At 38.2% G+C, this 72,089-nt stretch overlaps 1 protein-coding gene across 2 annotated transcripts; it reads right to left on the bottom strand.

The window, feature by feature from the left end:
- Nucleotides 1-17,070: 17,070 nt before the first annotated feature.
- LOC149960397 (uncharacterized) lies at nucleotides 17,071-67,419 on the bottom strand. 2 transcript variants are annotated; one of them, XM_090174297.1, is made up of 2 exons: nucleotides 67,273-67,419; nucleotides 17,071-18,675 (listed from the first exon to the last, which is right to left on the bottom strand). In XM_090174297.1, exon 2 carries the CDS (start codon nucleotides 18,660-18,662, stop codon nucleotides 17,073-17,075), a length of 1,590 nt encoding a protein of 529 aa, XP_090030423.1. In that variant the 5' UTR covers nucleotides 18,663-18,675; nucleotides 67,273-67,419; the 3' UTR covers nucleotides 17,071-17,072. The 2 variants fall into 2 exon arrangements, with proteins under 2 accessions (XP_090030423.1, XP_090030424.1); XM_090174298.1 differs by having other exon boundaries at nucleotides 67,297-67,313.
- Nucleotides 67,420-72,089: the final 4,670 nt, after the last annotated feature.

Raw genomic sequence — 72,089 nt, 5'->3', positions numbered from 1 at the left:
GTTATCTTCATGTTTTGCAACAAACACTTTAAATTAATGTAATTAATACTATTTTAATGATATTGCGTCATTTAAGACTTTCAAGGGAACGCTGAACTAGTCTTTCATTTCGTAGAACTGTTTTTGTTTTGAGACGTTCTCGTTGCAGAGAGTAGACAAGGAAAATGACTGCTATGTCTTTGACACTCGTCAGGATGGAATCTGTGATTGCAGAGCGCGTGCAAATGGCGTTGGCAATCAAATATAGATAATAAATTTCCGGCTCGTAAACTTGTTCAACTTGTTTGTCTACTAATCTAGTTAGTTTATGAACTCCATTGACTGCATAAAGAGCCGTTTACTTATTTCTTAAAGCAGCAAGGGGAAGGGTGGAGCGAGAAGAGAGCGAATTTAGACCCCTCTCAACATGTACTAATTTTTGACAACTCGGTCGGCGGGTTTGACAACTCGGTCGGCGGGTTTGACAACTCGGTCGGCGGGTTTGACAACTCGGTCGGCGGGTTTGACAACTCGGTCGGCGGGTTTGACCACTCGGTCGGCGGGTTTGACCACTCGGTCGGCGGGTTTGACCACTCGGTCGGCGGGTTTGACCACTCGGTCGGCGGGTTTGACCACTCGGTCGGCGGGTTTGACCACTCGGTCGGCGGGTTTGACCACTCGGTCGGCGGGTTTGACCACTCGGTCGGCGGGTTTGACCACTCGGTCGGCGGGTTTGACCACTCGGTCGGCGGGTTTGACCACTCGGTCGGCGGGTTTGACCACTCGGTCGGCGGGTTTGACCACTCGGTCGGCGGGTTTGACCACTCGGTCGGCGGGTTTGACCACTCGGTCGGCGGGTTTGACCACTCGGTCGGCGGGTTTGACCACTCGGTTGGCAGTTAGTGATGCTCTTTACCGTTCAAAAACAGTGAGCCATCGGTTAAGCTGTCCGCGCTGTCACTTCTGAAGAAATCGACAAGTTCCGTTTTGCGGGAGTGAAAATTTGCGCGCGAGAAAATAAATTATATCTTCTCGCCCTTTAACAGCCTTAGGACAAAAGTAGGGGCGCTTCAATGTCGCCTATCAGATCATAATTTTAAATAGAAATTTTGTTTTAACTTAAGTGTGGGATAAGTTTATTAGAGTTAAAGTAATATAGAAGTATGGTTAATTGAAAAATAAAAAACATCGAGTATTTTGGTATTAGACATTTGTTTTTGTTTTTTCAAGGTCCAACTCTTTCCTGACTTCTAGTTACAAATAATAAAGTGACATATAATATGGAACCCTAATTATAACGGGAACTGACCTAATTATTGACGTATAATTATGCAGCGCAATTAAGTGTTATTTGTTTTCTATAGAAAACCACTTGTGATGGGCTTGATAGAGACAACTAAAAAGGATCTAGAAGATCTGGATAAGGTGCTGCAGTTAATTCTAGAAGGAGCCAACGTCAATGAGACAGGTGAATGTGGACGGACTCCATTGCACTATGCCGCTTTACAAGGCCATTACGACGTTTGCAAGGCCCTCCTCGAAAACGGAGCCGAAGTAAATAGGCTGGACAACAATGTTTGGTCTCCTTTACTGTGGGCGATCCACAAGAATCACGTAAACGTGGTCCGTCTACTACTTCACAACGGAGCTAGTCTTGGAGTTAAAGATGATCAAAAGAAAATACCCGTGAGGAGGGCCGAGGAATGGAAATTTTCTCAAATAGTGGACGTTATCGAAAAGGAATTCCCGCTTTGGCTTCGACTGTACCACGCAGCGCGGCAAGGGAACTTCGACGAATGCGTGGCGCTTCTGGAGCGAAAGGCGCTTCACGAAACCAGTCGGGATGGTCTCTACTGCCCGGTGATCGCAGCTACGGAAAATGGACACGCGCAAATTGTAAAACTTTTACTGCAGAAAGGCGCGAAGATCAACTACAAGCACAACAATAGCGAGAGGAATCCGCTGTATCTCGCTACAAAGAAAGGTCACAAGGATATCGTCACTCTGCTGTTCGACAAAGGAGGCAACGGAAACATAAAGGTCAAAGGTGACACCTTGCTCCACGTGGCGACGCGAAACAACCACGAAGACCTTGTGCGCCTCTTAATCCTAAACGAGGTCAACCCAAATGTTAAAGACAACGTCGGGTACACACCTTTGCACATCGCCATCATAAATGATAATGTACGCATAGTAAATCAGCTAATTCAGCACAACGCTAATGTCAATCTTGCTACAAAGAGAGGAGAGACACCAATGCATTTAGCCTGTGAAGGTGGTCATCAACAGATTGTACAGCTTCTACTGAAAAATCGAGCTAGCACGGATGCCCTTAATGAAGAAAGAAATACACTGATGGACATTCTGAACAGTAAATGCTCAGCAATCGAGGTCGACGCTCATGTGAAAATAGAAATACTGGATAATATAAAAGCTCTGTTGTTACCTCCCGAAGCAGCCAATTCAACACCACTTGCCAAGGGTGCCACTAGTAAACAACGAAATATGCTGGTAATAAAGTACAATTAGACCAGGTTCTAAATTTTACTAATCGTTCTCGCACCTTTGTCCATCCCGAGCGTGGGAAAATAGGCGAAACTGTAGATCAAGGTCATTTGAAATTCTTTTAAAGGGAATATAACCTCAAGTCGTTTTTTATGTTTTTTGTGATTTTTTATGTAAGCAATTGTGGCGGGAAGTCACTAAACAGCGCCAAAAATATCTAAAGTTATAGGAGGGAGCGGGAAATGCCTGAGGTTATATTCCCTTTAAACGTGGGTAAACCAATGAAAATGCTTATGTTTTTAATAATAGACCCATGATGAAAGTTGGGGGGCCGAAAATTAAAATTTTTACCTGGCCACCCAGCATTTGGACAGACCATCCGTTTCGTTACTTCCGCCTGTATATTTCAATGGCGGTCACGTGGTTTAAAACGTCACAAACAGGATGTTCCGTTCAGAGGTCTCACTTAAGCCTCGTCTGCGGCTACTCTTTTGTTATGGGTCAATTGCGACTTTTTCTGAAAGTGATGAAAATTTTATTCTACGATATGAAAAATAAGATCTGTTACGTAACATTTTAGTGAACCCTCCCTCCCCCCCCCCCACGTAACAGTTCGTAACGCTTGCACAAACCCCTGCTCCCCCCCTACCGTGTTACGTAATTTGTGAACAGCCCCATAGTTTCGATCCAAAACTATCAAAATGATAGGAATTGATGGAAATTCATTTATATAGATAAATTGCTTTTTTTAAAAATCAGTAGTTTTGATCAAAAACCCCATTAATTTCCAATCTATATCCGTAGTTGTTTTGGTTCTAAAAGTTCTAAAATATTATTTACTTGATAAATAATAAATAAAAAATAAATGAAAATCATTAAAAATTATTTCTATCAAATAAATAAAATGTATTTCTATCAAATAAATAAAATTGGGTAAAAACATTTTAAAATTTAAATATTTGGATAAACCTTGGAAAATACGTTATTTGTAATAAAATTGGGTGAAATTCAATAACAATTATTAATATCAAATCAAATTGGGTTAAATTCATTAAATTGGGTGAAATAAAGAGATTTCGCTAAAAATGACCCAAATTGGGTAAAATAAAGAATAGTCGCCAAATGACAGCGATTTTGACGATTTTGGGCTTGTATGGGTAATTTTGCATGCCTACAATTAAATACGGATGAAAGCGAACAAATTTGGGTAAAACCAATAAATATTAGTTACTTAGAGTAAAATTGGGAAAAATTATTAATTATTTCAAATAAAATTGGGTAAACGCGTAAATATTGAAATTATACTTGAGTAAACCATCGAATAAGTTACTTTTAATTAAATTCACGATTATTAGTAAAAATCATGTTGGTTGGTAGAAAACGGAATTGACGAACTAATTTCTTTCCTATATAGTATTATAGCAAGAACTAATTTTTGTATAAGAACGATCTACTGTAGCTTTGAAGCCCGCTGCACTCATGTACGTTGTAGCTCCACCCTTTTTTTTAATTTTAAGTACAGACCGCCATCTGCCGAGCCACTGTGAAACTATTAAACAAGATTTAACATGGAAGGATCCGTTACATCCGTAGATCCTTTATTCCGTTAACTTCGGCTTTATCGTTTCTTTTCATAAAATGTGATATATGTAATGTTGAGTTAATTCTTATTAGTGAAATTCCAAACAGTTCCGGGATTATAATAAAAACTCGGTGTCATTTTCACTTCCCTATGGAAATAAGAATATCGTGGGTTCGCGCCCAGCTCCCGACCGAACAATTTTTAGTGTAGAGTTTTATTAATTAAATTTTATAAAACAAATTTAACATTGTTAAACATAATATATTTTAGAGAATTATAATTATGAATTATTTAGAAGAGTTAAATTTTAGTTTTGTAAAATTTAATTTTAAAAACTCTATAGTAAAAACCGTTCCGTCCGGAGCCGGGCGCGAACTCACGATCTTCTGATTGCCAGAAGCACGTGCTCAGTAAAGAATGCCTGTGTGGAAGGCGGCCATAATTCCTCAGTAGATGGCGATGTCGAAAGTCCAAATACAAAACTCCGCCCATAAAATAAAAACAACTAGTACTTGACGCCTAGAAAATATAGCTCCTTGTTCGTTCTTATACATAAATTAGTTGTTGATTATAGTACTGTATATAACTATTTTTGTGTAACTATAACGTACTTAAAACAACGGATAAAACAATTTTGTATTACACAGTTTCTTAAAATAATCAATAATAATAAAAATAATAATTTAAAAATATTGCTAATTTTGATCTATTATTTTCCAAATTTGAAAAATAATTCGTATCAATTTTGATAGTTTTGGACCGAAACTATTGATTTTGATAATTTTGTTATTAACATTTTTCAATTTTGAAAAAAAATATTTGAAACAATTTTGAGATAGTTGGTCGAATTAAGTTTATTTTTATACAATTTTCACAAAACTTTAAAATTGGGCTAATTTAGATCTATTATTTTCCAATTTTGGTCAAGTTTGACAAATTGACCAAAATAAACTTTGTTTTTCAAAAAATCGCAATTGATCTATACATTAATCCAATTTTACACAACTTATAAATTTACCCTGCAATTCCTATGAATTTTGATCGAAACTACTGTTTTAGATATATTTTTTTAATTTCTTATTTTATTTTCAAATCATTTTAATCAATTTTGTAATATTTTTTTTTGGTATTTTTTTATTTTTTTTCCCAAATTTTTTCCAATTTAAGCCATATCTGTTCATTTTCACCCATTTGGTTCAAATTGATCAATATGTGATAAATTTTGATTTTTTTCGTCAAATTTTAACAATTTTTTCAAATTCTTCACAGGGGGGGGACCCTTGGAATCGGTTAAAATCCCTTGTTGTTTTCCATAGGAAAAATTACATTTCATGTTGTCAAAAACATTTTTCGTTGCCATGGCAAAACCGTTGCCCATTGAATAAATTCCCTTTAGGATTTAAGTTACTTGAAGGTCTACCAATCCCCCGAGTTTGAACAAAATCGGTGTGTAACACCTCGGGTCGTCTCCTTGTAGGTTAACGAGGAAACAACTTCATTCGGCATCACAGCTGAAATCAACTATGTCTAAAATGTGAAAATGGCAAGCATTTTATTGTTTCAATGGTTTTAAAACTGACTATTTTTTATTTCTCCGAGCATATTTTTTGCTCCCGAAACGTGTTTTGAAATATCAGCTGTAGCACGTGAAAGTATATGATTCGAGCCCAAAACATATCCAGTGTAGGGAGACGAATCTGTCGCAAGAGCATATTCTATACTTCTGATAATAGTCATATACCACAAAAGTATTTATTTTTACTAATTTAATGAGATATCAATGTTTAATGGTTAGAATCTTTCGTTTGATATATTATAAGTCATATTTATTTAAAATACCGAAGAACTCCTACTAGGGTGGCCGGGGTCGACTTGCACAACCCATAGCGGTAAAAATAATTGACCAGGATGCCTAATTATTCATTTAGGGGATAAATTAAATTATTTTTATTTAGGTAATAAGTTAATTTGCGCTTAATTTTTCAATTTATTTATGGGTTTTGGTGTGCTAGTGCCTCTCTGGTAGCCGTACAAATGTCCCCCATCGAATTCAGCTCATTTGTATGAAGAAATTGATATCTTCCACTTTACCAAATCGGCAATTGTCTGAACGTAAACAAGGCTACCAGCAGTCATTGCTATTAATGGTAAAAGTTAAATATTTGAAATTTGACTCGAATGTGATTAGTGATAGAGGTTTATTGTACTAAAATGAAATAAACAATAGTGATCGTGCACACGTTTGAATTGAAACTGAGCTGCAAAACATGACGGTTCTCGAGATACATTTCGAATGACCTTGAAGACATTTTTTCAGGTCAGCCGAATTTTATTAGTCTAATAAACCTTACCGGAGTGAATCTGTTCAGAAAATATTGATGCCGTAGCACAAGTACTTTCTATGTTTATACAGGCGCCATCTAACTCGTTCGCGTTTCGCTATTTATTTCTTATATTGCCCAGGTGGGAACGCGGCCCTCTTTGTCACTATTTTCGTCAAAATGGCGGCCATAATTCAAAAGTGGATATGACTTCATAGTTATTGTAATTATTATTCTTATGGTGGTAATTTATATCGTTTGTATAAAAATTTATAGGGCAAAGTCACCATTGCAGAGGTAGTGTGGTGCTCGGGGCAAAATTCTTGAATGACGCCCTTTTAACGCCTTTTATACTAAAAAATCACCTAAAATAGCAATTGAGCACATTTTATCAGTCGACAAAAAGATCGTTGGAAAGTACTTGGCGCCTGGTTCAAGTAGCCCCTTCGTCGGTGCGCCACTTGGCCATTTGATTTAAATTTAAGGGAAACGTATTCTTTCTTTATCAAACTTATTGCTCTTTTATGGATTTTGAAGGAATGAGATATTTAAAAAATTACCCGCCCTCACTGGAGTTCTTCGGATATCTTAGAAATGTGACCCGAATGATCTGATCAGGCGCTGGTTTAAGGGGTTTTCCCCCGAGTTCTTCGGTTTCCCCTTCCATGAAAACTTGTCTAGGTTAACGGTAATAGTTAGTGTATGGAGCTGTTGGCTCGATCACGTGGCATGCAGGGCTTGCCACCACGCTCCTACGCATTGTAACCCGGCCACCTGAATTAAAGGCTTCAAAAGTCGCTTGATGACTTAGGCCTAAGGTGGTGCCTTGGGTATTAGCCTAGCTGATTATTATTATAGAAAACCATACTTTTTTATCTAGAGATAAAAATTATATTTTTTATCAATAAAGAAAACAAAACGGTTGAAAGCAGAGGTAATCTGTTGCCCGCGGCGAAAGTTACTCGCGAGCCCTTTAGTTAGCGCCTCCGCCCCCCCCCCCCCCCTCCAGCTTCGAAGTTAACATGATTTGGCACCCCCACGCCTTGTAAACATTGTCCAAGTTATCCCCCTCGAGCCTGCCCTTTAGAGCGTTTTCAATCTTTCTGATTTGAACCCCCCTGTTGTCTCTTTGATGGGCTCCTATCAGTCCCGGGGATTTTGCCCCCTCCTCCCCGGCACTGAGGAGTTCACAAGGTTTTTAGATATAGCAGGATACGTGACAAATAAATTTTAAGCTTTAAGCCATTGTCTTGTGCCCTACTGAATTTAAACCAATGCTATAGTATAGTATCCTCCAATGATCCAATCGCGTTTTGTTCCCCTTTGTGTACCCTGGTTTTTCTAAAAAATACCAATACTTAATCCGATCATATGAAAACTGCCATGTCTAACACTTTTCCTCCAAATTACGAGACTAACTAAATCTACTTCATGCGTTATAACATAAAATAACATCTGTCACTAACATTATAAGGTTTAAATATAGAAAGTACCGTTGTAGAGTTTGTTTAGAAAAATAAATATACCTCCAAAAAACACAGGCCTCTGTTGCCGCTTAGGTTACAAAATAAACACGACAGAAGCGTTTATAATTTTGAACGTCGAATGAACGAAAGCTCGGAACAGTCGCAAAATGCGCGGTTAAAAACAAACTTTTCAAAAATACACGTGGGTCACGTGGGTGCAAAGGTCCCATGACTCGCATCATCGACTTAACAGCCAATAGAATTCGGTTCAGTCAATTATTTTTTTAGGGGTGGGCTACTATTGATGAGTTCCTCCTCCGGACAAATAATTTATAAACATTTTGAGACGTGGAATAATCCGCGACCGGTCTCAGCTCGTATTTATTCACTCGAGCTCGTCTCGGGCTCGTATCATTAACAACTCTTACGATAAGTCTCTACTCGGGATATTTTTTGTACTATTTTTGGGACTCAGACTCAGTCTCGTCTCAAAACAATTAGGGTCTCGTCTCAGCTCCTAAATTAGACAATATATTTCTTGGTCTCGTCTCGTGCTCAAAATGTTATACGTTTTTTCGAATGGTCTCACCCGAGGCTCGAGATTTAATGAAAATTAGAAGGGACTCGGCTCGGGCTCAAAAAATAATTCGAATATTTAAGGACTCAGTCTCAAACTCACAAATTGGCTCAAAATTGAGACGAGCCCGTGCAGCTATGCTCGGGACGGACGGAAGGGGACCCCTGGAGAGATAACCTCTTTCTCTCGTCGCCGGGCCTAACAAAGGGGCACTTTCCCCTCTCAGCGAGGCTGTACGTTTCGTCGACATCCCACAATGCAGTTCTCGCGTCCAAGTTTCGCGGATCTCGGAATAGTCAAAACTGTTACATCAAATAAAAGTCATCTTTTCAATTTCGACTTTGAAGTTCAAAACGCGAAATCTTCAATCATTTTATCAAATAGTTACTTATTATATTTATTCTAAATCACTAATGCACATATATATACATATTATAAATAGTTGTTATATATATATAGTTTCATTGTTTCCATTCTCGTCGAGTTTCTAATCCTAAAACTTTCCTATAAAATAATAATTGTTGTTGAAAGGCTCCGAATCATTGGAGGGAACGCCAATACAAATACTGCAACCAGCTGTAGCTCAACAACCGTTGTTCGTAGAGCGATAACAGTGACACTTTCTAAATCGACCCCCCTGAATTCAAAAATGCCGGTTTCAGGGCCGTAACCCCATTATTTTAAATGTTGCAGTGCCGTTAATATCTGCTCCCTCCGACCAACCCCCTTAAAGGGAGAGTGACCGAAAAAAAACTAGTTGGTCTCGTTCGATAGAACTCTTTGACGCGCACGCAGTGCCGTTAATTTCCACCCCCTCCGACCAACCCCCTTAAAGAGAGAGAGTGAGCAAAAAAAACAAGTTGGTCTCGTTCGATAGAACTCTTTGACGCGCAATCAGTGCCATTAATTTTCGCCCCCTCCGACCAACCCCCTTAAAATTGCCTTTCCAAAAATCGGTTTGGCTTCGGACAAGGCTTAAGTACAAATGATGTGTTATACCAAGTAACAAAAGAGTTGTATAACTCTCTTGACGAAAATAAGAAAATGATAGGAATTTTTATTGACCTAAAAAGGCCTTTGATTCAGTTTCGCATGCTTTATTAATTAAAAAACTTGATAAGGTTGGAGTTCGTGGACTTCCGTTAGAATGGTTTAAAAGTTACCTCCAAAATCGTCCCACTGCAGTAAAATTAAATACTGTTTATAGTGATTCAAAGGTATGACTTATGGTATTCCTCAGGGAGCTATTCAAGGACCGATATTATTTTTGGTGTACGTAAAGGAATTGTGTAATTTACGAATTAATGGCCGCGTAATATCATTTGCGGATGATACGTTAATTTTATGTCAAGGTTATTCGTGGGAAGAGTCTTTTTTGCACGCTCAGATAGCTCTTGACAATGTGTACAAAATATTAAATATGAGCCTTTTAACCCTTAATTCGAGTAAAACTAAATATATACGTGTTACTCAGAGGCAAAAAACACATTTTTTTATAACTTATCCATATATACCCATAGCCACTTTTTAAATAACGACTGTAACCGTGATTGTATTGAAATTAAGAGAGTTGACAGTATTAAGTATTTGGGAATAGCGATTGATTCAAAATTGAATTGGAACTTGCGCATTAATAATAAATTGAAAAAATTTCGTTTATGTCAATATAAGTTTTATGAACTGAGAAATGTCTTACCATTGCATTGGTTAAAAATAATCTATTTTTCAATAGTCCAATCAATAATTCCTTATGGTATGATTGGTTGGGCCTGAACTACTAAGACTACTCTGAAACCCTTAGGAGTTATTCAGAGAAATGGTATTCGAATTTGTTTAAAGATAAATCGTTTTGAGCCGGGTATAAAACTATATCAAGACTTCACAGTTTCTTCTATTAACTAATTGAATGCTAAAATAATTTTGATCTATACTTTTAGACATCGAGATTTATGAACTTATCAAACTAATTATTGTACCCGCGCTATTATGGAGACAAATTGGCACGTTGAGAAAATGTTCAAATCAATTGGCCAGAATCATGTTACGTATCTAGGGCCTAAACTATATAATTTATTGAACGCTGAAACAAAACATTGTACTAATAAAGAAATATTCAAAATAAAATATTTCAATGGATTAATAATTCTGGTTGCGAAAGACTGAATAATTTTCTTAATTGATGTCTCATATTTTAAAAAATAACTAAAATTTTTTGTCTTTTCTTTCTTTCTTTTTTTGTTGTATCTCACCCTTAAAGCCTTGATTTGAAATTATTACTATTCCCCACCACGCAAAAGTTTTTTCTTATGTGGTTGGGGTGATGAGTTGTATAAGTATAAGTATATTTGTAAAAACAACATCAATAAATTTTTAAATAATAAGAATAATAAAGGGAGAGTCACCGAATGGTACGATATCGTACGTCCTTAAAATTGAGATGAAATCATCAACTTCTTTCCTATTTCCTATAAAACAAATCCGCCGCCAGTATGGTGCTTATTAAAGTGTTTGCTCTTTGTGACCCTGTCCAAAGCGCATTTGCCCCCGCTTTTAGCCAATGTCAAGGGCAGAGTTTTATCCCCGGATGTTTCCTCCAAAACGAAACTGAAAGTGGACAAAAAACCTCTGACCCCCGCAAACACGTGGAGCCAGCGAAAGGCGACCTTTCTGACGCGTGAATCTCGTCATCATAGCTTCCACAGGTTGGACACCTTCTTTCTTCCAAGGGTCTCATTTTTCGCGCCGAACGATACCCTTCCGCGTCTGTATTTCAAACTGTGTGCAAGTTTCAGCTCTGTCGGGTAAACAGGGGGCGCAATGTTTCAGCTCTGTCGGGTAAACAGGGGGCGCGATGTTTCAGCTCTGTCGGGTAAACAGGGGGCGCAATGCTTCAGCTCTGTCGGGTAAACAGGGGCGCAATGTTTGAACTCTGTCGGGTAAACAGGGAGCGCAATGTTTGAGCTCTGTCGGGTAAACAGGGGGCGCAATGTTTCAGCTCTGTCGGGTAAACAGGGAGCGCAATGTTTGAGCTCTGTCGGAAAAACAGGGGGCGCAATGTTTGAGCTCTGTCGGGTAAACAGGGGGCGCAATGTTTCAGCTCTGTCGGGTCAACAGGGAGCGCAATGTTTGAGCTCTGTCGGGTAAACAGGGGGCGCAATGTTTGAGCTCTGTCGGGTAAACAGGGGGCGCAATGTTTGAACTCTGTCGGGTAAACAGGGGGCGCAATGTTTGAGCTCTGTCGGGTAAACAGGGGGCGCAATGTTTCAGCTCTGTCGGGTAAACAGGGAGCGCAATGTTTGAGCTCTGTCGGGTAAACAGGAAGCGCAATGTTTGAGCTCTGTCGGGTAAACAGGGGGCGCAATGTTTCAGCTCTGTCGGGTAAACAGGGAGCGCAATGTTTGAACTCTGTCGGGTAAACAGGGAGCGCAATGTTTGAGCTCTGTCGGGTAAACAGGGAGCGCAATGTTTCAGCTCTGTCGGGTAAACAGGGAGCGCAATGTTTCAGCTCTCTCGGGTAAACAGGGGGCGCAATGTTTGAACTCTGTCGGGTAAACAGGGGGCGCAATGTTTCAGCTCTGTCGGGTAAACAGGGAGCGCAATGTTTGAACTCTGTCGGGTAAACAGGGAGCGCAATGTTTGAGCTCTGTCGGGTAAACAGGGGGCGCAATGTTTCAGCTCTGTCGGGTAAACAGGGAGCGCAATGTTTCAGCTCTGTCGGGTAAACAGGGAGCGCAATGTTTCAGCTCTCTCGGGTAAACAGGGGGCGCAATGTTTGAACTCTGTCGGGTAAACAGGGGGCGCAATGTTTCAGCTCTGTCGGGTAAACAGGGAGCGCAATGTTTGAAATCTGTCGGGTAAACAGGGGGCGCAATGTTTGAACTCTGTCGGGTAAACAGGGGGCGCAATGTTTCAGCTCTGTCGGGTAAACAGGGAGCGCAATGTTTGAACTCTGTCGGGTAAACAGGGAGCGCAATGTTTGAGCTCTGTCGGGTAAACAGGGAGCGCAATGTTTCAGCTCTGTCGGGTAAACAGGGAGCGCAATGTTTCAGCTCTCTCGGGTAAACAGGGGGCGCAATGTTTGAACTCTGTCGGGTAAACAGGGGGCGCAATGTTTCAGCTCTGTCGGGTAAACAGGGAGCGCAATGTTTGAACTCTGTCGGGTAAACAGGGAGCGCAATGTTTGAGCTCTGTCGGGTAAACAGGGAGCGCAATGTTTCAGCTCTGTCGGGTAAACAGGGAGCGCAATGTTTCAGCTCTCTCGGGTAAACAGGGGGCGCAATGTTTGAGCTCTGTCGGGTAAACAGGGAGCGCAATGTTTCAGCTCTGTCGGGTAAACAGGGAGCGCAATGTTTGAACTCTGTCGGGTAAACAGGGAGCGCAATGTTTGAGCTCTGTCGGGTAAACAGGGGGCGCAATGTTTCAGCTCTGTCGGGTAAACAGGGAGCGCAATGTTTCAGCTCTGTCGGGTAAACAGGGAGCGCAATGTTTCAGCTCTCTCGGGTAAACAGGGGGCGCAATGTTTGAACTCTGTCGGGTAAACAGGGGGCGCAATGTTTCAGCTCTGTCGGGTAAACAGGGAGCGCAATGTTTCAGCTCTGTCGGGTAAACAGAGGGCGCAATGTTTCAGCTCTGTCGGGTAAACAGGGGGCGCAATGTTTCAGCTCTGTCGGGTAAACAGGGGGCGCAATGTTTCAGCTCTGTCGGGTAAACAGGGGGCGCAATGTTTCAGCTCTGTCGGGTAAACAGGGGGCGCAATGTTTCAGCTCTGTCGGGTAAACAGGGAGCGCAATGTTTGAGCTCTGTCGGGTAAACAGGGGGCGCAATGTTTGAGCTCTGTCGGGTAAACAGGGGGTGCAATGTTTGAGCTCTGTCGGGTAAACAGGGAGCGCAATGTTTGAACTCTGTCGGGTAAACAGGGGGCGCAATGTTTGAGCTCTGTCGGGTAAACAGGGGGCGCAATGTTTGAGCTCTGTCGGGTAAACAGGGAGCGCAATGTTTGAACTCTGTCGGGTAAACAGGGGGCGCAATGTTTCAGCTCTGTCGGGTAAACAGGGGGCGCAATGTTTCAGCTCTGTCGGGTAAACAGGGGGCGCAATGTTTGAGCTCTGTCGGGTAAACAGGGGGCGCAATGTTTGAGCTCTGTCGGGTAAACAGGGGGCGCAATGTTTGAGCTCTGTCGGGTAAACAGGGGGCGCAATGTTTGAGCTCTGTCGGGTAAACAGGGGGCGCAATGTTTGAACTCTGTCGGGTAAACAGGGGGCGCAATGTTTGAGCTCTGTCGGGTAAACAGGGAGCGCAATGCTTCAGCTCTGTCGGGTAAACAGAGGGCGCAATAGCCATACGTTGTCTATTTTGGGCGTGATATTTGTAATTGATTTACTTTTAAATTCTGTTTTACTTTTCTTATTTAGGTTTAGTTACTAACATTACAAAAATTAAAACAATTGTTTTGTCGTTTCTTCAAAGTTTTATTATTTATTTAAAAAATTTATGATTCCCAACATTAATTAAAGCAGTTGAACTTAGGGCCTGTTTGCCGATGACGCTACAACTTACTTCAACGTACGAAATCTTCACACTTCCTGTTGGATAACTTCCCTGGACTCCCCGATCCCTATTTAGATAATTATTGAAAGGAAATAGGCTCATCAATTGTAAGAGTGGTCAGGCCAAAAGTATCCCGCGAAGTAGGCCAATAACACCTGACCGTTTTACACGAAGTAAGACCTCGCAGAAACATTAATAAAATCTGTCGCAGAAAAAGAGACTCCCAAACCAGCAATCATTACAATGCCCGGTCGTGACCCCATCACAATGGGCGGGACCCCCGGGGAACAACCCCAAAGTGCCCCAACGAACGAGAGAGAATGTTCTTTCGACGAAATGGAGGGAGGAAGATTGGAGTTCGGTTGAGGCCCCGACGCCGGACCGTCCCGCGGAAGAGAGGAGGATGGCCAAAGACGCGATCCTTTACAAAGAGCGCCCCCCCCCCCCCCCCGCGGAATGGCACTTCAAATGCTCTCGTCACCAAAAGTCCCTAAAACTACCCCCTTTAGGATTTTTCAAGTTACATGAAGGTCTATCAATCCCCAGAGTTGGAACAAAATCGGGTCGTCTCCTTGTTAGTTAAATTTTCTCGTAACCTCCCGAATCTTCGCATCCCATGAAATTTAAAATACGCGAAACTAGAGGTTGCTCCGAGGGGCAGTTCACTCCCATGATTAAATCTGCGCTCTTGGCCGATTAAATCATGATTAAAATGATTAAATGGATTAAATCGCGATTAAATCTAGATTCTGATTAAGTTGATTAAATCGCGATTAATACGATTAAATCATGATTAAAAAGATTAAATCTCGATTAAGCTGATTAAATTACGTTTTGAGAATAAAAGTACTCGGAAAAATTAATATGATTTCTTATAAAAAAAATCATAGTTTCGTCTAAAATAAAATATAGTTTATTACATTTCTACTTTACGTGTCCCTCTGAGTTTTAGATGGCTCGGTTTTAGAACTTTACGTTCGATCGCTCGCGTCCACGGAATGATAAGTTAGAAAATTCCAGAAAAAAAAGCGGCATTCCGTTTTTACACACAATCCTTAGGGATTTGTGTGTATTACGATCACCTACTGTGTAGCCGCCGCTGCCGTACACACGATTGCTCGCGGTACGTTAGTGGTACAAAGGCGATTGATATCTCAATCGATAGGCACTATTATAGCCTCGACGGGATTTTCGTAATTTTGGGATCGGAGCCCGAGAAGTTGGGCAAATGCCCCCTTTAGTGTTTTTGGTCGATTGTCATATTTGAATTTCGTGCCAATTGATACAGGTGCCATCTAACTCGTTCGCGTTTCGCTACCTTATTTCCAAAACCAGGTAACTCGAAAAACTTGGACCTTATTTCCAAAACCAGGTAACTCCAAAAACTTGGTTTTTATAAAAATTAATTTAAATGAACGTGTTCGCGTATCGCCACCTTATTTCAAAAACCAGTTAACTCGAAACGCTTGGTTTTTATACAAATTAATTTAAATGAACGTGTTCGCGTTTCGCCACCTTATTTCCAGAACCAGGTAACTCGAAAAACTTGGACCTTATTTCCAAAACCAGGTAACTCCAAAAACTTGGTTTTTATAAAAATTAATTTAAATGAACGTGTTCGCGTATCGCCACCTTATTTCCAAAACCAGTTAACTCGAAACGCTTGGTTTTTATACAAATTAATTTAAATGAACGTGTTCGCGTTCCGCCACCTTATTTCCAAAACCAGGTAACTCGAATAATTCTTTTCCGATAACATTCCTCTTGGGTTTATTAAGTTAATACATCAGTGGGATTGTGTGTACTCAAATGTCCGTGACATCTTGTTAAACCTTGAGGAGCTTAGTTCGGCATCCATCGATACATTATTATATTGTTTGGGTAAGTTTTTATTGTATTTAAATTTATATTTGTTAATTTATAAGTAATGAAGCCTTTTATGCGAGCTTTTATGATGATTTTTATGATTAACACCTGTTTTTAAAATTGTTTAACCGCAATATTTCAATTTTCTCACGGAATTGGGGCATATTATTTTTAGATTTAAATACTCCAAATTATAAACGTCAGTTAAGTTAATTGGTTTAATTTTATCGATGTAAGATTAGATGGCGATACAAAAAAATTATTAAAACCTGATCATGATTAACTAGATTTAATCATGATTAAGTCTATTAAATTGTGATTAAAAAGATTAGATCATGATTAAGTCTATTAAATCGTGATTAAAAAGATTAGATCATGATTTGCTTGATTAAATCAGGATTAAAAAATTAGATCATGATTAAGCCGATAAAATCATGACTAAGCCGATTAAATCGTGATTAAAAAAATTAGGTCATGATTAAGCCAATTAAATTTGGATTAAATCATGATTAAAAAGTTTAATCATGATTAAATCATGATTAAAAAGTATAATCGTGAGTAAATCGGATTAAAAATGTAATCGTGATTAACTCGATTTAATACATTTAATCGGATTTAATCCGATTAAATCTGCGCTCCAAAAAGGAGTGAACTGCCCCTCGGGTTGCTCCACCCATCTAGTGGCAGAAAATAAAAGCACAAAAACCAGCAGAATCATCTACAAAACGCTCCAACTAAAAGAAGACTCAATGATACATACATTAAATTAATTCAATGTGCATCGACCGAACAATGAAGTATAAAGATATAAGGCTAAGCATGTAAACACATTTTTCAGATTTAAAAAAGTATTTTTAAAATTTTGAATTTAATGCCGCCGCATAAAGATTTGAAGTGAAGTCATCAAATTTACAAGCGGTAAATCCGTTCATTGTCTCTCTACTTAAGTTTTAAGGGCTTTTGCCAAAAATTAATTTCAAAACATTGAACAAAGATAATAATATTAGAAGTGTTATTTTAGAAAAATAAAATTAAAACAAACGCGTTTCTTCAATCGCCGAGAAAAATAATTTATCTTCAAGTAGAAATTAATTAGAAAATTAGGGAGTAAATGGACAGAGTAAAAAACTGTACGAAAATCAAATAGTGAATCACTTTTAAAACATGTTGAAGATTTCGCTGATACTCTATCAAGTATCTTACGGAAATATTTGAGGAAATTCAAGTCGCTAAGAACAGATACAGACCATATCGATTTTATTCAAAATTCGAGTTATGTCCCGATAAACGTTTTTTAAATTAGTTTTCAAAGGTGGAATTTCAATTTGGAATTTCTGCCTTTCAACCGCGATTGCCGCTTGTTTCCGCTTGCTTTCATCCACTGTTTGCGCCAATTGTTGCAGAGCACCTTCGTAAGAGAGCTGGGATTTTAAATCTTTGGACTTCAACAGTTTCAAAACTCGAGTCTTCTCCATTTTCCGATTCAAATAGGTCAGAGTGTCGGTTTCTAGCGCCAAATCGGTCTCTATTATTTCCAAATTGACCGCTTGGTCGTTGAATTCCAAAACTAGGGCAGATAGTTCAGCCAGTTTGGTTTTCAGCTCTTCGATGTCGGTGGTGTCCAAGATCAACCCCATTGTGGACAACGAGTAATCTACAGTTACGTCACTGTTCGAATCGTCATGGGAATTGTCTTTATTTACTTCTAAACGTCCTTCTTTGGTTGCACCCTTTGGAACTGGTGTTGGATTGGTTGCTTGTGGTGGCATCAACAGAACTTTTATATTATCAATGAGCTTTATTTCCTTTTGAACATCGAAGCATTTTTTGTTCAGAATGTCCATCGGTTTATTGCCTTCTTCATTAAGGGCATCCGTGTTAGCTCCATTCTTCAGTAGAATCTCTACAATCTGTTGATGACCACCTTCGCAGGCCAAATGCAACGGTGTCTCTAGCTTGTTGGTAGTAAGTTTGATATTGGCGCTGTGTTGAATGCACTGATTTACTATGTCTCCATTACCATTTATGATGGCGTAGTGTAAAGGCGTTAGCCCTTCACTGTTTATTAAGTTTGGGTTTAACCCATTTTGGAGTAGAAGAAGCACCAACTCTTTGTGGTCCTTTCGTGCCGCCACGTGGAGCAGGGTGTCACCATTGACCTTAACGTTTGCGTTGAATCCATTTTTCAACAGTATTGTGACAATGTCAGTGTGACCTTTCTTCGTAGCGAGATACAGCGAATTCCTTTCGTCATTGTCTTCGTAGTTGACCTTCGCGCCTTTCTCTAGTAATAGCTTTACAATTTGCGTATGTCCTTTCTTCGTAGCCGCGGTCATCGGGCAGTAGAGTCCATCGTGACTGGTTTCGTGTAGCGCCTTTTGCTCCAGAAGCGCCAGGCATTCGTCGTAGTTCCCTTGACGCGCTGCGAAATAGAGACGAAGCGAAAGCGGGAATTCTTTTTCGATCACGTCCAGTATTTCCAGGCGATTGTTTTCCTCAGCCCTGTCCACGGGTCTTTTATTTTGGTTGTCCTTAACTTCCAGACTAGCTCCGTTGTGAAGTAGTAGACGGATCACATTTATGTGTTTATAAAAGATCGCTCGCATTAAAGGAGACCAACCATCGTTGTCCACCTTATTTACTTTGGCTCCGTTTTGCAGGAGGGCCTTGCAATTTTTGTAATGACCTCTTTGAGCCGCCCAAAGCAAGGGACTCATTCCATATCCATCTTTCATATTGACGTCGGCTCCATTTCGAATGAACTGCAGCACCTCATCCAGTTCTTCTTTATCTTTCCTAGTGGCCTCTGTCAAGCTCATCACAAGTTGATTTCTAGAGAAAACAAATAGGAAAACTGATTTCGGGTTTTATAATATATCTCAGTTTGAAATTGGTAAATAAAAGTAACCAAGCCGTGCTTTAAATGGGGCTTCAAATCGTCATGTCAAGTGGAATTTCAGAATTTTTTTCAATAACCAGTTTATTATTTAAAGTTCGAAAATGGATATAGAGCTAAGAATAGCGATTTTCAAAGTACCAAATACGTTTCGCGATGGAGATGCCATATCGGTCAAATGGAACAATTTTTTCCCCAGAAATGTTCGATTAAAAGTATTTGACGTGTAAGTGTTCGATTTAATATTTGATATGGCTAGAAAAATTATTTAATATTACATTCGAATGATTCGATCCCAAAAAATGGTATTTGCACACCTCTAGTTTTAATTTTAAAATGATTAACTAAAAGTAACTATAAAATGAAAAACTAAAAATAACTATAAAATGAAAAACTAAAAATAACTATAAAATGAAAAACTAAAAATAACTATAAAATGAAAAACTAAAAATAACTATAAAATGAATAACTAAAAATAACTACAAAATGAATAACTAAAAATAACTACAAAATGAATAACTGAAAATAACTACAAAATGAATAACTGAAAATAACTACAAAATGAATAACTGAAAATAACTACAAAATGAATAACTGAAAATAACTACAAAATGAATAACTGAAAATAATTATAAAATGAATAACTAAAAATAACTACAAAATGAATAACTAAAAATAACTACAATATGATTAACTAAAAATAATTATAAAATGAATAACTAAAAATAACTACAAAATGATTAACTAAAAATAATTATAAAATGAATAACTAATAATTATAAAATGAATAACTAAAAATAACTACAAAATGAATAACTAAAAATAATTATAAAATGAATAACTAAAAATAATTATAAAATGAATAACTAAAAATAACTATAAAATGAAAAACTAAAAATAACTATAAAATGAAAAACTAAAAATAACTATAAAATGAATAACTAAAAATAACTATAAAATGAATAACTAAAAATAACTACAATATGATTAACTAAAAATAATTATAAAATGAATAACTAAAAATAACTACAAAATGATTAACTAAAAATAATTATAAAATGAATAACTAAAAATAATTATAAAATGAATAACTAAAAATAATTATAAAATGAATAACTAAAAATAACTCCAAAATGAATAACTAAAAATAATTATAAAATGAATAACTAAAAATAACTACAAAATTATTAACTAAAAATAATTATAAAATGAATAACTAAAAATAACTACAAAATGAATAACTAAAAATAGCTACAAAATGAATAACTAAAAATAATTATAAAATGAATAACTAAAAATAACTACAAAATGATTAACTAAAAATAACTACAAAATGAATAACTAAAAATAACTACAAAATGAATAACTAAAAATAACTACAAAATGAATAACTGAAAATAATTATAAAATGAATAACTAAAAATAACTACAAAATGAATAACTGAAAATAACTACAAAATGAAAAACTGAAAATAACTACAAAATGATTAACTAAAAATAATTATAAAATGAATAACTAAAAATAACTACAAAATGAATTACTAAAAATAACTACAAAATGATTAACTAAAAATAATTATAAAATGAATAACTAAAAATAACTACAAAATGAATAACTGAAAATAACTACAAAATGAATAACTGAAAATAACTACAAAATGAATAACTGAAAATAACTACAAAATGAATAACTGAAAATAACTACAAAATGAATAACTGAAAATAACTACAAAATGAATAACTGAAAATAATTATAAAATGAATAACTAAAAATAACTACAAAATGAATAACTGAAAATAACAACAAAATGATTAACTAAAAATAATTATAAAATGAATAACTAAAAATAACTACAAAATGATTAACTAAAAATAATTATAAAATGATTAACTAAAAATAATTATAAAATGAATAACTAAAAATAACTATAAAAGGAATAACTAAAAATAACTACAAAATGAATAACTAAAAATAACTACAAAATGAATAACTAAAAATAACTACAAAATGAATAACTAAAAATAATTATAAAATGAATAACTAAAAATAACTATAAAATGAATAACGAAACAGTCTTTAGTAATAAATATATAGTTTTTGCACAACACGAAGGCATTTTTGAGTACATAAAATTAGAATTACAACTTTAAATAATAATTAAAAATGGAATAAATATCTTTTTACTTTAATCAAATACCATTCAGCGTAACTGATCATCAAGTGTTCGAATTTCCCGCCGCGAAAATGGTTTAAAAAAATTTAAATCCGACAAGGCTTAACTCTTCAGATAAACTATTTTGCAATTAACTATGTACTGAAGTATTTGAGGGGTTATATATGGAGATTATGATATAAATTGTAACCTAAGTATAAAATAACTATAATTTTGCAATTTTTAAATAACTTTCAGTACTACGTACTCATCATATTCGAGTTTCGCGCCATAGAAAACCATTTAAAAGTAGATACGTTCAGTGAAGCTCAACGCTCTCAACGTTGACAACTTTTTTTCACTGAACAATCGTGATTTCCTAAAAACCTGCAGGCTTAATATAACATAGACAGCCTCAATAGTGTATCAAGTAAAGCTGGTTGTTAATCGTAAAATACTAGGTAGTAAATATCTACACATTAACAATACTTTCACAGAGTTGATATGAGTTTAGCAATAATAATTGATTTAATTAGTTTCGAAAATAAATAAAAATCAGTCACTTAGCTCCGTGCAAAAATAAATAGACATAAACAGAAAGTCTCGCATTGGAGGCAAAGTTCGCGCCATGTAATCTGAGAAACTACTTTAACCCCTTTCGGCGGTGCCAACCCCCTTCGCGGACCGTTACAAATTTAGGGCATTGCACGAGGTACATGCGAAAACTGGTTTTAAAAACGTCTCTCTCCGCGAAATAGCTAGCAGCTAAGTTCGTAGTCTCCGCGCGCACGTGTGTACCAAAATCAAAACTTAATGTTTTAGTTTTGTGTTATAATGATGGAAAATTCTCGGAGAGTTATGGATGTTATTATTAAGAATTATGCTGAAGACGTAAACGTATTTATTTCATCCCATTTACTTAAAGGAATTATAAATCCGAATATTTCAGTGTTCGTTTCTTTCTCTTCCACAGATTTTGGATATTCAGTTACTAAGCCTAGGTCTACCTTATCTACGTCTTCTAACGCTTTGCTTTTTTTTTAAATATCTTCATTGTTTTCAATTTCAACGAGTTCAGTTCGAACTCCAGTCGTATGCAACTCTTGTATGTATAAATTACATTGACTTGCCTGGTTTTTAGAGTTTTCTGGCATTAATGCTGGGGTTTTTTCCGAGCCATTTAGAACTGAAAATTAAGCGGACGATCGAAAGAGCTTATAAGAAATCCCGCCAGGGTGTTTAGCATCGCGAAACACTATTTTTACAAATTTCCGACCAAAATTTTCCAATGCTTTACAGGCGATCTGATTGGGTGGCACTCAAAGGGTGGGAAGCATTGGGGGTTTGCACCTTAGATTTCATGGAAACCAAAGGGAAAGGTACAGAATACCGCAAATGCGAGACTTTCTGTTTATGTCTATTTATTTTTGCTCCGTGCAAGTGTAAAATGTTTGGAGAAATCTTACCGTAAATTGCCGAAAGTACAACCGACATCTTGTTCAGTTTTAGGGAAATTGGTGGTGGGTGACGCGGAAAAACAGTTAGAGCGCGTAGGAATATTTTATGGAAAGGCCTAATCATACTATCGTTTAATAACATAAACAACAATGTTTCCCCGCCAAAAGCACGTACAATATCTATTCCGTTCGTAGTTTTCAAAACGTACGAAGCTAAGCTAAACAATATCAGTATGACTTGTTTTGTCTAATTAGACGTAAGGAGGGCGTAGGCTTAAGCATGCTGAAACTAACGGTGAAAGATAACATAAACAGGGGCGTATTAACCATTAGGCAAAGCAGGCTCGTGCCTAGGGCGCCATTTTTCCTGGGGCGCCAAAAATCTGATAAAGCCCCACGGTCCATGTACTTGGCCTGCCCCTACTCAAAATAACGCCGAAAAGGTTTGGGGAAACTAAAATATATTTATTTATTTATTACAAACTGATACGCCCCTCCTTAGCTGACCAATGCCAAGGGGCGCTAAATGTTTCTGGGTCTAAAGGCGCCGAAACGGTTAATCCGCCCCTGAACATAAAGTCACACTTCAAGCTAAACGGGCCTTTGCCAGAGGACGCGACGGGAACGCGAACGGAGTCGTCGAAGAATTATCGGCTCGTCACGTGAGCTTCATTCGATTTTCGGCACAGCCGCGAAATCTCGGAATAAATAAACATTGAATTCACTAAGCGATCTAAATTGTCAGGATGTAATTCGAAAACCACGCCACAGGCCGCGTTCAGTAACTGCAAACGGTTTAACCGTTGAATGCGCATTCGCTACTGTACGACATTTTTCACTTCCGTGATTGACGTCACGTTTGCAATCGAATAGCCATCGAAATAAGCGGCTCAACGTACAATTCAGTCAATTTACCTGGAGCCGTTCAGTAGCGTACTACGTCAAGTTAGCAATCGCCACTCAACGGTTTACTCTCCGATTACGGTTACTGAACGCAGCCACAGTTAATCGCGTAACCTCAAATGTTCGAACAACAGCGAACACGCCAACTACATTTTACGAAAATTAAAACTATCACCCCACCTTAGAAAGGCGTTAAATTAAAAAGCAGAAAATACTTACGAAACAAAAAGTAGTCTTTAAACCCTAAATCTTTTTTAAGATAGCAGCAGCAGTCGAAGACAAATGAAATCAGCACAACTCTTAAGCTAAGTTTGGAAAAAGCGTTGACAAAATGTGAACCTCCACAATGAAACTAGTAAGCAACAGTCCCGTTTGGTCACTGCGAGAAATCCCCTTTCCGAGAGAGAACGAGTGAAAATGTTTTTCTTTACCTCATCCCCCCCCCCCCCTCCTTAGCTGAGGAGGGGGCTTTTAGGCGGGAACGAAATATTGAGAGAGATGTGGGGGATACACAGACTTGTAAATAGTGTATACTTTTAAGAGAGTCCACTGGACGCGGACCACTCTACCGATCTATTTTTTCGACGAGTCCAGGACTCTTCCTTCTTTCTTCGCAACCCCCCCCCCCTCGTTTAAATTTATATGTTCTTTAATCTCTCTTTATTCCTCCATATTATATTCGAAAATAAATGGCACCTAACCAGGCAAAGCCTATAAAATTTTTATGGTAGTTATAAAAGAGACAGTCAGTAATCGAACTACAGCATCAAAGTTTACATATTTTCATATATAATCGTGATCGGGTAAATTAAAATGCTCGTAAATATTATCACAATTAATTTAACGATTAAAGTCTTCATTCCAAACCCATAGAGCTTAAATTTTGTTTTTCTACCTTTATTCATTTTAATAAAGCAAAATTTTGGACTTCAATGGCACTGTTACAATTACTGTGCCTATGGAATACAGAGCAAGACTATTAATTATGGACTAATAATTTCCATACTTCGTTAGTCTAATTAGCATGGTCTTAGACTAACCATGGACTAATTAACTAATTAATTAGTCCATGGACTAACGAAGTCTGGAAATTATTCCCCACACGGGCCACACCTGTTTAAGTTAGAACTTAGAAGAGGTTTTTCCTTGGTAGGCCAAAGTTTTCCAAATTTTTCATTGGTCATTGTAAATTTCGATAGGCCTCACAGATAAGTAGATAGGGGAGCTCTAGCTCCGTTGGGAATCCGACTAATATTCGGAGAGCTGAAATAGTGGCGGTCAGTATACACTATACAGATTTAATTCTTGAAATTTTCCCTCTTTTTACACAGCTAACGATATAATTTGAGGGAGTCCCGTGGACTTTTTACCCCCTTCTAAAGACATTTTTTTAGGAGTCCCGTGATTTTTTTCAGGGGTTTTTGACGCGTGGACTGCCGCTATTTACAAGTCTGGGGATACATGGGCTGGGGTTGGAGTTTAAAGCGTATGCCTTTAAAGTGGTTTCGTTTCCTTCATCCAGGGGGGGGGGGGACGTGGTCCTTCACGTTTCGCCGATCGCAGGGCTGTTCAAGGTCCGCAGGGTAAAATACACTATTCACTGGGAACACTCGGTCAGCGCTGCCAGTTCTGAAATTTGGGCGGCCGATGGGGCTCCTTTTGAAAATTACAGTTATATCGTTGTCGATATAGTGCGTATTTTGCGTCTAATACTGTTTTATTCTTGATTTCTTGCCAAGCTGTTTCGCTAGAATCCCAGTTGATATTTGGCAATTTTCGTGAGCCAGTATTCTTTAGGGGAGCACGCCATCTATTTCAAAAAAATAAAGTTACATTTTTTTTAAAGATGGCGCACTCCTGCGTGGATTAGTAGCGATTCCACTCTCTCAGTGGTTCTAGTTTCAATTCTATTTATATGGTTACCCGTGTCGGAGGTATCCAAGGAAAACGTTCTTTTATTTTTAAATATTTCTTCGTGGTAATTATCACATGGGGAAAAGGGGGAGGAAGGGTCTTACTGGGGGTACCCCGGTAATTATCACATAGGAAACAAGATGTCCTGTACATTTAAGTACACACAATCCCACTGATGTATTAACTTTATTTGAAATATTAAATTTAAATTTGAACAAATTTCCAATCATCTTGAATATGAACTTAATAAACCCAAGAGGAATGTTACAGGAAAAGAATTATTCGAGTTACCCGGTTTTAGAAATAAGGTGGCGAAACGCAAACACGTTCATTTAAATTAATTTGTATAAAAACCAAGCGTTTCGAGTTACCCGGTTTTGGAAATAAGGTAGCGAAACGCAAACACGTTCATTTAGTTTAATTTTTATAAAAACCAAGTTTTTCGAATTACCTGGTTTTAAAAAAAAAGGTGGTGAACAAGTTTTTTGAGTTACCAGGTTTTGTAAATAAGGTGGCGAAACGCGAACACGTTCTTTTAAATTAATTTTTATAAAAACCAAGTTTTTCGAGATACCTGGTTTTGAAAATAAGGTAGCGAAACGCGAACACGTTCATTTAAATAAATTTGTATAAAAACCAAGCGTTTCGAGATACCTGGTTTTGGAAATAAGGTAGCGAAACGCGAACACGTTCATTTAAATAAATTTCTATAAAAACCAAGCGTTTATCCCAAAAATAATAGTGCCTACTGATTCAGATATCAATCGCCTTTGTACCACTAAGGTACCGCAAGCAATCGTGTGTACGGCAGCTGGTCCAAAAAATATTTAGTGGCACACTTATTCTTAACTTCTGGGCATAACAAATATTTAGGGTCACACTTATTTTTTATACCTGTTCATACGTGATTCTTATTTCAGACAGGCTTTCAATGGAATGCGAATATAGCTTCAGCGCGTAAAGAATTCAGGTACGACGCGAAATGGCTAATTAACTCGCTTAAAATTAACTTTTTCCAACGCGGCTGCAACCTAAGCTGGAATGGGCCTAGAAGTAACAAAACTGGTGGTTTTTGATCAAATCTTACTTATCTACTTCCTGTCGTACGACGTGCGTAAAAAGGGCGTTAAACGTGCGTAAAACGTTGGGGGTCACACTTATTGTTACTTCTGGGAACACGTTGAAAGCTCGGCGCGAACGGCCTTGAAAAATGCGAGAGGGAAACTGGCGTTTAGAACTCTATAGACACGCGGATTTACGATGTCGGAAGTTGCGGGGGTCCGTATACCAGTGGCGCTGATCGCTTTTTTTCCCAATGGGGGCCGAAGCTCACTAATAAACTTGGAATGAGGCTGCTGGCAACACTTTCTTGCTTAAAAGTAAATGGCCTTTAACATCGGCGGTTTTACCGATTTTTCCCAATGGGGGCTTCGGCCACGCCGCCCCCATGGGATCGGCGCCACTGCCGTATACGCTGTCCAAAAAACCTCACTTAGAATTAAAATTAAGCAACGTAATTGCAAATCTAGGTTTAAGGGAAACCACAGCTATACAAAAATATAACTATCATGAAAATCGGACTTAAATTATGGAACGTTATGTAGACTTTTATGCGAAAATATAAATCCGCGAAAATTGGGGTCCCGAAAATTAACCAGGAAACTATACTCAGAGAGGGTAAAGTCGCTTCGCTACTGAGAGGCGTCTCTCGTTCAAAAATCCGTATTTTTTTTTCGGCGAAAATGCCCATAGGATCCGAACGTTTGATGGCGCTGCAAGAGTATCCGGAAGTCCTAGCGCGCGATTCAATATTCAGTTTAGGACGACGCAAAAATTTATTAGTTTTTAATTTGCATTTTAAGTAGTTTTTAAATGTTTTAAATATCTTCCGCCGTAAATTGTTCTAATACGAAAAATAAGAATTCTCGATTATCATTTTTCAAGTTTCCAAGGGAAAAAGAACGGTGAATACGCGTTTTTTACGTAGGTTTATTTTTACTTTAACTTTCTTATTGAAATTTCAGTTCCCTATCATAGTTGGATAATGTAAAAAACGAGAAACTGACAAATAAAACAACGGAATACCGACACTTTAACCATAGGTTTTGCTCTAATCATTTCACTGACGATAGTTTTATGAATATTAAAACTAAAAATAGTCTAATACCATCAGCTGTGCCAACAATATTTTATGAACACTACTCATTTTCCAGTACAGTTAGTGAAGTATAAAGAAAAACATCTAAGGGCTCTTAATGTGGTTTAAAAAATTTACTGACAATTAATATACTAAAATGTATAGCATATCCATACGCGACATAAGAACATGGGTTGGAAGAAAGCGCGTTGGTCACAAACGCATCACAACCAATTACAGAGGAAAACACATTGAATGTTCTAGATGAACATAATTATACTTTGTCCAACAGTATTTCATGCGAAAATTCAGAAAATGGTAATTGAAATTTGAAACTGTCTATCTCAATAATAAATAATTTTAATAAATTACATTACTTTAGTTGTTTATCACAATGGTAAAAGAACTTTAGATTTAAACACGCAATTGTCATCATCTTCTAAACACATTCGAACAGAACATATGCAATTCAATTGAGAGTCCAAATCTACTTAAACAAAATGTTCCTAGCTATATATCAGGATATTTAATACATCGCTGTTTTTCAAACCACCAATGCTCCTCTTGCCTCAGCCAACTCAAAAAGAATGATCCAATTATTGATCCTACAAATGTGCTCTTCTTCTTCAAGTTTTTCAAAACAACAAAGAACTCTTCTTTCGGTAGCCTTATAGTACCTACTGACAATTTTTTAAAGTTTATTACAGAAACAAATAAGGTATTTGATACTAGCTTTAAACTACTATCTCACATGACAAATGTCAAAGAGCGTATGGAAAAATTTATTACACGTCGAATTGACAAGACTTGGTTTCAAGCTTCAATAGATTCAACATGTCCGACCGTATTTCAAAACATGGTAAGTTTCTTCGTTGAGTTTTGCATACACAGTGCCCTGAAAACACAAGATCTTGATCATGATTACAAAAAGACACAGAAAAGACTGGACAGGAAATTGATGAAGATACAGCACTAAACACATACCTCATATTCGTCTTTTTTTAACTAATAATAATAATAATAATCAGCTAGGCTAATACCCAAGGCACCACCTTAGGCCTAAGTCATCAAGCGACTTTTGAAGCCTTTAATTCAGGTGGCCGGGTTACAATGCGTAGGAGCGTGGTGGCAAGCCCTGCATGCCACGCGATCGAGCCAACAGCTCCCTACACTAACTATTACCGTTAACCTCGACAAGTTTTTATGGAAGGGGAAACCGAAGCTTTATCTTATATATTTATTTCTTATTTATTTTCATTAAGTTATTTGATCTTATTTCATTTCCAATATATTAATTTCTATTGTTATTGTTTTTAGGCCTTGGCTATTTATGTTTCCCATTATTTTAGGCTTCAATATTCAAATATAATATTTAAAAATAGTTAGTTGTACTTACTTGCGTCATAAATTCACATGAAACAACCATTCCAAATTTTATTTAAATTTTTTAGTATCAGAAATAAGAAAATAATCGGTGCCATATTTCGGATGTAAGCATGTAACAAAAATCTTCTAAAAAAATTTAACACCCTATAGCACCCTGCTAGTGGGATCCTGAACTTCATTTTTAATTTCTTCTATTCGCGCGTGCGTCAAAAACTGGTAACGAAATTTTAACATTGCGGGAATAGGAAGAGACGCCTCTCAGTAGCGAAGCGACCGAGGGGCTGATAACTCCGCGTAATCGGTGTATAGAGCCGTACCTTTGACTGTACTAATGGGATTACGCGTAATCTTTGAAGTCCCTGCCTTTGGTAGTGCTAATCTAAGCGTAGTCCGGTGTACAGACTTTCTAAGAGTGGTTAGCCCCTCGGAAGCGACTTTACCCTCTCTGCTATACTTAAATTTAATATTTACTGATATAACTGAAGATGTAGATCCACTGAATTCTAACCTTACCAAAAATATTTTTTTGACGTTATCAGACTTAATTTTAAATTAAATATCTACCACACAAAGCGAAACCACAAAAAATGGTAAATTTGCGCATTTTCCCAACTTTTCGGGCTCCGATCCCGAAACTACGAAAATCCCGTCGAGGCTATAATAGTGCCTACCGATTGAGATATCAATCGCCTTTGTACCACTAATGTACCGCGAGCAATCGTGTGTACGGCAGCGGCGGCGGCGGCTACACAGTAGGTGATCGTAATACACACAAATCCCTAAGGATTGTGTGTAAAAAGGGGAGGAAGGGCCTTACTGGGGTGGTTCTACTTTGGGGAAAAGGGTACCATGGAAGTTATCGCATAGGAGAAGGGGGAGGGAGCCTTACGGGGGGAGGTCGACTAGGGGGTTTAGGTTGACACGGAAATTCACGCATGGGTAAAAGGGGTTGGGGGGGTGTACTGGGGTGGAGTGCCTCGAAACACCCCACTGGCTAGTTGTAAATACGCGTGTTTATAGAGGTCTACGCACCCGTTTCCCTCTAGCGTTTTTCAAGGCCGTTCAGAGTGCGCAGCGCTTTCAACGTATGACCAGAAGTAACAATTAAGTATGACACTGATCAACCTAGTCTTCGGCGTATGACCATTGACCAGAAGTAATAAGTGTGATCAGAAGTAACAAATAAGTATGAAACTGATCGAACTAGTCTCTGCCTAAGGTGGTGCCTTGGGTATTAGCCTAGCTGATTATTATTATTAATATTATTATTATTAACCAGAAAAAATAAGTGTGACATCCAACGGCTGACTATTAGTAGCAAATAATATTAGAAGTAAAAAATAAGAGTGACACTGATCGAAGAAATCTTCGATGCTTTCAAAGTGTGACTAGAAGTAACAAATAAGTGTAAATATGTATATATGTGTGAGTGTGGATATGTTTTGGTTGTGATACCGGCGTTGCAGGTTGCTGTGAATAGCTCAAACAAACTTAACACATTAGAAGGATTGTGTGTATTCTGACCGTCGTACGCCTTGTTTAAATTCTTTTATGGTCCTCGCCCTCTTCCACACAACAATATATTTTATTCGGAGAGCCAGGCGCTCCTATAACCCTTTGGCGGTCGACTCGCCTTCGGGGAAAAAACGCTCGCAGCTATAGAACAGTAGCTATTATATGTATAAAGCGCAAAAATGTTTTTTTTTATCCCAAAGCCTTGTAAAAATAGCGGAAGAAGCAGGTTCGGTAAATTGGAACTTTAGCCCCGCCACTCCCTTTGCTGGCCTTTCCCGACCCCCCATAAAGTACTTTTTAATGAGATTCCAATGGTGCAAAAACTATTGATGAAAAAATGTGAATCGAAATTCATTGGGGATGAACATTTTAAGTTTGGGATTGAACGGGAATGGTAACTTTTTCGCGTAAATTGTAGCTCTCTTATCAACATTACCAGAGTCTAGCTGATATACCTGTACGGTATTATCCTATTTAAATATTTTTATAATTAAGTTATATTCAAACAAAAACGTATAATGGCCAATTTCACAAATTCGTTGTTTTTTTTTTTAGATTTCCCCACCATTTACCAGCTTTTGATCGAAGCAAGGGATTGAAGAGGTTTCACTTTCTCGGATATTTTCGCGTTTTCTAACATAAGAAAGTTAGTCCCACTTTCGTTTTGGCTATAACTAGCCAAAACTTCAAACTAAAAGCTGTTGGATTACAAAATTTTGCCCACTTATACTTTTTGCCTTCATTTGTTTATTATTATTTGTATTAGTGTTCTATGCGGCTTATTGAACAATATTTTTCTTAAAAGAATGAATAAATAAATAAATATTTGATCCCTTCAGGATATAGCTTGATCCAAATTATGTATTATTTATTTTTTGCAGTAATCTGCAACAAAAAATAAAATAATAATAATAATAAATTTTAAAATTTTAATGTTAATTAGTTAATTAATTTAATTTTAATGACATATTAATAAACAATAAAAATAATATATGTCCCTTTAAGGCTGCACCTATAACGAGCTCTAAACTCTTTTTTCAGTTCGAAGAACTGTTTTTGTTATAACATATGCCCATTTATGAGAAGTGTTGCTTTACAAGAATTACAACCCAATTTTATAATTATTTAAAAATTGGTGCTTTCTAAAACTAAAAATTAAATGTTTGTAGTGTCTCTAATAAAGTTAATACAAATGTGTGGATACTTGAGCCAGTTCTAACGTTCGCAAAAAAGTAAAACAACCTCACTAAAACCTTTTCATAAAGGTAGGCTTCGAACTCACAATTTCTCGGGCACACTTGACAAAAGGATGACCTTCTAGGAAAAAACCCCTGGCTATTTTTGGGGTCTCCAACGATACTGGTTGCCCCACTGCCCAAAACTTCGAAAGGAGGACTCCTCGTCGCAGCGGGACATCAGCAACCAAATATTTCCACAAAAATAGGCCTTCGCTCGCTAACTAAGGCTTCGCTTGAAAATGACAGAAATCACAAGTTTATAAAATTCACTTTTCGCTACAGTCCAGGGATCATGCTACCTTTTAAAACCGTGCGCGCCCGAAGAGACAGAGAGAAACGGGGTCGCTAGCCGCCTACCAAGCAGCTACCGCTCTCTTCGTAATTTTCGATGTTTTAAATACTTAATTTAATTTTTTGACGGTGTTAATAATTAGTAAAATGTTAACATCGATCCTAATGCTCCGCAATGCAAGGAATCCAAATTAAAATCCGTCGAGTGGTTGATTTTATAATCGTGCACAACAAATACACGAATGAGAAATAGGGGGGGCATGAAATGCACAGCCATTTTAAAGTTTTGGGTCGTTTCCGGCGCATATTTCCGGTAGAGTAAACAGTCCATTCCGGAGTGTATTCGTTAGTCTTTGAAATTTTTAGTTGATATCGGAGTAGAGTTCCAGCCGCCCAAAACGCGTATTTCATATTTCTTTAAATTTTGAAAAATAAAAAGATGTCGAGAGTATGTTTTGTTGCGCGATGTCAAGTAAAGTCTAGCTTTGATGAAAACGGCAAAAAAGTAAGTGTTTGCAATTGAAATATGTTAAGTTTTGGTGTGAAAACGATATGTTTATCTTAAGCCTTGGTTTTGTAGGTTTCATTTCACTGTTTGCCCAAAGAGGAACACCTAAGGGCAAAGTGGTTGAGAAATATTCATCGTGATACTAAATATTGTAAAATAACAAAATCTTCGAAAGTTTGTTCACGACATTTCAAGCCTTCCGATTTCCTATCGTTAGAGTCTGACAGATCACGATTGAAAGCAAGTGCTATACCAACAGTTTTTGATTGGGATAGTTCGATTAATGTTTCGCATATCAGTTTAGTGGCTAGTTTAGATTCCCAAGCCTCAGGTAGTAACTTGGTATCAGATTTTGAATCTGTTACCCACGTAAATTCTAAAACCTCAAATGATAGCGGAAATAATAATGATAACGAAACAAGTGATATAATTTTTGATGAAGATAAAATTAATGCAAGTTTAAATACAACTTGTTCTGAAAGTGATACTAGCTTCAAATTAACCTCAACACCTATTACGTCGTTAAAGTGCAAATCTAGGGTTAACGGAAATAAGTTAAATTCCAGTGAGCGTAATACCTCTGGTGAACGTAACCCCTCCGTTGATATCTCTACAACTGAAAAAGCCAACCCAGATACTGTAAAATGTGGTAAATGTCAATCACTCGAAGATAAAGTAAAGGCTCTTTCACTAGAAAACACTCTACTTAAAAAAGAAGTTAATTTAAAACAAGAGGAGATTAACGCTTTTATTAAAACAATTGAAAGTGAAAAAGCCAAAAATTTACATCTCTCTGTGGAGTTGAACAATAAAGTTTTGAATGTAACTTCTATAAAAGACAGTGACAAGGATATCTATTTCTATACTGGTTTACCAAACTATGGTCGATTTCAAAGCTTGTTAACATTCCTAAATCCTGGAGACGATGGAGAAAACATAAAGTTGTGGTATGCGAATAAGAGGAATAAACAAACTGAAAGTGGCTGCGGAAGACCGCGAAAATTATCCGCTGAAAATCAATTATTTTTAGTCCTGATGCGGTTAAGGCTCGGACTATTCACAAGATATCTTGCTCATCGATTTGGCATTTCTGCCAACACTGTGTCCAGAATAACTATTACATGGGTTAGTTACATGTACCTACAGTTGGGCCAGTTATCTATTTGGACTCCTAGATTTAGAGGAAATAAGTGTGCCTATTGATATGCCTGTGAATTGCGATGAAATGTCGCAGTCTATGGATGAAACCATGAGTGATAGCAGCTGCCTGAAATTAAATCAAAGCTTTATGTCAGAAAGGTTACGTTCATTAACTAGGTTACTAGGTAAAGTCAACGCTGAGCATCAGCAATTTTGAACCCTCCAACGCTGACAATTGGCTCTGTTTCCTAGTTACGTGAACGTGCTCAAAATAAAAAATTATTTCAATTTACCATAATTATTTTGTACTGCTCTTCTGGGAGTGGAAAAAAATTACTTGTCAAATCCCAATCCGAGTTGTTGTTCTGACTAGGTATAGTGAAATGGATATTTGCCTTGTGAAAGTTATTCAGATTAATTTCCATTGAGTATTGAAACGCAAAGCCATATTCAACCAATGGCACTTGTAAATTTAACGTTGACGAGCTTGGAGCCCTACCAAACTGTGTTGAGTCCCATTGTATCGTAGTGTAATTTTGCTCAAAACTGCTAGCAAAAGAACTATTTCCACTAGCGCATAAATCAGCTTGGAGTTTTTTCACCGCATCGTTTAATTCAGATTCAGATCTCTCCCCATACCTGCGAGCTTCATAGAGTCTGCTAGTTACGTTGGGTGCCGAACCATGCTCTTTAGGAGCTCCCCAGTTGATATCGTGTAATTTGAGTGGTTTTACGCTCTTTCCTCTTGGACGATTCCACTGCTGCGGTAACTCAGTACACGATAGCGCAGGTGGTGCAATGTTATACCCATTTTCTTTCAAATGAGACAACACCCTTAGCAAAGCTAAAACATGATTACACGTGCCCAGCTTTCCAGCTTTACACTCACAAGCTCCATCAGTTATGTTGAAAGGCTGAGTTTTTATTGCAACCATTGGAGTGTATGGCTCGAGTCGTTTCCTTTGGCTACGGAAGCACTTCGCTTTTCCGTAGACTACCTTTGTCACACTAAAATTAAAGAAATTTAATTAAAGTTCAGAAACTATAATAAATTTTAGAAAAGAATATACATACCTGTTGAATGAGGTTTCAACTGATCCACTGCTTATATAGCTTTCGGTAGCGAACTTGTAGCTTCTTTCAAACTGGCGTTTGGCTTTCGATTTTTTTTGGTAAAAAGCTAAAATGTTATCTAAACTAAATTTTGGTACATTTTCTACAGATTTAGTGTAGCCCAAAATAGGGAAAATTAACCTGTTTTCTATAGAGCCAGGAACTTGTTCATTTAAAATACTAGTTAAGCCTTGGGTAGCCCTCGACGTTAAGCTCGCGTTTTCGTTCGCCGCCATCATTCTTTGAAACACCGGATGTGAAGTTTGCCAGGCAAATTTTGAAAGACGGAAGTCGTTCAAAACTTTAAGATGGCGCTCATAAATTTCGAGCCCCATTTTCTCATTCGTGTATATCGGGTGAATAAGTTTCAATTCGCGGGTCCGTCCCGATCGTGTCTACGTTAAGTTGACGTGTCGCGGATTCCCCCGTTTCGGGCAGTGCTGAAAAGCATCCTATACAATTCAGCGGGTTTTTAAGGCGGAGGGAAAAGTTATTCGTGTTATTCGTGTTATTTCACTCGCATACATTGTTTTATTAACAGAATTTAAGTAATTAAGACGTCAAAAATATATTGTACATCGAGAGAGATAAAATTATCGACCTTCGGAATATCAAGCATTTAAACATTAAAACATACCAACGTCAAAAATCAATTACTTATCATGGGAAGAAATACGAACTGCTTGCGAGCATGCGCGAAATACCCGGCGCGTAATTTCTGTTCAATAAAGGATGTGACTTCGGAACATAATTCTTCGAATCACAGAACGGATTTTGGGGGAAAATGTACTTTTCGATCTTCCGCTTAGTGCGCCATCTAAGTAACATATCTTCTTCCTTTTTTAAGATTAAATCCGGAAATACAAAGCCCTTGAAAACCGCGTTAATGTCGCTTTCAATAGAGGGCAATTCGGAGAAAGCAGCTGTTTTGGTGCTGAAATTAGACCACATATTAATTAAAAAACTGTCAACGGACTCCAAAAAGTTCACATGCCAAAAATATCAAAACGTATAAATTTTTTTTAAACGTATTAAAAACGATTAAATAAATGCAAAACGTATTTTTCGTAAAACTTTTTTTAAAGCGTATTAAAATTTAAATTTCTTTAATAACTTAACAATCACAAATGCGAATTGAAAACTGAAACCAGATGATGTTTCCGAATATGATGACGCTTCGACCACTGGTAGACACGACACATTTTAACCATTTTTTCATGACGTCATTTGGGGTTTGGATATTTTCGGCTTTGCTCGTGCCCTAATGGTGGTAAGGCATTAATTTTCGCCCATATTGTTTTCGTGAGGGTTTTTTTTTCATAGAAGTCCTCATTCAGCTGGGAGTAGTGGCTCACTCCTGTAATCCCAGGCGTTCGGGAGGCAGAGTTTGTGGATGGTCGTGTGAGCACGACTACCAATTCCCCAACGGGTGGTCGGAATACTTCCGCCACGGGTATCCCCACCCCTGTCCCCACGTATCCCCCCGTTGGCGTGGCCGTTACACATATCTCGTCCTGATTAATCAGATGGTGTTTCGCCGGGCTCGCGGTCTTCTCAGACTCAATCAGCCCTTTCTTCCTTGAATAAAAAAAAAAAAGTCTTCATTCGGCTCTCTACCTAAAATAGAAACAAAATGGCTGCCAAGAGAAAACGGCAAGAAACGTTTAATCGCGACTGTACATGGAATTTCCGTCCACGAGAAAGGTTCCCTAGAGGGACCTCGGAACTAGCTGATAATTCGCTCGTTCCGATAAAACACTTCAATCGCATTCTCAGAAACGCTTTAGAATGTTTGTTTGATGATAAAATGTCGCGGCGAAATAAAACTGCTGTTGGCATCGCCGTAGAGGCATGTGGAATCTTTGGTGACCACTTGAAATAAATTTATCAAAATAATTACAAAAAATTACTAATTTCCAAACTCAATTTGCGCGATGGAAAAAGGAGTGTTTAAGCACTTTTCATGCCGAAGATTCTGCATTATTCAAGCTACTAGCATTATTCTTACTGACAACTATCTATACGTCACAAAAACGGACATTAACAGAATTTTAAACAAGGAAACAAACGCTTATAGCGTATACACACTTCAACTTAACTTTAATGGAAATGTTTAATACTTGAAGTTACAAGGTTTTATTTGTTCCTAATTTTTATGGAGGTAAAAATCTATTTATTGAGTATCTATGATGCAAACACTCAAGACACAGCCTATCCCACGAGTAATAATGTTAGGTTTAAACGTTTTCCTGGGATACATCCGACACGTGTAACAAAGGAAACCACGGTTTATAGAATCTACACACGTTGGAGCTCCCTGTACCTTCGTACAAGCTAGCGATTAGGTCCCCTTATTTTCTACTGCCTGCCAACCCTGTTCCAGACTTAGCTATCTATGCGCCACCTGTATGTTAAAAGAGTACTTATGTACTTTATATACAATTTGTTAAAAATTAATTTGAAATATAAATACAACAAAAGCTTCACTTGTTTTTTTATTTAATTTATGTATTTAAAATTTTAATTTAAAACCAAGATTATAGAGAAAAATCCACGTGTCTATCTACGCTAAGGCCTAATAATAATATCATATTTTTAAACAGGAAGCTTAAAACATATTCCAAAAATACTATTTGAAAATTATAAGGCGTTTTAGGATTAAATAATATGAAAAATAAAGAATTAGTATAAACATTATATTTACCTTAGTTAAATATGAAATTCAGAAAACGTCCCGAAGCATTCAGTAAAATGAAATCACTAGTTTTCTCGGGATGACGCTTTCGGCGCCTTAGCCTGCTGATTTCAAACTTGTAAACCCGGGAGTAGCGAGTAAGTGGACCCTCCCATAGCCCAAGCGCTCCGACCTGTACAGATTCTATAAACCGTGGTCTGGTTTTGAAGTACAAAATCACAAAACGTAATCCTAGATGGGTAATTCCACGTCAAATCGTCCGTTTTTGGAAAAAGTCCCCCTCGGCACCACAACCAATTTTGATGAAAATTTACAGGCTATTAACATATATAATTTTTAGTGAGAAAACTAAATTTTTAGCTCTTAATTCCTTGTAGTTTTTAAAATATGATTAAAAAAAAAGCATGTGCAAGGAACGACAATTTTTTTCAATCGAAAATGCCATATTTAGGTCTAAATAACTGTATAACAAATAAAGATAGTCCCGTGAAGTTAAACACAGGTAAACAATATGTGATCGAGAGTCCTCGTGGGAAGTTTGAGCCAAATCAAATAAACAGGTAATTAATTTTAAAATTTTTAAAATGGAGATTTTTGCTCAATTTTCGTTTCGCGAGGTAAATTCAATGGTATGCTTTTCCAAAACTATTGATAAGATATAAGATATGGGATTATATATGCGGTAAAACATACGCAATTAACACGAAAATACCGATAAAAAATATCGTAGAAGTGTAGTTTCTGGGTTATAGTTGCGTGAGTCGACCTGTTTTTGTGAAAAATGAGAATACATGGTACTTTTTCAAGCGAAATTACGGAGTGGCGCCAAATGATTATTATTATTTGATTCTATTATATTACCTTTCAAACTTTTAGTTCTAAACTGTGGCTGCAAAATGTCAACAATGACAAACTATTACATAAAATGAGTATTTTTACACAAACCATACATTTTGTTCTCTCTATTTTTTTGACGATTTTTCATGAATGATAAAACCAGAAATAGACTAACAACTATTTTTTGCAATAATGAATATCAAATTTCAGTTTCCCCTACGCCTATTAAAAGTAGAAAAACATCTACCAGGAGAACTTTCTTCTTAATAATTATTAATAATTCATTATTCCAATAAGAAAACACGTTGGCTACACACAGGGCCAGAGCTAACGGGACATAACAAATTATCCAATTGCCAAACTACGCTTGCCCTAATGAATCGAATTAAAAAATGGTAATTTAAATTTTAAGTCCAGATTTTCTAGAAAATTACTTTTGGTTATATTCCTCAAAGAGGAGGCAATAGAGATCATCTGAATTCTCAACAATTTTGGGCAACATACAAAGCTGCATCAGTCAATAATCTTTTAAAACCTGCAGATTCAAATTACATCGATGATTTGGATAAATTCATTTTAAACAGAGTCCTTTAAGATATCAGCTCCATTACCACAAGAGGATTCATCTGGTTTTGATAAATATGGAGTCTTACAAGTCTTATTAAAAGTCCTAACCTGCTCAAAGAAAATGTCCACTCCTTAGTGATATATTTAGATACCTAATCCATCGCTGCTTTTCAAATAACCAATGTTCTTCTTGCATCAGTCAACTAAGGCAGGACAATCCAATTCTTGAACCAACTAATTTGCTTGCTTATTTTAAGGCATTCAAATGCAAAAAAAACCTTCTTTTGGTAGCATCATTTTACCAACTGCCAATTTCTTGGAATTCGTAACAAAGGTAAATGAGATATTTGACACCAGTTTCCAACTATTATCACACATGACAAATGTGAAAGGACGCTTACAAAGTTTCAAAGCTGAGAAAATTAACAGGAAATGGTTCCCGGCTCCTGAAGATTCAACACGCGCAACTGTGTTTCAAAACATGATGTCTTTTTCTGTGGAGTTCTGCATAAACAGTACCCTTAAAAAACAAGATCTTGATCACCGATATACAAAAGCACAGAAAAGATTTGACAGAAAACTATTAAAAATACCACACTGAACGTTATTTATTCATCCACAGATATTCGTATTGAATAACTATTTAGTTCACATTTACATTACTTATAAAAATTAATTATTTTATTTTAAATTGCATTATTATTATAATTTATTTCACTTCACCCTAATTTATAAAATTACTTGTTAGAATTCTTCAGTTACTGTTCATCTAAGACTTTGCCTCCCTTACAATTTCTCATGATTTTGTTTAATTATTAAAAATATTAGAGTTTTTATTAATGAAATATTGTAATTAGTAAAATGTTTTGTACTTGCATCTCACATTTCTAATGATATCCACCATTATTTTTGAAGAATTCAAAATAACGAGAAGCAAAATTTGTTGCAGCTGTTTGGATTTTTTTTAATAATTGATATTTCCTGGGGCGCCATCGAACGTCTAAGACTATCTTAACGGGTCGTCTGCTTCTTCTTGGCGCTCATGCTTCAAAAACGTACGACAAAATTATAACATTACGAGAATAGGAAGAGGCACCCTCTATACTATACACTCTCTGGTCAAATATGCATTTAGATACGTTATGTTTCGTATTATTGGGGGTTTACTTTAGAGGTTGTAAATATTATGGGTGATCTTTGGGTTTATCTTTTTTTTGGGTTCCTAACGTAAGGCCGACATTTACACAATCAAAACGGGAGGGGCAATTGTTTTAACAATGTCCCTCAACATATTTTTGGTTTATTGGGCTACGGCTTGTTTTGATTCAGGTGATGGGGTTTAGGATTGGTTTTCTCCGTTAAATCTTGGTTAAATGATGGCGAACGCTCCTTGTAATAAGAAACAAATAACGAAATACGTTCTAAGCTTATTTAACGCCAAAAATTCCACGTATTTCGTTATTTGTATCGTATTAAAAATATCATATTATTAATCCAAGATTTAACGATAGTAATCGGGTTTTTCCGTTTCAAAATACGCCGTAGATTAAACCGAGGCTTAAGACTGGGAAAGATTCACCGCCTTCAAATTTCCGTCTACTTTAAAAAATAATTCTGAACGAACCAATGGATGAAAAGTTATGAAACTAGCTTTTAAATACACCTTGAAACTTATTTCAAGTCATATTTATAATTCACTGATGACCAAATTCGTGAAAAGTATTAATATCGTTCCGAATTAGAAACTACTTTCTAAAATCTCATTTTGCTTTCTAATACGCCCGTTGACAACGCAAACTTTACCTAGACGAGCAGTTGTTCGATTATCTACATGGCGCATTAAAAATATTATTTTTGAATGTTATAAAGCAATAAACGATATTTCAAGACGATTTTATATTACATTAAAGTTCATATAAACGGGTAAATTTGTATGTTGAATATTTCTTATATCATTTGGTAGGTTGATTCGCTCGCGTTCTACATGTCGAAAAGTCTCATCGGTGTCGTGTTTTCTTTTCAAAGCATTGATACTGGTCTTTTGGATTGATTCCTTACGGCAGTCAATATGAACTTAAATTGACCCATTATTTCGACATTCCCACCATTTTGTCTCACACAACCTTCCCAATAGCTTCGTTTTCAAGCGATTTATTGCAAAAATAACAAGAGTTAGCTGGGTGGTAAATTTTAAACGCGGTTACATGAAGAGCGGCGGATGCGTTTTAAGTCAACGAAGGCGCAAAGTTGTAAGACGCGTTTCGGGTATAACGTTAAAACCTCGAATACGACACCACGATTGCTCGTATGTAAAATGTTCATAGAACATTTTTTGTGGGAAATAGCCAGACCCTAATGTTCATAATTGAGTTAATAGCCGTACATACAATACTAACGTAGATATTCACGATAAACCATTACTGTACACCGGTTTCCCCCATAACCATTGCTCGTAAAACCACTATTTCTAACAGTAACCTGTTAAAAGATATGTTTTTGTTTGAGTAATTTCTCCTAAAATATTTAATTACGGAATTTTGAACCATTCTTAATTTTTTATTTAAAAATATATCTTTCTATGATTTGAGAGAAACGCGTTTTCTAGTGCGTATTTAGCGATTGGAAATTATGGTAAAAAGAAAACTATTTTTAACACTAACCTGTGAAAAGATATGTTTTCTTTTGAGTATGTACTCTTACACGATTTGATTACGCAGTTTTGAGCCTTTCTTCAACTTTAATTAAACATAAGTTACTTTAAAGATTTAAAAAAAAACCGCTTTAGCGTCGAGCTAAAGTCGGCCATTTAATTGTAGGCGAAATAGAGTGTTAGTTCACCAGTTTGGCAACGATGGCGTAACTTTCGTGGCCAGCCAAACGAAAAGCATGGGCCAAAGGCAGGTTTCTTTAAAAGTTCTAATCGGAACCCACGACCAAATTTCAAAAATCATTCTAGTTTGTTATCCGATTTCTATGATTATAAATAGAAACAGATGAGAGGAGGAACTAACGCCTAAGCTTCTTTTAACTTCTTATCGCCCAAATGGAAATGAAAGTAGGCCTAGCACAAAAATTGCCCTGCCAAATCTCAACTGTGTTTACCAGCGAGTTTGCTGGCCAAGAAATCAAGAATAAAACATTTTTAACACAGAATTGGCTGAGGGGCTAACCACTCTTAGAAAGTCTGATTACACCGGATCACGCTTAGATTAGCACTGCCAAACGCAGGGACTTCAAAGATTACGCGTAATCCCATTAGTACAGTCAAAGGTACGGCTCTGTACACCGAGTACGCGGAGTGATCCGCCCCTCGGAATTGGCAACGATATTATTGTAATTTTCAAAAGGAGCCCAATCAGGCGGCAAAATTTCTTAACTGGCAGCGCTGACTAACAACCCTACACTGTGTATTTTTCTCGACGGACCTTGAACTACCGAACCCGTAAAAGTTTGAAGGAAACGAAACCACTTTCTGACGCCAGATGTCCCCCCCCCCCCTCAAAAAAAACTTTTACCTCTGGGTCACTTTTGCAAACTCCAGCCCATGGAGAATCCTCCCCTCACAGATCCCCCAATATGTCCCCACCCAGCCTAAGCTAGGGGGGGGGGGTGGGGCAAGTAAATAAATATTTTATCTCGTTCTCTCTCGGAAAGGGAATCTTGCCGCATTTACCAAACGGGGCTGTTGCTGACTAGTTTCGTTGTGGAGGTACTCAATTTGTCGACGCTTTTTCCAAAATAAGCTCAACAATTGCTCTACAATTTCAAAAGCATTTGTCTTCGACTGTTGCTGTTATCTTAGATAGATTGAAGTTAACACGTCTTCTGTTGGTGAGTATTTTCTGCTTCTCAATTTCACGCCTTCCTGTGAATAGTTTTATTCTAGTTAAAGTATTGTTGATGGAGCTGGCGTAGTCCTGTTTGATGTAGTTCCAACAATTGAGATTACGCGCTTATTCCGTCCTGACAATTGAGATCGCTTAGCGTATTTGTTCTAGTTGAGGAGGGATGTAGTAGCTTTGCCGAAATTCCGCGGCTGTGCCGAATATCAAATAACGCTAATAAATAATAATTTCTTATTAACTCTACATAGAATCGTCGCCTGAAAGCAAAAACCACGTTACTTTATACTAATTAAACGTATAGTTCAAGTTACGTAGATTTTGTTTTTAGGCGACGAAATATTAAGCTCAAGTTCAAGTGTTGCCAGATCACTCGATAGTCAATATCGTAAAGTACGGAATAGTTGATTTTATAGAATGTCTTTACGCTTGCCCAATTCGTTGAAATGTTGCTCTGGAATAGTTCAGCCAATCCCTAAGAATGAGTTCATAAACTCTTTAGTGGGGGAGAAAACGGATCCACAGCTGAAGCGGGGAGGCAACATTTCAACAAGATGTCCAAGGTTATTTTATAAAAAGAACTATTTCTAATCGGCACGCTTTCTATGGCCGATACTGACTACATCCACTCCCCATAAAGAAACGACACACGAGAACAGTTATCTTCATGTTTTGCAACCAACACTTTTAATTAATTAAATTAATTAAATTAATATTTTAATATGATATTGCGTCCTTTCAGGCTTTGCAGGGAACGCTGAACTGGTCTTTCAGTTCGTAGAACTGTTTTTGTTTTGAGAGACGTTCTCGCTGCAGAGAATAGACAAGGAAAATGACGTGGGCAATCAAATATAGGTAATCAATTTTGACCCCTCTCAACATGTACTTATTTTTTTGACGAGTGACAACTCGGTCGGCGGGTTTGGCAACTCGGTATTAAGTATTATTAATAATAATAATAATAATAATTAAGTATTTTTAAATATTTGAATATCGGAATTGTATTTTGTTGCATTAAACGTATTGAACGTAGAGTACATACATATATATTTGTACATCGGAATGTAATTTAACGTTTTCGTATAGCCATTTGAAATGAGCTAGTCGAGAGCTTTTTTATTTTCATTAACCCCTCACACGTCTTGTAACCAAAAATGGACCAAAACGGACCGAAAGTACCCTTAAAGCGACCAAAGTCACCATTACAGGCCCTATGTACCCTATTTCGGACCATAAGTACCCTAAAATGGACCTATTAGCTTTATTGTAATGTTAAACTTCCATAGAGATTCACCTAAAAGAAAAAAAACTTGCGGTCCAATTTTGGGTACATGAACCACTTACGCGCTAATGATATTAAAATGAAGTTTAAAAATATTCCCATTCTACGTCACTTTAACGAATATTCCATGACGTCAAAATCCGCGCCCCAGGAAATCCGCGCACGCGTGCTATCTCCTAGGTTATCACTTTTTACATCATTTTAACTTATTCCGTACGATAAAACGTGATAAGATATACGTTCAAGTGTCACTCGCGATAAGCGGAGATATATGAACAAGCTGGCCTGAACACAATATGTTGATATACGAAAAAACAAATCGTTGCGGGAAATATCATAAATACATTGACTTTTCGACGATTTTACCCCCATTTCACCCCTTAAATCCCGGATCCCGACGATCCCGATCCCGGGATCGATGCCACACCCTCACTTTCCTTCTACTGGGCTAAACTAATTTGGGATGAAATGCCAAAAATAGCAAACTTAGAAATTCCTAGAAACTATTTTGGGGACAACGAAAAGGTAGTTTCGCAAGGGCTTCACTGTTTTTGTGACGCGAGTTTGGGAGCTTACGTGTGCGTCCTATATGTCAGATATAGGACCGCTTCTCAAGGGGTGGGGGTATCACTTATCACCACTAAAACTCGGGTTGCCCCCCTCAAAGGCGAACAAACCCTGCCCAGACTAGAATTGATGGGGTGTTATTTAGGCGCGAAGCTTACAGACTATATAAAAGACACATTTAAAGAAAGCCTAACGGGGACATTCTATTGGTCTGACTCGACCATAGCCCTTAGTTGGATACTCCAAAGACTGGGCTCACTGCCCAGGCACCCGAAATCCCGCGGACCTACCTACCCGTGGTCTGTCCGTAGACAAACTAGCAATGAGCGAAATGTGGTTTGTCGGGCCGCCCTGGTTAGCTTTGGATAAATCAAAATGGCCTAACCAAAAACTAACCAATTTAGATTTAAACCAAACAGAAGTCAACAAAGAAAGGCGAAAGGTCACAACCTTAGCGGAAAAAGTTAAACCAATAAGGAGTTTAGAAAACTTAATTAACATAAGCGACTATAGTTCAATCGGGCGCCTGTTACGAGTAACGGCGTACATATTTAGATACTACGAACTAAAAATGGGGATTAAAAATTGGAAAGGCCCGATCACGGCGGAAGAAATGGGTGGTGCCGAACTTAGGTGGATTGAGCACACCCAAGAAAGTGAATTTATTCCCGAGCGAGCGTTAAAAAATGGGCAACCAATAAGCGAAAAATCCAAAATAGTTACTCTGAACCCTTATTTGAACGAAGATGGGATAATGTGTGTTGGTGGGAGACTACAAAAGTCGTTAATGACCTACGCGGAAAAGCACCCCATCATCCTACCTAAAAATAAACTATCAGAGTTAATTATTAACCGAAGTCACTGGCAAATGATGCACGGGGAGTACAAACTACATTGGCACAAACTCGCGAACAATATTGGGTAATCGCGGGTAGGCAATTGACCAAAACGGTCATCTCCCGTTGTATGGTTTGTAGGAAGCCAAAGGCCAAACCTGGCGAAGCTCCAACAGCTCCTCTACCATTAGAAAGAATAAAAGAAGCGCCTCCTTTCCAAGTAACAGCCATCGACTTTGCTGGGCCGCTATACATTAAACGGGGGGAAGACAGATTAAAATGTTACATTTGCTTACTTACCTGTGGGGTAACGAGGGCGCTGCATTTAGAACTAGCGCACTCTATGACTACGGGGGATTTCCTTCTGGCATTCAGACGTATGGTAGGCAGAAGAGGCCTACCGCGTACAATTTTTAGTGACAACGCGCTTACTTTTAAGCGCGGGGACCAAGACCTTCGCTCAATTTGGAAAAATTTAAAAACAAATCAATTGAAAGAATTTTTCGGACAAAGGGGAATATCTTGGCTATTTATTGTAGAACGCGGAAGCTGGTGGGGTGGAACGTGGGAAATAATGGTAAAATCAACAAAAACTATTTTGAAAAGGGCGTTGGGCCAAACTACCCTACACTTTTCTGAAATTGAAACAGTGTTAATTGAAACTGAAGCCGCGATCAATTCCCGCCCCATTAGTAACGTATATAATGATACCAAAGAACCTTCCCCCATTACACCCGCACATTTTTTAACTGGAAATAGGCTTACGCGCGTACCACCGCACAAAATAGCGGATATTAGACTCCCAGCTACTAGAGCCGAAATGGCAAAAAGACTAGCTTGCCGTCAATCATTGACCGACCGGTTATTCAAAAAATGGAAAACCGAATACTTGTTAAATTTAAGATCGGCACACCACAATTGCGCTCCAAACAAAGACTCCACACTAAAATTAAATGACGTGGTATTGATCCACCAAGACAATGTGCCTAAGCACATGTGGAAGTTAGGTATAATTACCGAATTAAAAGAAGGTCGAGACGGCAAGATTAGATCTTGTGAATTTAGAGCTAAACACTTTTGTATAATTTACAAATAAGTAATGACTAGAAAACTACAACTTTTTTATTGTATAACTTAGAAATTGAATGGATTGTTATTTGATTAATATTGTAGCGGGGTCATTCCACGTCAAATCGACAACTCAGGCAACCATGGGTCGGCCGATCCAAATGAAATTTTTACCACGTAAATAAGGACAAATTAATGAGCAAATACAAAGTTTTAGCAAAAAATATTAACTGTTGCAAAACTAGAGCAATATGAACAGAAGTCACTTTTTCGAAGTGACGTAAAGCTCATTTTGGTACCCCCAAAGGAATCGTTGAATAAAATATAATATACAAATACGTTTTAAGCAAAATATTCGGTTTTAGTGTAATAAATACTGTAGATTTCAAAAAACACCATAGAAAGTTTCTATCTTTAACCGTTTGTTTAATAATAATAGTTTTCTTAGAATTTTTCTGAAATGGGGGGTCACCTTCGACGGCGTATAAAGGCCCAAGTCCCAACTTCGATTTTCAAATTCAAGTTATTTTTAAACCAAAAGCTCAAAATAGATAGTCGAACCAATTCAGTAACGAAGCGCAAGGCAGTCTCGGTTTCCCTCTGTGCCGCGGGTCGGTTTTACCTCGCCGGCCCGCCTTCGCCTTCGTTACTGACTAACCAAAAGCTCAAAATAGATAGTCGAACCACCTCAGTAACGAAGCCAAAGGCAATCTCGGTTTCCCTCTGTGCCGCGGGTCGGTTTTACCTCGCCGGCCCGCCTTCGCCTTCGTTACTGACTAACCAAAAGCTCAAAATAGATAGTCGAACCACCTCAGTAACGAAGCGGAAGGCAGTCTCGGTTTCCCTCTGTGCCGCGGGTCGGTTTTACCTCGCCGGCCCGCCTTCGCCTTCGTTAGTGACTAACCAAAAGCTCAAAATAGATAGTCGAACCACTTCAGTAACGAAGCGGAAGGCAGTCTTGGTTTCCCTCTGTGCCGCGGGTCGGTTTTACCTCGCCGGCCCGCCTTCGCCTTCGTTACTGACTAACCAATAGCTCAAAATAGATAGTCGAACCACCTCAGTAACGAAGCGGAAGGCAGTCTCGGTTTCCCTCTGTGCCGCGGGTCGGTTTTACCTCGCCGGCCCGCCTTCGCCTTCGTTACTGACTAACCAAATGCTCAAAATAGATAGTCGAACCACTTCAGTAACGAAGCGGAAGGCAGTCTTGGTTTCCCTCTGTGCCGCGGGTCGGTTTTACCTCGCCGGCCCGCCTTCGCCTTCGTTAGTGACTAACCAAAAGCTCAAAATAGATAGTCGAACCACTTCAGTAACGAAGCGGAAGGCAGTCTTGGTTTCCCTCTGTGCCGCGGGTCGGTTTTACCTCGCCGGCCCGCCTTCGCCTTCGTTACTGACTAACCAATAGCTCAAAATAGATAGTCGAACCACCTCAGTAACGAAGCGGAAGGCAGTCTCGGTTTCCCTCTGTGCCGCGGGTCGGTTTTACCTCGCCGGCCCGCCTTCGCCTTCGTTACTGACTAACCAAATGCTCAAAATAGATAGTCGAACCACTTCAGTAACGAAGCGCAAGGCAGTCTTGGTTTCCCTCTGTGCCGCGGGTCGGTTTTACCTCGCCGGCCCGCCTTCGCCTTCATTACTGACTAACCAAAAGCTCAAAATAGATAGTCGAACCACCTCAGTAACGAAGCGCAAGGCAGTCTCGGTTTCCCTCTGTGCCGCGGGTCGGTTTTACCTCGCCGGCCCGCCTTCGCCTTCATTACTGACTAACCAAAAGCTCTAAATAGATAGTCGAACCACCTCAGTAACGAAGCGGAAGGCAGTCTCGGTTTCCCTCTGTGCCGCGGGTCGGTTTTACCTCGCCGGCCCGCCTTCGCCTTCGTTAGTGACTAACCAAAAGCTCAAAATAGATAGTCGAACCACTTCAGTAACGAAGCGGAAGGCAGTCTTGGTTTCCCTCTGTGCCGCGGGTCGGTTTTACCTCGCCGGCCCGCCTTCGCCTTCGTTACTGACTAACCAATAGCTCAAAATAGATAGTCGAACCACCTCAGTAACGAAGCGGAAGGCAGTCTCGGTTTCCCTCTGTGCCGCGGGTCGGTTTTACCTCGCCGGCCCGCCTTCGCCTTCGTTACTGACTAACCAAATGCTCAAAATAGATAGTCGAACCACTTCAGTAACGAAGCGCAAGGCAGTCTTGGTTTCCCTCTGTGCCGCGGGTCGGTTTTACCTCGCCGGCCCGCCTTCGCCTTCATTACTGACTAACCAAAAGCTCAAAATAGATAGTCGAACCACCTCAGTAACGAAGCGCAAGGCAGTCTCGGTTTCCCTCTGTGCCGCGGGTCGGTTTTACCTCGCCGGCCCGCCTTCGCCTTCATTACTGACTAACCAAAAGCTCAAAATAGATAGTCGAACCACCTCAGTAACGAAGCGGAAGGCAGTCTCGGTTTCCCTCTGTGCCGCGGGTCGGTTTTACCTCGCCGGCCCGCCTTCGCCTTCGTTAGTGACTAACCAAAAGCTCAAAATAGATAGTCGAACCACTTCAGTAACGAAGCGGAAGGCAGTCTTGGTTTCCCTCTGTGCCGCGGGTCGGTTTTACCTCGCCGGCCCGCCTTCGCCTTCGTTACTGACTAACCAATAGCTCAAAATAGATAGTCGAACCACCTCAGTAACGAAGCGGAAGGCAGTCTCGGTTTCCCTCTGTGCCGCGGGTCGGTTTTACCTCGCCGGCCCGCCTTCGCCTTCGTTACTGACTAACCAAATGCTCAAAATAGATAGTCGAACCACTTCAGTAACGAAGCGCAAGGCAGTCTTGGTTTCCCTCTGTGCCGCGGGTCGGTTTTACCTCGCCGGCCCGCCTTCGCCTTCATTACTGACTAACCAAAAGCTCAAAATAGATAGTCGAACCACCTCAGTAACGAAGCGCAAGGCAGTCTCGGTTTCCCTCTGTGCCGCGGGTCGGTTTTACCTCGCCGGCCCGCCTTCGCCTTCATTACTGACTAACCAAAAGCTCAAAATAGATAGTCGAACCACCTCAGTAACGAAGCGGAAGGCAGTCTCGGTTTCCCTCTGTGCCGCGGGTCGGTTTTACCTCGCCGGCCCGCCTTCGCCTTCGTTACTGACTAACCAAAAGCTCAAAATAGATAGTCGAACCACCTCAGTAACGAAGCGGAAGGCAGTCTCGGTTTCCCTCTGTGCCGCGGGTCGGTTTTACCTCGCCGGCCCGCCTTCGCCTTCGTTACTGACTAACCAAAAGCTCAAAATAGATAGTCGAACCACCTCAGTAACGAAGCGGAAGGCAGTCTCGGTTTCCCTCTGTGCCGCGGGTCGGTTTTACCTCGCCGGCCCGCCTTCGCCTTCATTACTGACTAACCAAAAGCTCAAAATAGATAGTCGAACCACCTCAGTAACGAAGCGGAAGGCAGTCTCGGTTTCCCTCTGTGCCGCGGGTCGGTTTTACCTCGCCGGCCCGCCTTCGCCTTCGTTACTGACTAACCAAAAGCTCAAAATAGATAGTCGAACCACCTCAGTAACGAAGCGGAAGGCAGTCTCGGTTTCCCTCTGTGCCGCGGGTCGGTTTTACCTCGCCGGCCCGCCTTCGCCTTCGTTACTGACTAACCAAATGCTCAAAATAGATAGTCGAACCACTTCAGTAACGAAGCGCAAGGCAGTCTTGGTTTCCCTCTGTGCCGCGGGTCGGTTTTACCTCGCCGGCCCGCCTTCGCCTTCATTACTGACTAACCAAAAGCTCAAAATAGATAGTCGAACCACCTCAGTAACGAAGCGCAAGGCAGTCTCGGTTTCCCTCTGTGCCGCGGGTCGGTTTTACCTCGCCGGCCCGCCTTCGCCTTCATTACTGACTAACCAAAAGCTCAAAATAGATAGTCGAACCACCTCAGTAACGAAGCGGAAGGCAGTCTCGGTTTCCCTCTGTGCCGCGGGTCGGTTTTACCTCGCCGGCCCGCCTTCGCCTTCGTTACTGACTAACCAAAAGCTCAAAATAGATAGTCGAACCACCTCAGTAACGAAGCGGAAGGCAGTCTCGGTTTCCCTCTGTGCCGCGGGTCGGTTTTACCTCGCCGGCCCGCCTTCGCCTTCGTTACTGACTAACCAAAAGCTCAAAATAGATAGTCGAACCACCTCAGTAACGAAGCGGAAGGCAGTCTCGGTTTCCCTCTGTGCCGCGGGTCGGTTTTACCTCGCCGGCCCGCCTTCGCCTTCGTTACTGACTAACCAAAAGCTCAAAATAGATAGTCGAACCACTTCAGTAACGAAGCGCAAGGCAGTCTTGGTTTCCCTCTGTGCCGCGGGTCGGTTTTACCTCGCCAGCCCGCCTTCGTCTTCGTTAGTGACTAACCAAAAGCTCAAAATAGATAGTCGAACCACCTCAGTAACGAAGCGCAAGGCAGTCTCGGTTTCCCTCTGTGCCGCGGGTCGGTTTTACCTCGCCGGCCCGCCTTCGCCTTCGTTACTGACTAACCAAAAGCTCAAAATAGATAGTCGAACCACCTCAGTAACGAAACGGAAGGCAGTCTCGGTTTCCCTCTGTGCCGCGGGTCGGTTTTACCTCGCCGGCCCGCCTTCGCCTTCGTTACTGACTAACCAAAAGCTCAAAATAGATAGTCGAACCACCTCAGTAACGAAACGGAAGGCAGTCTCGGTTTCCCTCTGTGCCGCGGGTCGGTTTTACCTCGCCGGCCCGCCTTCGCCTTCGTTACTGACTAACCAAAAGCTCAAAATAGATAGTCGAACCACCTCAGTAACGAAGCGGAAGGCAGTCTTGGTTTCCCTCTGTGCCGCGGGTCGGTTTTACCTCGCCAGCCCGCCTTCGCCTTCGTTAGTGACTAACCAAAAGCTCAAAATAGATAGTCGAACCACCTCAGTAACGAAGCGCAAGGCAGTCTCGGTTTCCCTCTGTGCCGTGGGTCGGTTTTACCTCGCCGGCCCGCCTTCGCCTTCGTTACTGACTAACCAAAAGCTCAAAATAGATAGTCGAACCACCTCAGTAACGAAGCGGAAGGCAGTCTCGGTTTCCCTCTGTGCCGCGGGTCGGTTTTACCTCGCCGGCCCGCCTTCGCCTTCGTTTGTGACTAACCAAAAGCTCAAAATAGATAGTCGAACCACCTCAGTAACGAAGCGCAAGGCAGTCTCGGTTTCCCTCTGTGCCGCGGGTCGGTTTTACCTCGCCGGCCCGCCTTCGCCTTCGTTACTGACTAACCAAAAGCTCAAAATAGATAGTCGAACCACCTCAGTAACGAAACGGAAGGCAGTCTCGGTTTCCCTCTGTGCCGCGGGTCGGTTTTACAACGCCGCAAGTGGTGGCGTAAGATATCGCCGTTACTTGGCCGTTAACTTTTAGTGTGTTGCTCCGTCCATCAAGGTAGTCACCGATCCAGTTCAAGGCTGAACCCTGCAGGCCATATAGGCGAAGCTTTTGTAATAATAAAGGGTGTGAAACCCTGTCGAAAGCTTTGGACAAATCGAGTGAGATGACATCGACTTGCCCCTGGCTTAAAACTTGTGGCATGACGTCGTTAAGAAACGCCACGTGATTGGTTTCGACCGAACGAGAGCGCAAGAAGTCATGCTGTGAAACGGAAACGCAAGGCTTGAACCAGTCGTAAATGATGGAGTGCATAACCGAATCGAAAACTTTGGCGAGGCAGCAGAGCAACGAAATAGGGCGGTAATTTGTAACGTCTCCTGTAAAACCCGATTTAAAAATTGGAGACACCACCACAGTTTTCCAAAGAGAGGGAAATTTCCCGGTAGAAAGCGATAAGTTAAATATGTTGCAAAGGATGGGTGCCAGTAGATCACCGTAGCCCTTAATTATAAAAATCGGTATATTATCGATGCCCGTCGAATGGGTTAGTTTTAACTTTTTAATCGCTATACAGATGGCTGCTTCGTTGATTTCCATGTGTGACATCGCATTGGCCAGGGTGGTGGTAGGCGGCAAGGCGTATTCACCTGTGTCAGTGAGATTGTCGGTGGCGATATTTTTAAAAGTGTTGCAGAAGGCCGGTCCTAGGGCAGCTGACTCGGATATAGTTTATTAAAATATAGTTTATTAAAATATAGTTTATTATAATATAGTTTATTATAATATAGTTTATTATAATATAGTTTATTATAATATAGTTTATTATAATATAGTTTATTATAATATAGTTTATAATATAGTTTATAATATAGTTTATTATAATATAGTTTATTATAATAGTTTATTATAATATAGTTTATTATAAAATATTGTTATTAGACATTTTATATCGATAATTTTTTTTAGAAATTTAACCCTTTAAAAGTAATTTGTTTAATTTTATTTTCCGATTTTCGGAACATTAGCTGGAAATTTTTCCGCATTTTATTTTTCCGGAAAATTACTACTACTCTTAATCTTAGAAACGAGAACAGGACACACCCACGGGCAAGCTACAAGGAGCGACTAAAAGTAGCCGATGCCGCAGTGTCATACATTACTTTTTACCAGTTAGGATTATAAATTTCAACGATATCTAGTTTACGCTGACCGGCCTCGTTATCACACAACAATGTTTTTAAATCTGAGCCTTAGCTTTGGGGGTTTGTCCAAATTACTGTTTTTCGTATTTTCGCTTTGTGCATTACATATTTTATTCAAAATTAAGTTTAATATGTTTGGTAAGGTGAGGATTATTTCAACTTAAACCTGTGGTTATATCTAAACGGACCCCCATTTTCTTGTAAAACTCTACATTTAGTTTCTTAAATTAAGTCTGATTTTCACGAAAGTAATATTTATATATTAGCTGGGGCCAAATTTAACCTAGATTTGTTAATGCGTAACTGAATTTTTATGGAGAAGTACGGTTTTTTGGACAGCGTATAAATTGAATTTTATCATAAGTAAGGTATTAATAATTATAGCTACACGTATGTTCATTGGTGAGGTAGGGTAAATTATATTTTTAGTTAGTTCTGATTATTTCTGAACTACATTTTTGGTTGTATTAACTATATTTATTTTTAAGAGAGATTTCTGGCCAATTCGCTAAAAAAAGGGATGCATTGTTATTGTACGTTTTGTAACAGGGCGGCTCAACTATAACAGTCGTGTTAATATTAGCATCTCCGTCGCGAAACGTATTTGGCACTTGAAAAAGCTATTCTAAGCTATACTGAACATTTTCTAACTTGAGTGTTCTCTATTTGTTTTCTTTAGAAAGCAACAAGTGATGGGCTTGTTCAAGGCAATCAGAGACGGTCGAGAAGATACGGCGCTGCGGTTCATTCGAAATGGAGTCGACGTTAATGAGCCAGATGAAGCCGGAGGTAGTGCCTTGCAGCGGGCGGCTCGGAATGGTCAATACGACGTTTGCAAGGCCCTCCTGGAAAATGGGGCCAAATTAAATAAGGTGGACGACACACAGTTTTCTCCTTTAATAGAGGCTTTCTTTAACGATCACCTTAACGTGATCCGTCTACTACTTCACAACGGAGCTAATCTGGAAGTTAAGTATAATGGCAAGCTTAGCCCTGTGGACAGGGCTAAGAAATTCAAACAACCTCAAATAGTGGAGTTGATCGAACAAGAATTCCCGCTTTCGCTTCGACTCTACCACGCAGCGCGTGAAGGGAACTACGACGAATGCGTGGCGCTTCTGGAACAAAAGGCACTACACGAAACAAGTCGGGATGGTATCTACTGCCCGATGACCGCGGCTACGGAAAATGGACATGCGCAAATTGTGAAACTCTTACTGCAGAAAGGCGCCAAGATCAACTACGAACACGAGAATAACGAAAGGAATCCGCTGTTTTTCGCTACAAAGAAAGCTCACAAGGACATGGTTATTCTGCTGTTGGAGAGAGGAGGCGATGGAAACTTAAAGGTCAATGGTGAAACCTTGCTCCACGTGGCGACGCGAAACAACCACGAAGATCTGGTGCGCCTCTTTCTCTTAAACCAGGTCCACCCAAATGTAAAAAACAATGACGGGAACACACCTTTGCACATCGCCATTATAAATGGTAATGTAGACATTGTAAATCAGCTAATTCAACCCAGAGCTGATGTCAATCTTGCTACAAACAGAGAAGAGACACCCTTGCATTTGGCCCGCGAAGGTGGTTATAAAGATATTGTAGAAATGCTACTGAAAAATGGAGCTAACGCGGATACCCTTAATGAAGAAATAAATAAACCGATAGACATTCTGGACAGAAAATGCTCAGAAATCGAGGTCGACGCTCAAGTAAAAATAAAAATCCTGGATAATATAAAAGCTCCGTTGATACATCCAGAAGCAGCCAATTCAACAGCAGTTGCAAAGGATGCCACCAGTGAAGGAGGTACAGAAGTCAGACGTGATTCGTCTCAAGGTAAACACGTTATTTCTGATGAAGATTCGGACAACGTCGCCGCGGACGAGTACCCGCTGTCCACGTTTGGCTCAATGAAACCAGATTTCAGCAGTGGAATCTTGGACACTACCGACATTGAAGAGCTGAACATCAAAATGGCCGAACTGTCGGCCGTTGTTTTGGAACTCAACGAGAAGACGTTGAACGTCAAAATAGTGAAATCCGATTTGGCCCTAGAAAGAGGCTCTCTGAAGATCTTGAATCGGAAAATGGACAACGCTAGAATTTTGAAACGATTGAAGGCCAAAGAATCAAAATACGAAGACGCTCTGGAACAATTGACGCGAACATTGGACGAAAGCGAGGGGAAACAGGTGGAACTCAAAGAGGAATTGGAAAAATTACAGTCGGAGATTCCTCTAATGAAAACTAAATTTAAGGACCTTTATCGAGAAATAACTCGAATTCTGAATATATTAGAAGTTCTTTGTAATTGTCAGTAACGATTTAAGTTTGTGTAAATATTACAGAACGTAAATTTTAATGAAAATAGACCCTTAAGTCGGTCTGCAAACGCCATTATTAATTATAAGAAATGTTAACAATTTGATGTCTAATCCATTGGTGTTCCGCTTGCCTACTGCAAATGTTAGAATTAATTTCCAGGGGAAAAGAAATACTCTTTTATTAACGAATTGAGAAGAGCTTTAGTTTTAGATGTATACCAATCTTCATAAATTTATTTTATTAATTAAAGTAAAATATCTTGAACGGAACTGTTCAAATTAAGTCTAAAGTTTTTTGCGTAATTAAAATAACGCAAGCCGCTTTCTTGAAAAACAGAAAATGCGGAGTTTCTGTCTGACTTATTACTTTTAAGCGTCTGTTATAATTTTCATATTAAACCAATTATTACTTTAAGGTATAAATTAAACGCGCCTTATTTTTCAGAATTCTTATATTTGAATAGACCTTTCCATAAAATGTTCGTTACGGTAAAAGGGCGAAGAAAAACGTTTTGCAAGGATGATGTAGATTAACGTATTATTTATTACTCCGTGTTTTAACCCTCGCCGGCTCGCTCGAGCAGAGCAACCTCGCTGAGCGAGGTGGGCAGCTCTCATGAGCGGCTTAGTTATTTTGAGCGGAGATGAGCGGTTAAATGTCTTTTTTACATTAGCGCTCAAATACCGCTCAAAAATGCCCATGTATGCCTCGCTCCATAGCGACCAGCCCATTCGTTGGAGTTTCTACGTTCACCTAAAAACCAAAAAAATAACTTGGCGTCGAGCGCCCCTAGCGGAAAATTATTTTTAGAATAGTGTTTGTTTTGAAGCCAATATATAAATATAAAACCGAGCGTGGCTGAACGGCAATAGTTTATAGCGGGAAAATTCTTGTTCATGGAATTTCGGCAAATGGGTTGGCCGCTATTGCGCGCGCGTCGACTCTTGAGCTCGGTATGTCGTTTGCTACGGAGTGTTAAAATTTACAAAACACGGCGGATTAAAATTAATCCAGTTTGAGACGAATAAAAATATTACACATCAGCAGACTGGATTCCGTAAAAACAGATCTGGCTTGGAACATCATTCACGCATTAAAGAGCGGGCTGCCACAGCCCTACGTAATAAACAGCTTATGAGTTTTGTCTTTCTAGACCTTCAAGATGCATTTGGCAGCATCGGTAGTTCGGTACAGCCAACCTTCTCGAGAAACTACATAGCGCAGGATATTATGGCAATCTATATTATTGGATAAAAAATTTACTCTCCAATCGACGAATTCAAATCTTGGTAAATGGCAGTCTCTCTAAGGAGGTGCTCTTTAACAAGGGTTTACCTCGAGGCAACCCTATGAGCCCTAAAGTATTTAACTTCGCTGGTGTATGTGCGGATATAACTGAAGGAGTTTAACAAGGCCTCCATGCAGACGACATTGCTTTGTGGGCTGTTTGTCCCACTTTCCAATCGGTCAAAAGAACAAGATACACTTAATATAGTTGCTCATAATCTAGAATTAATGGAACTGCACCTCCAGTATAATAAATGCAATTATTTAATATTTACACTAAAACGTCGAAAATATACAAATATGACACTTCATATTGATGGAAATGTTATAACAGAAGTTCTATGATATAAAAACCTTGGCATTTGGTTCGATCCGAAATTAACTATACATATCAACAATGTTGCGACGGAATGCAGACGACGCTTAAACCTCCTCAAAGCTATTACTGGTCAGCGATGGGGGGCCAGTAGGAAAGCCCAAACAAAATTATTTACAATATATAAGGTCGAAATTGGAATATGGATCGCTAGTTTTCTCCAGTACCAGTGTCACCAATATTCAAAAACTACAAAAATTTCAAAACGCTGCGCTCCGGATAATTCTTGGTGCTCCTCAATCTACGCCAATCTCAATTACGCATGATAAATGTGGTATTCTTTCCTTGGTCGATCGTTTCCAAGAGAAGGAACTACTATATTTAGCCAATCAAAGACATCACAAGCCACTACATACGTATGAAGAGATATATCTCAAGAATCGGTGATCAGCGATATCTAGATACACGATATCTAGATACGGGTCTAGCTACGTTTTTAGGTACTATTTTTTAGGTACAAGATACAATTGTCGGTAAAAGATTCTACCTTTTTTCAGGCGAACACAGATAAATAAAAAACTCTTACACATACTTTTTTCCGTATCTGTTTCCAAAGAATGGCCCTTTGGTATCTTTTTTTTTGAGGGGCTATATCTGCGACGTTCCTTATCTGTATCTTTCTTGTTTTGGAAGTTATATTTTAATGCATCGATAAAAAGATATACCAGGTACAAAGAGTGAAAACGAACGTGATTATGAATTTAGTTTGAATAAGCATTATCTGGGTTTCTTTCAGGCATATCTCTGGGGGGAAAGTCTACCTCCCGGGCGTTAAGAGCTTGCCAATGGACATCACACACACGTTTGTCTGGTAAAAACCACCCTGAGCCTAGTTACCTTCCCCCGAGGAAACGTTTCTGAGAGAAACACTGAGCATGATTAACTTTTGTAGCGTACAAGAGGCATACTCAGGGGCGGACAGGCGCCTTTTTCGTGACGTGGTTACTGTAATAATAATCAATAAAAATCAGGAAGACGACGAAGCAGTCGACGATATGACGTAGGGGAAGTAAGGTCGGCGCTAGGGCATGGCAACAAAGGTGACCACCTAGAGCCCCGCACTCAGCGGCATTTATTGGGGGCCAGCATAAATCCGTCAAGGGGGTGGCCGAAGTCTGGACATAGAACACCCCTCGTCTACGCCACTTGCCCGCACTTAGCGACATGTTTTGGATCTCGCAGTTAGCGACACTTATTGGTGCGCCCCCTCTTTTTTCCTTCAATTGCATTGAGCGAAGGGGCCCCTTCTCACTACTTAGGGCCCCGCACTCTCTAATGCCGGGCCTGAGGGGGAAAGTTGGACTTCACTTCACGCAAATTTTCACCCACTGGCTTTCTAAATCTACCTATCGGTCGATTTAACGTCTTGAATTAGCTTTGTTGATGCCTTCTCTTCTTTGAAAAATGTTCGGTTAAATTTCGTGTCGCTACTCACAGTACATAGGAATCGTTATGTATATCTAAGCCTTACCTATTACCTAGATACAGATATTTTTACCTTCAGATAAATTCACTTTTTACTGGGTTCTATAGTTTAAGTTAAGTTGTCGCGGAAATATCCGATACGCGAATATAACTCTCGAATACGTATCAGAAGATAAACAGTGTAGCACGTTTAGATAATTATAGCCGAACTAGATAAAAGTATCTTTCCACTAACAATTAACAGATACGCTACATACTTTAACCTTAGATACAATTATCTTTTAAATAGTATCTTTAATCTGTTACCTAGATACCAAATAGCTGAACACTGCTGATTTGACCGAAGATGAACTCGCCGATATTCCTAATGACGAAACAAATTTGAAAACCATTAAATGTGTCAAACTTAAAACGAAATTGAACACCTACTCATCTTTCCATATCAGCTGTGATGAATGCGAATTTGATGGACTCAAGGACCTCAACCAACTGTCTGAACAACTATCTAATCATGGAATACCGTGGCCAGCGTCTTGACGATAAAAAATTTAACTTCAAACCTCCCAGTAATAATGATGACTAAAAATATTCGCATTGGCTATCAAAATGTTCAAGGACTACGTACAAAATTGCTTTACCGTGATAAGGCGTACTGACTTGGAAAACATCGCGGAATCAATTTTCTTAGAAATTAAAATTAATCATTTAAGATCTCTTTTACTCGGTAATATATACCTCTCTTCAAACTGAAGCGTCAAATTGTACGATGATCTCCACACCCACTGGCAAAAACAAGCGACAGTTTTAGAAACTGACATTATTGTCGTTGGTGATTTCAACCTACCCAAGGTAGACTCTAATTGCCTCTTTTACCCGCGGAAGAAGGCTAGTTACATATTTGACATCTGTGGCGCTAGCAATCTACGTCAAATTAATTTTAAAAAATCACTGTAATAACACTCTCGACCTATGCCTGCGTTTGGATAAAAATTAACCGTTTATTTGGATAATATCCATAAACAAAAATTATCCAACAAATAATCAGTTATTTTTGGATTTTTCCCATATTAAATCGTTTCTATCCGTGGATAATATCCATGGATAAACGGTTAACCGCAATTTTTTTGATTAATTGAAATTTTGCCAGTTAATTTATCTGTTACGCCGATCTCTATGCCTGACGAATGTGAATGACGCTATTGTTCCCCCCCCCCCTCTTGACCCGCTTGTTCCTGCTCATGTTTCTCACCCGCCTTTTAAATGCAAGTACGCCCCTTTAATCGATAAAAACACATCTTCTAGCACTACAAAATGTAATTTTTCTATCTCCGCGATTTTGATTGGTCCGTCTTAAATAACCAAACCGACGTTGATGTGTGTTGAATTAATTACTTGCAAACTTGAATCGGCCATGAATTTAATCATTCCCCAAAAATTGGAAAAGGGCTCGAAACGTTTTCCAGAATGGTACTAGCCAGAGTTAATTGCCGCTTTAAAGCGTAAAAATCACAAAAACTTTAAGCGCGCGGGTAATCCTTCTGATCGGGCGCAATACCGCGATCAAAGTATAAATTATGAATTCAAAGAGATAAAACTATTATGAACAAAAATGTACACCTATGGACATCAGGTTGAAACGAAGGAACACTTTCTTAAGCTCCGCCAAGGATCTGGCCGAATCCTTCCTGGAAAACTTTTCTAATATATGATATTAGATATATATGATACTTCGAAATTTTACTCTAATACATTTAGCAAAGTTACGTGCACCGGTCTCGACATTAAAACCGCAATCATTAAATTAAAACTAACTTTTTCTACCAGAGTCGATAACATTCCTCCTTTTATCGTCAAGGGCTGTGGTGATATTTTTCTTACATATTTTTAACCTGTCAATTAAAAGTAAAAATTTTCCAACTGGAGCCATGGAAATCGGTGATCGTCAGCGCAATTTTAAAAAGTGGATCGCTGGAGATTCCAAAAACTACCGTCCAATATCTTTGCTCTGTGTGTTTGAAAGATATTTGACAGTATAACGCACGCTCATTTATCAAATTGGTTCGCCTCTTTTCCGAACCTATGTCAACACGGATTTATTAAAAGAAAGAGCGTAGCAACTAACCACGCGACGTTTTTAAATACCGTAGCTCCCGAAGTTGAAAATCTACAGTGGGTAGACGTGATATATTTAGATCTGGCACAAGCTTTTGACCGGGTATCGCGTCACTACCTACCCAAAAAATTCGATCGGTATGGTATTCATAGTGACTTACTGGATTGGGTCGCTGATTATTTAAGACACCGTAATAACATCCTAAAATGTAACGGAGTGGTAACAAACGTGACTTACCCCGTCACTCGCGGGGTCCCTCGGGGCTCCTCCCTCCCTTTTCACATCTATATTTATGATTCAATTCAAGCAGACCCAATTATAGCAAATGGCCGACGACAATGAGCTATGGTCGAGTAGTGAGCGAGGTTAGTGATTGCGACGCTCTTCAAAATGACTTACTTAAAGTAAACTCATGGTGTAATACTAATAATGTACCTATAAATCCCGCAAAGTCAGCTGTTATTTCATTTACTAGAAAAACTAATTTCATTCAATATAATTACAAATTAAAAATGACGAAATCATTTGGAAAACTAGCACTAAAGACTTGGGAGGAATTATGTCAAAAAACTACACTTCAGAGAACATATCCAAAGCACCTATATTTCATAGGCTATTAGGCGTGACTTTAAACATTAGCAGAAATATTAATTTCAGCCACCATTTTGTTTTGCGTTTTATTGCCTTAATTAGATCCAAAGCAATGTACGGTTCATTAGCCTGGGGTGGCTGCGGTAATTATTTACAATCAAAAATAGAAACTATTCAACGAAAATTTGTTAATCACCTGTATCCATACTTTTTAAAAAACCATTGCATGTATAACTATCTAACCATTCTTAAAGACATACAATTAAACACTGTATCGAATTTTCGAAAACAAAAAAAAATAATTTTCCAATATAAATTAGAAAAAAATATAACCTCCTGTCCAAATCTTTTACCCAATATAACTTTGTGTGCCTAATTATCAAACTAGAAATTTTGATCTTTATAAACCGAAAAGAACCAATTAACAGGGCCTTAAACACTGCAAATACATATAGCAAAAAAATCGATCTTTACAATTGCTCAATTTCCATTTTAAAACAAATGCAATGTTAAAACTGTCCTTTATATTTATAATTCCCTGGAACAGGGCCATTTTTACGCACAGGCTATCTAGGCCGCAGCCTAGGGGCCCGCACCACAAAATGAAAATGTTAAAAAAATATTATTAAAAAAGAAATACGGAAGTGGACGAGTCGAATACATTCGCAAAATTTGTTTAAATAATCGAATATTTCGAATAGGATTATTCGAATTGGCGCATCACTAGGAGGGAGTGAGCGAGACGAGATAGGAGTAAAAGAGCACCGCTTTAAGTTTCCACAACTAAATTTCAAAGATGGAAACAGGGCTCTATACAGTATTTTGGGATGATATTGTTCGTCCGTCTGATAAAACAATATAAATGTAAATAACCGTTTAGGCAAAAATACAAATTGTTCTTTTGAACTTCATATATATACTGTATACATTAGTCGTTATATGCATTCACTTTTCTCTTGTTTCAAATAAACATGTTACGTTGAAATGACTCTCTTCATTCATAGGACTAGTTTGGTCGTCTATTTTCTATCAAATATCTTGGGTCAAGTGAACAAAACTAGTGACATTCACTCTGCAGAACACTAGATTGGACGTAAATACAGCCACCTCGGCCTGATATCACTAACAAGCTTCATAGGAACCAACCGGGAGAAATTTCAAAAATATGAGGAGAAAGCAGCTGAGTTAGTTGATTACACTGACGAGGAGACCACCCGAGGTGTAACTCACCGATTTGTTCAAACTCGGGGGTTTGATAGACCGTCGTGTAACTTGAAAAACCTAAAAGGGAAATGTCTCTATAAGCAACCGTGTTGCCATGGCAACCAAAAATGTTTTTGAAAACACAAAATGGAAATTTACCCATTAAATATAACATGGGAATCTAACCAATTTTAAGGGTACCCCTGTAAAAATTTTAATCAATTTCGAACTTTTTCATCATTTTTTATTTATATTTTCGATTTTTAGCATTTTAAAAAATTCACCAATATAATAATATCGTTTTATATTATAAATAAGTATTATAATAAATATATAAATATAATGATATAATTTGAACTATAAACAAATATAATTATTATGATATAAGTATAGTAAAATAATTTTATTTACAGATAAATATAATAATAATAAATATATAAATATAATGATATAATTTTAATTATAAATAAATATAATTATTATGATATAAGTATAATAAAATAATTTTATTTACTGATAAATATAATAATAATAAATATATAAATATAATGATATAATTTTAATTATAAATAAATATAATTATTATGATATAAGTATAATAAAATAATTTTATTTACAGATAAATATTATAATAATAATTCTATCACAATGACCATTTGGGTCCTCAGGGTCGCTTAACTTTGGGCCTTTGATTTCTCAGCGACCACTGAGGCGACAAATAAGATCGATACGTCCATTAATGGGGCATGAAAAACTCTCAAGGGCGTGGTATATCTTAAGTCGATTTTTGGATATTTACAAATTAAGTTTAAATATATTTCTTATACGCATTTGGAAATATTTATAATTTAGTGACAAAATCTTATTTTCTTGTTATTTTAAATTATATATTTATTTGGTCACTAAATTGTAATAAAACGTTCAAAGTTTATAAATAATAATTAGTATGGTTTAAGAAATCGATTTCTTTCGTGACTCCAGCTGTACTAGAATTGGTTTATCCGCTTTTTGCACTATTTCTGTCTTGGGCAAAACAGTCTTCTCTATCCACGGATTCCACGGTGTATTTAGAAAAAATATGCGCCAGAATGGTCATTATACTCCTATACGCAAATGTAGAACCTAAATTGAAAATAAGGCACATTTTGTTATTTTATAGACATACTGATTAGAAGAGTTATTTTAAAACAAGACTAGGCTTAGGCTTTAGAATTTAATATTCCCCCTGGAATTTTGCCTGGGGGGCAACCCATGTAAATGCCCCCCCCCCTGGAAATTGCTTTTATTCATACCATAGTCCATCGGGCGGGGACGTCGTACCTTGGTCAAAATCCAAAAATATACATAATATCATTTAGTATTTTAGTAGCCTACTAAGTCTACTTACTTTTCGTAAAATTATTTCAAAACATAACTTAGACAATGTGGGAGTTTTAAGTCTTTTTTCTAAACTAGTATTAGATTAGTTTCATGATATACTTTTTCATATGTGTCAGGTACCCGGTTTTACTACTAATATCAACACTATTATGTAAAAAAACGGTTTTATGTATAAGATTTGCTATTTGTGCGATAATGTTTCCCGCTTCAATGAGGTGCCAAAATTATCGCACAAATAACCTCACCTTCGCATAGCAATACAGGTTGCCAACCCCTTTAAATCGGCCAGTTTTAATTAATTGGAGTCGTGAATAGGGTTTAGCGTCGGTACACCAGCGCCACCGCAACATCGCACTGTTCTCGTAATATTGTTAAATAAAACAGGCGCTCTCGAGTCCTGTCTCTCCATAGACAGTATATATCCCTTAGGGATTTATACTGTCAGAACTGTCTATGGTCTCTCCTCTGCACCTTGGGAAATACCAAAATTGCGAGTTTTGCACGACCTTTATCTTGCAAGCTACGATTTCTTCAGTTGGTTTCGCGCCACGGCTTTGCCCAGGTAGTTAAATAGTAAATATGTTTTGAATTATTTGACAGTGTTTGTAAGCCTATTAATTTTATTCGGAATAAAAGTTTACGCAATCAGGTAAGATGTTAAAGAATAATCTAAGATCGTTTAAAAATTTATCACTGAGGCTTCTAACTTTCTATGATTCCTTTATTTTCGCATGATATAAATTTTCAACATCAGACCTAATTGAGTGTCAATTAGATATCAACATTTTAAAAATTAAGTTTTTTAAATAAAGGAATCATAGAAAGTTAGAAGCCTCAGTGATAAATTTTTAAACGATCTTAGATTATTCTTTAACATCTTACCTGATTGCGTAAACTTTTATTCCGAATAAAATTAATAGGCTTACAAACACTGTCAAATAATTCAAAACATATTTACTATTTAACTACCTGGGCAAAGCCGTGGCGCGAAACCAACTGAAGAAATCGTAGCTTGCAAGATAAAGGTCGTGCAAAACACGCAATTTTGGTATTTCCCAAGGTGCAGAGGAGAGACCATAGACAGTTCTGACAGTATAAATCCCTGAGAAGACAGGACTCGAGAGCGCCTGTTTTATTTAACAATATTACGAGAACAGTGCGATGTTGCGGTGGCGCTGGTGTACCGACGCTAAACCCTATTCACGACTCCAATTAATTAAACTGGCCGATTTAAAGGGGTTGGCAACCTGTATTGCTACGCGAAGGTGAGGTTATTTGTGCGATAATTTTGCCGCCTCATTGAAGCGGGAAACATTATCGCACAAATAGCAAAACTTATTCATAAAACCGTTTTTTTACATAATAGTGTTGATATTAGTAGTAAAACCGGGTACCCGACACATATGAAAAAGTATATCACGAAACTAATCTAATACTACTTTAGAAAAAAGACTTAAAACTCCCACATTGTCTAAGTTATGTTTTGAAATAATTTTACGAAAAGTAAGTAGACTTAGTAGGCTACTAAAATACTAAATGATATTATGTATATTTTTGGATTTTGACCAAGGTACGACGTCCCCGCCCGATGGACTATGGTATGAATAAAAGCAATTTCCAGGGGGGGGGGGGGGGGCATTTACATGGGTTGCCCCCCAGGCAAAATTCCCCCCCTGCCCCCCCGGTTCCTACGCCGCTGCCCTAAGATGGCGGCGAAAATTCAAACCCAAACACCAAGTATATTTTTCGTTTCAATTTTTTGGGCCAAAAGCTATTTTTTCAAGACAAAAAAGGTACGTGTTAGTATATTGAACGTCTTGTTAATTTTTTGATACGGAAATAAGGTCATATTTAGAAAAGCTTGGCCGTTCCCCTTTAAGCTGCACTGAACGTAGCCCACTTTAAAGCAAGTGTCGGCTCTATCAATGCCTACGTTATGTTTGATTGGGTCTATGTATCGAAGATGACTATGGTTGCTCAGAATGCTGGGAAGGTGCTTCCACCTAGTATCGCCTTTCAAAAACGTTTTATCATTTATTTTCAAGTCGACAATTACGTGTTTACCGAAAAGCCAATCCAAGCAAGGTCGACTGAGCACGTGATTACAAATAGTCTTTTCTGATACGTGATTACGAATACCCAATGAGCTAAAAGCATGCTTTTGGGCCACGCCATATAGGTAAATCAACTTGTTTAAATTTGCACGGTGGCGACAACTGTCGGCCAGAAAGCAACTACACTAAAGCCGACACTTGCTTTAAGGTCCGGAGGTGGCGCTCCCCGACGGCCGACGAAGACAATAAAAACCAAACTTTTCATTCCCACCAATACGTGGATTTGAAAATCATTGGACGAGGGAACTGAATTGCCCCACACGTCACAATGGCTCATAACAGGCTCTAAAAAAAGACTTACAATCAGTATCACAATAAAAATACTTATGTCCGAGTCGTCGTTCAATTAAGTTTAACACATTTTTTTATACCAAAAAAGTATTATTAAAAACATAATTTAAATTTTAAGTATGACTTTATTTAAAAACTTAACTTTCAAAGATCTATTTATTGAAGCTGAAGGCGTTGTTAACGGGTAAACGTTTAAAGGCAGACTACATAAATCTTCGGTTTACTCTGTCTTTCACTGGAAGTAGGCTGACTGCATGGCAAACGTGTATTGCAGTAAGCCTACTTCCAGTGAAAGACAGAGTAAACCGAAGATTTATGTAGTCGGCCTTTAAGCAATTTTAAAACTACGTGATTATTTTTAAAGGTTTCTACATTTTGATGGCGCTCAAAGGTTTCAAAGAAATTTTACCCAGTATTTCTCGCAAAAGACCTTTGCTACGGTTTGCAAGGATTATTTTAATCAACGTTATATATATTACTCCACGTTTTTATCCTCGTTCGACTAAGGAGCTCTGTATGTCGTCTGCTAACAACTGTAAGTATTTACAAAACACGGCGGATTAAAATTAATCTTAGTTATATTAATAAATTTGTTATCTCAAATGTTTAAAATATAAAGTAATCTCGTTTACTTGGTCCTAAAAGTATAGGATTTAAATATTAAAAATTACAAAAAATTTAGAACGGTTACGATGATGTTAAACAGTTATATCCTCGTGAACAAAGGTTTACCATTTCATTGACAGCCACCAGGGCCGTGCTTAGAGGTCTCGCGGCCCCGGCGAAATGCATGGGTGAAACTGAGTGTAGCGGGCCTCCGGTATATACATCCCTATGGTAAATGTTTAGCGACCCTGGGTGACCGCCCGGCTCCCCCCCCCCCTTAGCACGGCCCTGACAGCCTCAGTAGTGTATCAGATAAAGATTGTTGTGTATCATAAAATACAAGCTGGTAAATAGCTAAGTATTAAAAATACTTTCACAGAGTTGATATAAGTTTTGTAATAATAATTCATTTAATTAATATCGAAAATAAATTAAAATCAGGGTTTGAACTCCAAAATCCCTAAGCCTAACCCGAGCTCCGTGTAAAATGTTTGGGGAAATCTAACCAGACATGGGCAAAATCGCTTGTGATATTTAGAGTTTCACTCTCACTCAAGAGTGCGAGTGGAACTAATTAAAAATCTTCCCTCGTTCTCACTCTCGGTTTTTCGTCACTCGCCGAGTGCACTCTTCCCCAAAGAGTCAGATTTGTCAAGGTCACCACTTTCACTCGTATTCTTGGAGATAAACTTGAAATTTAAGGCGGGAAATTTGAATTCGGTCCCAAAAGTATATTTTAGCCTTCTTTGCCGCTTATAGATGGCACCACGCTCTCCAGTAAAGTCAATAAATTAAAATTTCCCGCCTTCTTTAAATAGCCTTGAAAATTGATAAAAAGCATAAATACTCACGAAACAAAAATAAGACTCGTTAACCCTTAATCTTTGTTAAGATAACAGCAGTCGAAGAGAACGGAAATCAGCAAAACTCTTAAGCTAATTTTGGACAAAGCGTCGACAAAATGTGAACCTCCGCAATGAAATTAGTCAGCAACAGCCCGGGTTGGTCACTGCGACGAAATTGCTTTTCCAAGAGAGAACGAGAGAAAATGGTTTTTCCTTACTTGCCTCCTAGCTGAGGATGGAGGGGGGTGGGGACTTTGAGGCGGGAACGAAATATTGAGAGAAGGATTTTTGGTATTTGGAGGGTGACGGCTCCTCTAAGATTCGGCGATCACAGGGCTGTTCAAGGTCCGTCGAGAAAAATACACTATTGAGACTGCTAGAGATCGGCGTAACCGATAAATTAACTGGCAAAAATTCAATTAATCATAAAAATTGCGGTTAACCGTTTATCCATGGATAATATGGATTTTATTTTCAATTATAAATTTCAGTCAAAATTTGCCCTGTGATGCAGAGCAAAGGGACAGCTATTAAATAAAAAATGCTTTTATCAAATCAGTTGGAAGGTTGATTTAAGGGGTAGTTCGGATCTATGAAGGCACAGATATTTGAAATGTTTTAGATTAAAGAGTTATTTTTTGGAATTATTTTAAAAAGCAAAATATATTTCTAAAATAATTTCCATAAATTTTCCCTCACCTTTTATATATTTTAAAACCATTTCCTTAAATTTGAACCTTGAAACTGTAACAGTAAACTGTGAAAATTTTAAATTGTAAAGGCTTACGTGTAAAATTACAGCATTTAAATTGCTTAAACTCATTATAGAAACTAAACTAGTAAAGAAGTCATCAATAAAAGAGATTTGCAATCAATTTAATCATTGTAAACCCAAAGTTACGACTGAATGACTTATTTCAATTTGACTAAGTCTTTCTTGAAAGTCCCTTTAACAATTCAAACAGGCTACTGCAGTGTAACTGCACACATTTCATCAGGCCTTTCTAGAAAGAAATGTGGTCATTTTAATGTAACTCTATTGTCAATTTTTTTTACTACTACTTGACTTGGATCTTCAGTTTTTCATGATGTATTCCAAATTTAAATACTGTTGCATAGTTCTACCTTAAACCAGAAGTTTAAAATAATAAGTGCAGACTTGGATAGATAGAATTTAGTACATGTCTGTTTTATAAATTCATTATGAGAATTAGCTTACATAGAAAGTTGCAAAATCCTTTAACCGTTTAATTTCTTATGTATTTAAACAAAATTTTTATTTAACATATAAAACAGCATATTAATTAAGGTTATAATATTTTGCGAGTAGTAGTTTAGTTGGAAACACAAAACTGCAGAATCCAATTACGACAGCATAGCAGACGTCTATACAGGGCTTCCACATTTGATATCTAAAATTTTCCTCTTGCGATAATTTCATTTTCGCGTTTTCGACCTAGTAATTCCCATTTTTTATCCCTCGCTCTTAATACAAAATTTATATAGATATTCAGATTAATTCTTAAAATTATTGAAAATTTAAGGTTTTATTTATTACAAAATTACTTACATTTTAATAATTTTGTAAAAACCTATATTTAGATTGTGACTTTCATTACTTTTATAATGACCCGGCCTTTGTTAAATTTCCATCGCTTTGCCCGTTTCCCCTTTTAAATTTCATTATTCCCTTTCAGCGTTTTTAAAGGTTGAAAAATTCTGGAAAAAGGAAAAATTCCCCGCATATGGAAGCACTGCGTCTATAGCATTGAAAATCAATGCCAGAAATAAGCGTTTCAAAAATATTGTGTCTTATCAAGCAAAATAACTCAGCTCGTAGTATGTCTTTTCTTTAGAATTTTTTATCCCACAGCCTTATTTTATATCCATGGCGGCCGATTTTAAAATTCATTTTAAATATTTCCATTAGAATATACATAATTCTGAACTAAACACGCGTACTCCTTTACAATTTAAAATTTTCTCAGTTTACTGTTACAGTTTCAAGGTTCAAATTTAAGGAAATGGTTTTAAAATATATAAAAGGTGAGGGAAAATTTATGGAAATTATTTTAGAAATATATTTTGCTTTTTAAAATAATTCCAAAAAATAACTATTTAATCTAAAACATTTCAAATATCTGTGCCTTCATAGATCCGAACTACCCCTTAAATCAAACTTCCAACTGCTTTCATAAAAGCATTTTTATTTATAGTTAAGTGAAGTGAGACGCGTTTTGGCGAAACGAACTTTTTTAAGAAAGTTATTCGTGTAATTCGTGTTATTTCACTCGCAGAAATGGATTTATTAAACATAATTTAAGTAATTAAGACGTCAAAAACCAACTAGTGATCATTGGTAGAAATACGAACTGCTTGCGAGCATGCGCGTAATTCCCCCCATCATCCCCCTAAAAAGGATGTGACGTAGCTCCTCAATTTCGTTCTAACGACAAACATCGTTAAAAGATGGCGCCAGTGAACATCGCCAATTCTTTTGACACGTTTTTCTCGAAGTGCAATAGCCAATATCCATTACTTTCTACATCCATGGTGACACAGTGTTGTTCCGAGCGACTTAAGAACGTGCTTTTTCCAATCACAGAACGTATTTTCGCGAAATAATTTCGGGGAAATTGTACTTTTCGATTTTCCGTTTAGTGCGCCATCTATGTAACAAATTTTCTTCCTTTTTAAAGATTAAATCCGAAAATTACAAAGCCCTTGGAAACAGCTTTCAATTAGCCTTTTAGGTTTACATAGAGCCATGTAGCGGCCAAAGCGAGAACCTCATAAACTACTGGATTTTCGTCTGCTATGCAGACTATTTTCCTTGAATAAAGACCAAAGCGTCTGCTTAGCAGACGAAAATCCAGTAGTTTTTAAGCTTCTCACTTTGGCCACTACGAGACTCTATGTAAACCTAAAAGGCTAATAAAGGACCATACGAGAGGAATTCGGAAAAAGCCAGCTGCTTTGGTGGTGAAATTAGAACACATGCTATTTATAAAACTCCAAAAAGTTCCAACGTACCAAATATATGCCAATAAATATCAAAAGGTATTTCCATATCATAAATTGTTAGTGTGTGTTACTATTAATATAACGAATGCCTGTTATGTGGTTTGAATATGCCGCCAAAACCAATATTATAGATGGCGACACCTTACCATTGTTTTATTTTGGTTTCTATTTATGTACGTCTACCGTGACGCCAATAAAAACTTTAGCTCGTCCATTTTTGTTCTAACTCGAGCCTCGTTATTTCTACTCATAAATAATTCTAACATAAATTTTTTAAAGGATGATAAAATTCGAGAATTAGTAGTTAAGTCCATAAAAAATGGACTTAACTACTAATTATCGAATTTTATCATCCTTTGCATACAGTCCATAGGTGGTTCCTTTTAACCATAAATTTTTTAAACGTACTAAATACGGTTTAATAAATCCAAAAACGTCATTTCGTAAAAACAATTTTAAAGCGTATTAAAAAAGTGTTAATGAACCGCTCGGAACAACAATGCTGTGGCATTCTGAATAGCTGGCACCTGGATTGGGGATTGTCAATCCAACCAAGCCCGTATTTTAAAATTTCGTCTATACGGGACCATTAATATGAATTTAATGGCTGTTGGTAGCGAAAATGCAGTCGTCCTTTTGGCGCCTTAAGTAATGACAAAGGCGACCTGCAACCTGACCCCTAGAGGTCGGCGTTTGGATAAAAATTAACCGTTTATTTGGATAATATCCATAAACAAAAATTATCCAACAAATAATCAGTTATTTTTGGCTTTTTCCCATATTAAATCGTTTCTATCCATGGATTAAATCCACGGATAAACGGTTAACCGCAATTTTTATGATTAATTGAACTTTTGCCAGTTAATTTATCTGTTACGCCGATCTCTACTGACACCTGCGCCCAATCGGCCCACGCAATTACTGAAACTGACATCACCTATTTATGATTAGTCTTTACCTAACTAATTTGATAAACATTACAAGAGCTTGGATGCGCAAAACACTTATTATGTGGTCTTTGCAGCTTCTGTTAAATTTGTGCGAGAAAAAAACTGCTTTCGGAAAGGGCTAGAACGCAGCGACGGCGAGCCTCGACGCAAAACCATTTTGTTAACCTCCAACGCGCATCGAAATCCAAGATTAATAATTAGACTCGCCTTGAAAACGTGTACGGGAAACTTGTAGGAGTGAAGACGGAGCCTTATCCCGTACTGTCGTACAAACTGCAATCCTACAAATTCAGGGAATCTTTACCTCTCTATTACTTAAGCCTATAACACACATACGTAAAAATCGAACGGAAAACCAAACTGAAACGTAAACGCAAAAAAATACGCAAAATTGGGACGGAATCGCGACGGGAAAGAGAGTTGAACGATGTTCAACTTTTTGGGCCCAAAATATTGTACGTTATCAGCCAGTCAATAGGCAGTCGGTCTCATACACCGTCGCTCTCCGTGATAAAATAAAGCCGAATCAAAGAAAGCTCTGAATAGAAAAAAAAATTACAACACTTTATAGAAAAATAAAGAACTACCCTTGCCTTTTTTACAAAAAAATCCTTATTATAAGGATACAATATATACAAATAAACCAGTTGGCAAGCCATTGGATCCACTTTTATTATAGGAGGTAAGCGCCTTCTACTCGTAGCATTTAAGCCTTCGCTTAAAGACTGCTAAATGTTTTTTGGACGCCATTATCAAATCATTTATTGTCGTTTGAAGTTTAGCATTTGACATGGCGCCACGGTGGCCGAAAAAAAAAACCAAAATACGTTTTCAAGTGTGTGCCAAAAC

The sequence above is a fragment of the Leiobunum rupestre genome, chromosome 1, assembly GCF_980474605.1.
Source record: "Leiobunum rupestre chromosome 1, qqLeiRupe1.1.hap1, whole genome shotgun sequence".
NCBI lineage: Eukaryota > Metazoa > Arthropoda > Arachnida > Opiliones > Sclerosomatidae > Leiobunum > Leiobunum rupestre.
The sequence above is the reverse complement of the archived record's forward strand: the minus strand, read 5'-3'. Positions and strand labels throughout refer to the sequence as shown.

Bases quoted from the DNA above. Each gene is read 5' to 3' on its own strand.
- LOC149960397 (XM_090174297.1), bottom strand. From the start codon at position 18,662: ATGAGCTTGACAGAGGCCACTAGGAAAGATAAAGAAGAACTGGATGAG.